This window comes from Nyctereutes procyonoides, unplaced genomic scaffold (assembly GCF_905146905.1).
Source record: "Nyctereutes procyonoides isolate TBG_1078 unplaced genomic scaffold, NYPRO_anot_genome, whole genome shotgun sequence".
Lineage (NCBI taxonomy): Eukaryota > Metazoa > Chordata > Mammalia > Carnivora > Canidae > Nyctereutes > Nyctereutes procyonoides.
The window spans coordinates 47,316,824-47,388,912 of NW_026575120.1; positions in this window are offsets into that span (position 1 = coordinate 47,316,824).

Below are 72,089 nucleotides of genomic sequence, written 5' to 3' on the forward strand. Positions count from 1 at the left end.
TCAGGCTGGAGCTTCTGTTGAGCCTTCTTCCTTGTTTCAATAGGAAATTTCAAACTTAGACTCACTTGGCTCTTTGTTCCCCTTTTGGGACGCCCATATCTGAACACCAACTCAGCAAAATGTTTGTGTTTTCTGCCTCACTTGTGCCTGGCATGATTACCAAGCAAAGGACCCCAAATGCTCCCATTGTTCATAGAGCAGGTCCAGAGCTGGGGTTCACTTGAGTTGGTGCAATGACTGGTAAGGAAATCGTCTCACGACTGAGGAAGGGTGGGAAGAAAGTTCCTGAGAGTCCCCAGCCTGCTTCGAGATGCAAGGATACTGCTGCATGCTTTTGCTTCTCCAGCCAGGACACTGTGTTGTTGGGAAAGCAGTGTCTTCTGAGAGCCAAGCAGCTACCCTTTGATAGGGGAGAGCTCGGCTCTTGTCTCAAGAATGTCAAAGAATGAATCTCGGGGACAACAGAGAGGGAGCAAAGAGGTAGAAGCTTATTAAGCCGAGATACAGAGAAAGCTCTCAGGAGTGAGAGGGGTCCTGACAGGGTTGCCCCTGAGGGCTTTTAGGGTCTGTCTTTTATAGGAAACTGACCAGGGAACTTGGTGAATTTCTTGTCAATATCAGGGTGGATATTTAGAACAAACATGGTGGACTGGTAACCATCATAATAACTGACAAGATGTTCTTATAAATATCATGAGTCCAAACAAGGTGTTCCCTGCTTTCTGGTGACTATCTCCTCCGTGATATTTCTCTACATCTGGGATTTCTGTGAGCCTAGTCGAGTAGCCCATGGCCTTGAGATTCTTGTGCCGTCTTGGTTTGAGCAGGGACTATTGATAACCCCTTATGACATATTCTTCATGGCCTGGTGAGTTTCTGGGATTACATAGTAGCCATTAGGGATCCCTGGGTGGCACAGAGGTTTAGCGCCTGCCTTTGGCCCAGGGCGTGATCCTGGAGACCCAGGATCGAATCCCACGTCGGGCTCCCGGTGCATGGAGCCTGCTTCTCCCTCTGCCTATGTCTCAGTCTCTCTCTCTCTCTCTCTCTCTCTGGCTATCATAAAAAAAAAATTACATAGTAGCCATTCAAGGGGGACACTCCCTCACATTTTGGAGCTAGGGAGCCAGGTTTATTTTTTCTGTTTTTACTGTCTTATCTCTGTTTTCTTGGGATGGGTAGCAGCCTGACTGCAGGGCCTTTCCCTTATCTTTCCCTGCCTAGCCCCATCTGCTCCTAATTCATTCCTACATCAACACCACAAAGACTCTATGTAGTTTATAACTATGATTATAGTCTGTCCTCACTGCAAACCTAGGAAGAGGTTTTGATATTTTGTTCACATTTGAAACCTGAGGAAAGTGGGTCACAGGAAATTTAAATAATATTTTTGATGGCATGGAGTTAATTTGGATAGTAAAAGTGGAAGACCTTGTGAGAAAGCTACTTGGCATAATGTAATAAAGCCATTAAATTTTCATAAGGAGATCTCTAAACCTATCTCAAGAATCCAAATCAATGCTGTAGAACGATCTAACATTCATAATTTCCTTATGTTAATTTTCCTTCTCAAAATTACATGCTCCTCTACCTCAAGTCCTGCTTCAATTATTACTTCCCAGTGCTTCTTATTTGCTGATAAGTAAAAGTAATGAAGTTCTCTGTTAAAATTTATGTATATATGTACTAAACAGTTCATGCTCTTTGTAGAATATCAAAAAATGCATTCAATAAAAAAGGTACAAGGCATCCACATAATGTGAGCACTACCAAATAACCCTATGGAATATGTTCATCCTAATATCTTCATACAAAACCATATAAATGTTTAGGGTGGTTTTTTGTTTGTTTGTTTTAATTTTTATTTTAGTTTTTCTTTGTTTTCTTTACAAATGGGATCATGTGAAAAATACCAATTTTTAGCATTTTTTTTTCATCCAACAATATCCTGTGAACATTATTTAGGTTAGCATGACGTATATATCTACAGAATTGTTTAACAACCGTGTGGTTCCCCCCCACAATTTCTGACACTATAATATTTGCTTTGGTTGAGTTCTTTGTCAGTAACTTTAGGCAAAGGTATACATGTTACCACATAAACTTCAAAAAAAAAAAAAAAAGAAAAAGAAAAGAAAGAAAGAAAAAGCCAAACTAAGGGGAGGTATGGACCAATCGTGCAGAAACATAATGCCATCGAGAATGACCATGCAACTCCAAACCCAACTGCACAACACCCGACTTCAATAACTACTGTTAGTCATTCTCACTCCGTAGGCTAACACTTCTAACAAGCTTTTCCTTTCAAATTTTACCAGTTGCAGATTTTGTTTTCCTACTCCATCTAGTCAACTCATACGCAAATTCTTTGCAACCAATTTCCAATGTCCATTTCTGCGGCCCCGCTTTTTAAACTTTCCCTGGGGCATTAGTTATTCTTCTCTGTATACATTTAAAGGACAAATTAGAGACCTTGATCACAGACTTTATCATTCTAACATGTTAATTTCATCCAGAAGGTTGCTTGTTCTTTTAGCACCTGGCAATGTTTTATTCATTGTTGCTTTGGCAGCACTCCTGCAATGTCTGGCATGGAAGGTCAATGTGTTTCCGCAGGCCAAGAATGTTCTATCATTTACAAGACTGATAGATACTTAGCCATCACACACCCATACCCTGTATAAATGGTTAAAGTATTAAAATACTTTTATTCTCTGTAGAACTGCAATTGTTCTAAGTTCCCAAATATTCCCCTGGATTCTCCCCACCTCCAAAATTCTCCTAGGGAGCCCTAGAACTTCTGTGTGATCAAGGCTCTCCATGGTTAATAATGACACCAAAAAAAGACTTAGATACAACCTGCTCCATGGCGTGTCATGGTCTTTTCCCATGGTTCTGTGACTCTTCAACCTGAGAATTTCTTAACAACAACGCTGCTCATACATATGTCACATTGTATTTCCTAGTGGACTGTTAACACATAACATAGAATATTTTTAGAGCTTTAAGAAGATGCATCTAATGAAGTTGGTTGTGGTGCTGGTAGTAGTTGTTTTACTTGGGTTTTATTTGTATGTTTTTTCCCCTTCATTTTAGGAAAACTCACAAGATATATTTTTTCTTCTTTTTTTTTTTTTTTTTTTTTTTTTTTTTTTATACTATTTTACTTATCCCCCCAACACCTACCTCTGGGAATCCTGTTTGTTCTCTATAGTTAAGTCTGTTTCTTGTTTTGTCATTCTCTTTCTTTTTCTTCTTTGTTCATTGGTTTTGTTTTGATTTATTTTCCACATTTGAGTGAAATCATAATGTATTTGTCTTTCTTGGACTGACTTATTTCACTTAGCATTTTATTTTCTCACTCCATCCGTGTCTTTGCAAATGGCAAGATTTCATTCTTTTTTATGACTAATATTTCATTGTATGAATATACCACTCTTCTTCATCCCTTCAACTATTGATGGGCACTTGGGCTGCTTCCATAATTTGGCTATTTTAAATAATGCTGCTGTAAACATGAGGGTGCATGTATCCCTTTGAATTAGTGTTTTTGCATTCGTTGGGTAGTGCAATTACTGGATCATAGGGTAGCTCTATTTTTAACTTTTTGAGGAACCTCCATACTGTTTTGCAGAGTGGCTGCAGCAGTCTGCATTCCCACCAACAGTGCAAGAGGTTCCTTTTTTTTCCCCGCACCTTTGCCAACACTTGTTGTTTCTTGTTTTTTGTTTTTTGTTTTTTTTTTTAATTTTAGCCATTCTGACAGGTGTGAGGTGATATTTCATTATAGTTTTTTTTTAAGATTTTATTTATTTATTTTAGAGAGAGAGTGAGTGAGAGAGAGAACATGAGAGATGGGAAGGTCAGAGGAAGTAGCAGACTCCCTGCTGATGGGGGATCCTGATGCAAGACTCAATCCTGGGACTCCAGGATCATGACCTGAGCTGAGAGCAGACACTTAACTGACTGTGCGTCACTCGGGTGCCTCATTGTAGTTTTGGTTTGTATTTTACTGTGGATGAGTGATGTATCTTTTCATTGTCTGTTGGTCATCTGTATGTCTTCTTTGGACAAAATATTTTTTGAAAATGACAGCATTTTCTCTGTCCCAGTCAACTGCCAAACTATAATCATCTATAAATTCTGTGCACGCCCAATACTGATCAAACCTTATAAAAGTCACTTAATCTTTTGTTGAGTGGTTTCTATTAGATGAATAAATGGAGTACAAGGTATGCTGGGGTTCCTTGCTCCTTTTGAATCCCTGGGCTGAATTCAGTAGTGCAGGAGTAATTGGTAACTTTTGAGATATAAAAGCAATAGGTTTGTGAATAGATATGAATCTTTTTTTTTTTTTTTTTTTTTTAGAGTACTGGACAGTTTTGTGATCCTTGCCACTTTGGACTTTGGACTTTCAAAAGTTTAGTCTTAGTTAACATAAAACAAGCTGCGGCCACTTGAGACACTGAAAATAATTCTGAGCATTAGTTGTATATAAACAACTAGTTTATCCAATCATACAAAAATTTTCAAACATATGGTAGACTAGTTTCAGTTCATTGATGTTTTTATTATGTTATAGCTATTCATGTATACAGTGCTTTTTTTAAAAGCTGGACTGAGCTATAATTGATTTACAAATAAATTACACATTTTCAGTGCATACAATTTTGTGAGTTTGGACATGTGCAAACACCAGTGATAGCATCATAACAACCTATCCATTATATTTTAAACTTTTCCTGTATCCTTTGGGATTTGGTTTTTTGTTTTGTTTTGTTTTCATTTGTTTGTTATTTTAATACAGTAATTTTTAAAACAGTGAGATACAGGCCTGTATTACATGTGATTCTTTTTCTCATTAATAACTCTGAAATCTCGATAATCTTTATTTTTAGAACTACATTGAGATCTTTATTCCACCTTGAAAATATGAAGATAAAAGTGCAATCTTTTGGAATGCCTTATAATCTTGTTTCCTTTTCAAAAATTCTCTGAAGATATTATCTTATAATTCAGTTATCAAGTTTGCTAATGAAGTTAAACATCATTTTTGTATTCATTAATCATTTTTATTTTCCCAGATTTAGTTTGACTCCAGCTATTACTTCTAGAGGACTTAGAGTGGGTGCAGGGAGAAGGAAGATGAAAAATAAAGTGAGATTTTGACGTGTGATTAGAAGAATAGAGTGGAGAGAATACGATGGGGTTGGGGGGAGAGATAGTTACCCAGACTCTTCCTTTGCAGTTGCCTCACATCTTTCCCCTAGGTGAGATTCTATGATTACCTTCCACTCAATTCTTTCAGGGCCACATTCATTATTTTAGAGCTTGAGTACTTTTAACTCTAAAATGATTTATTTTGAGGGACACCTGGGTGGCTCAGTTGGTTAAGCATCTGATTCTTGATCTAAGCTCAGGTCTTGACCTCAGGGTCATGAGGTCAAACTCCGTGTTCAGCTCCACACTGGATGTAGGGTCTACTTAAAAAAATAAAATCAAATAAAATGATTTATTTTGAGCAGCATCCCATTTCCTAATAATCCTTCCTAGAGGGATTCCAGTGGATGAAGGTTTATTCTGTACCACAGAGTTTTCTCAGGTGGAGCATTTGATCATGGGGTATTGATGAAATGATTATTATATCTCACTTTTAAATATAAAGTATCACTGTGAATACTACATTTTATCATTGCTGATAAATTCTTGAAAATGGACTATTATATTTTGCTTATATATTGTAATTACTACTTTATTATTTGTAAACTGTTTTTAATTCCTGGTAATGGACATTCTTAAACAAAAATTGTTTTATACCCACAAATGTTAAGTATTCAGAATCATCTAAGGAAGAGACAATATTTCTGGCTGCCAGGAATATTAAAATCCCTAGAAAATGATATGTAAGATTAGCAAATACTAATTCTCTAAGTTCTCCTGAAGTGCATATAAATTATCAGTTTACTTTATAGAAATAGGCTCAGCAATTTTCTAAATACTAACTTGGTTTACCCAAGAAAAGTGCACTAACTATGGGACATGTGTATACCAGTATAAATTACTGATATCATATACTCTCACTTTTTGACAAAGTCATTGCCTGCATTTTAACTGTTAAACACTCACCCTGTGTATGAAGCAAAGTACAAATTCTATTCATCTAGTTTACAATTTATATATAGTAGTTACAGAAATTATTTTGGGTGGATAAGACTAGTTTCCTCAAATTTTCTGTGGACTCTCTCCCCAACCTTACGTTCATCGCTATGGGTAAATAAAGTTTTCTTATTAAAAATATTACTTGGGGGTTATGAGGAAATATTGACAATTTTCCTTCCTATGATTGTTCCTGATGACTTCTAATTGAAATGTCATATTTTATCTGAATACCTGTGAAAGAGAATTCCAATCATAAAAGTGACATAAAGTTTGAAGCAGAAAAAAAAAAGAAATTCTAATTGATTTTCGAATTTCCTGCTCAATTTTTTTCCTTAGATATTTTTATTTTACCATCGAAGAATAATCTTCAAAATATTTGGTAGCTGGGTTACAACTGTTTAAAGGCATTATTATAAAAGTGGCTCTTGGGAGAAGTCATGTTCTGAGTCTATTGTTAGCAGACCCCAACATTTCCAAAGTTGTTTTCTGGCTATCCATCATGAGATTGAAGATCTACAGAGTTATTTTATTTACTTTTGTGTAATAATAAGCTTCTATTTTCAATGTGTATTTGTATATGATATTTTTATGTCTTTTTTGTTTAATGAAGTATCTTTACAAGCTGTATTTTGCATTTTATTTTAATGACCTTAAGAAGAACTATCAAACTTTGTTTTTAATTTGCTCTCAAAAATATTCAGATTAGAATTTGCATTTACCAGTTCACTGTGTTGGTAATAATCAGCAGAATGAAATGGTAAATACAAGGAAATGCATCTTTTATGGCTGGATAAACCCATCAATAGGAACAGCAACAAAAAAAAAGACTGCCTCTCTTTTTTTAATAAGCCTGAGAAAGCATCTGTCTTACTATAAACAATATACTTCACCAACCATGTAGGAATTTATTTCCATTGTCATGATTTAGTTAGTTGAAAAAATAGCTTTTACCAGCTTGCAAGTTACTTATTGTTCTTATTAAAGGGAGTTTTTCTTTCTAGAAGTCAATAGACTGCAGTAGATAGTAATTTTATATGGTAGAGAATCTAAAGCTAGGTTTCTCTATTTCTTCAGTGCTTAGATATCATCAACATAAAAATAGTTAAGAGAACTGATGTCTTATAAAAATCCTCTCAATATATGCAGCATGGAAAGAGACTGAGAATTTGAAATCTAGAAATAAGACATTTTTGTTATTGTCAAAGTTGAATCAAAAGTAGAGCTAATTGCAAATGGAAATGGAGAAGGGACCTTATTCTACTAGCATGTGGCAAAAAGATATTATAAGAAAATATAGTTATGTTACCAAGAAATGTAGAAGTTTCCTTTAACCTACTGTTAAAGTTGAGATATTTTACTAACACTAATTAAAGGGTTAGGAGTTCAACAAACTGAATATTCTTATGATGACAAGATTATATATTTTACGATACAGGCAAAGACGATTACCAACATGTCAGATATATTTCAATATATGGGTATGTTACAAAGTTAGGGAAGACTTGAAGATGATGTGACATTTAATGAAATTTTGAAGAACAGCCTTTGAGTGGTTAGATAAAATATAGGAAATACTATGTATGACAATAAGCATAGAGGATTATTTGAAATATTAAGTAATTGTTACATTTTGGAGGGCTATTGATAAAAGCAAAGAAGAATACATTTTAAGGAAGTAGTATAAATATGAATCACTGGGCATCTGACTTACAGACTTAAGCACTTAATTATGTAGGAAATAGTATGATTGTACATTATCGTGGGTAACTGCAAAATAGACCATCCCCAAATAGTGACTTCAAACAACAGCCATTGTTTTGTTTTGTTTTGTTTATTCACAATTCTGTGGCCCTATAATTTAGGCTGTGCTCAGCTTTTGTTTTGTTTTTTTATTCTTTTTTGAGTTTGTCTGGGGTCCACATGGCTATAGTTATGGCTCTATAGGTTGATTTAAGGGCATAAGCTGAACCTTCTTTTTCCTGATCCTTGCACTCTTATACTCCTGGGGTTCCAACTGAAATTCTCATCAGGCAGCCCTACATTCCAAGAGGGCAGTGAAATGGGGCGTGACAGTTCTGAAATCTGGACAGACACAAGATGCCAGATCCCCTCCTTTAAGGAAAGTGAATGTTCCATAATGAGGAGGAAGTTCTTATCCTTTGTCTGGTTCCTTAACTCCTATCTGTATATTTTTTGTTTTGTTTTTTAACTCTTGACAAAGCATCTGGTTCTTTGCTTTGGGCTTTTTTCCCCTTCATATGGATAAGAAATGCTCTGTATTTATTTAAAGCTAATTAGCCTTTTCAGGCAGTTTCCAGTTCATAGAGGCCTGAAGACCAGAAGGTTTTTTTTTTTTTTTCCCTTCATTTGGGAACTTTCTTGTTCTTTTAGTCCAATCTATAAAACTCCCTCATAAACACTAAGGACATTCTATATATCAGGTTTTAAGTCATTTCATCAGACCAAACTTAGATGAAGAGTTATTTTGGAAATTGGCATCTATCTGCTTTTGGTTGATGTGTCTGGGTGTGGAGGAACAACATCCATAATATTCTCAGAAAACTTTTACCCAGTTGAGAACATCTGGGCACCACTGTAAATCCTTCTGAGGTCTTAACTAAACTTTTTTTTTTAATTTTTATTTATTTATGATAGTCACAGACAGAGAGAGAGAGAGAGGCAGAGACACAGGCAGAGGGAGAAGCAGGCTCCATGCACCGGGAGCCTGACGTGGGATTCGATCCCGGGTCTCCAGGATCGCGCCCTGGGCCAAAGGCAGGCGCCAAACCGCTGCGCCACCCAGGGATCCCTTAACTAAACTTTTTGTAGTCATACCTTGGTTCTGATCTTTGGAGAAACTGTTTCTTTGAAAATTTCTTGCAGCCTAAAGCATCTAGAAATAAGAACAGTGTTATTTTCCAAGCTAGCCAATACTAGCATTATCCATACTTCCTTTTGTTCTATTTAAAAACTGACTTTAGGGGATCCCTGGGTGGCGCAGCGGTTTGGCGCCTGCCTTTGGCCCAGGGTGCGATCCTGGAGACCCGGGATCAAATCCCACGTCGAGGTCCCGGTGCATGGAGCCTGCTTCTCCCTCTGCCTGTGTCTCTGCCTCTCTCTCTCTCTCTCTCTGTGTGTGACTATCATAAATTAAAAAATAAATAAATAAAAACTGACTTTATTATTATTATTATTAGTTTAGTTTATCACTGGCTGTACATTATAGTAAATGGAAGCACACATTGGTACATTCCACATTGTGTCTATGGCTCTCCTTAGCTGAGTTCTTTGTTTTTAATATTTTATTTATTGATTTGAGAGAGAAGTAGTGCACAAAAGGAAGAATAAAAGGTGAGGGAGAGGGAAAGAGAGAACCTTGAACAGACTCAACACTGAGCTCAGAGCCCAACATTGGGCAATCTCATGACCCAGAGGCCATAACCCCAGTCAAAACCAAGAGTCAGTTGTTTAATCAACTGAACCACCCTGGCACCCCTCCTTAGTTGGGTTCTTAATGTAAGTTACAGAATATAAAATGCAGATGGTCCTTTCTCTGAACCTCAAAAGTCCCTTTGCCATCCTTCATCAATAATTTGGATTCCATTCTAGGCCTGGCTGGTGGCATCTATTTGCCACCAATGCCAAAAGCAGTGTAACCAATTTTAGATTTTTGTTATGGCAACATCCATTTCTAAGCATGAATTTCAGTATTGCTTGTATTTCTGGGTAAAAACTACATAATTCCTAGTGTTTTAAAAAGAGAAACACTTTATTTGTTCATGATTGTGTGGAATAGCAGTTTTCCTGGGCACAGCTGGATGGTTCTTTTCATGGTTTTACTGGGGGACATATATGCAGCTGTACTGAGATGGTGGCTCATAATGAGGCCAATTGATATAGAAAGCTATGGTTGGGTCAGTCTCTACTCCATAGAATTTTATTCTACAACAAGCTATTCTGAGCTTCACATATTAGTGTTATGCTCCAAAAGAGCGAAAGCAGCAGCTGCAAGTTTCTTGAGATATAAACTCAGAAGTTGTGAAACCTCACTTCTGTAACATTCTATATTAAATATAAGTCACAACGTCAGCCCCCATGCAAGCATCAGGAAATAGAGCCTTGATTTGAGGAGTGGTACAATCCTATTGTGAAAGGGCTACATACAGGATGAGAGGAATCATTGCAAACATATTTGCAAGTAACCTACCAAGAGAAGTAATTTTTTTAAGATGTAATAATGGGATATATGAAATTGGAAGAGAATAGAAAAGAGACCTAGATGTCAGTGAGAAATGAGTGCAATAATCTGGGTGAAAAATAAGTAGACATTGAACTAGCATAAGAATTTTAAAGAAAATGACAGCTTGGATGTTAAAAAAAATAGCTAGAATTGATTGACTTAATGAGGGATATGCTAGTTTTCAAGAATTGGAAAATATTTGAATGTTGATGCCAACAAGGCAAATACAATTTAGTAGGTTTTTGGTAAAGATTATGGGGTATATTTAGGACATGAGGTAGTTAAAATATAGTTAGCCCCACTTACATAGATTGAGCACTGGATGATTGCTTCTCTTTACCCACCTTTTCAGAACACACAGATAAAGAAGACTTTACCTTCTCATATCAGAGTACTTGAATAAACATGACAAATACATTGGAGAGGATGACATAGATAAATGGGCACAGAATCAGTAAAACTATGTTGCATACCTGGAAAATAAGTAGCTAATTTTTGGATAGACTATAAATTTTTTGGCACCATAGTATATCTGGATGTGAAAAAGTTATACATTCTAAGTTGATAAGGTAATTTTGTACAATGCAAAGTTAGAAAATTCATGAAGACAGAAAGCTCAAAGTTTTAGAGTGCTTGTGTATGTTTAGCAGGCTGACAGAGAAATCTATATTTTTTTTAAATTTTTATTTATTTATGATAGTCACAGAGAGAGAGAGAGAGGCAGAGACACAGGCAGAGGGAGAAGCAGGCTCCATGCACCGGGAGCCCGATGTGGGATTCGATCCCGGGTCTCTAGGATTGCGCCCTGGGCCAAAGGCAGGTGCCAAACCGCTGCGCCACCCAGGGATCCCGAGAAATCTATAAATGGGATTACATACATCTATTAATAGGTTAAAGGGCTAGCAAACTTTTATTTATTTCATGAAGAAAAAGAAATTCGGTATTCAGCACTAGTGATTCTACTAGATACTATGTACATGACTTCATTATGCCTCATATAACCCTATGTTACTAGAGATTTTAAAGCATTATTTTTTTCAAAGTGAGAAAGCAGAGTATGAACAATTGACACTAACTTGTTTGGTACAGTCAGCACCAGAACTGAATTAGAGTTGGCTTAGTTGGTGAAGTGTCTTCCTTCATCTCAGGTCATGATCCAAGGGCCATAGGATTAGCCCAGTGTCTGGCTCCCTGCTCAGTGGGGAACCTGTTTCTCCATCTCCCTCTGCCCCTCACTACCCCCACTCATTTTCTCATTTGCTCTGCTTCTCTCTCTCAAATAAATAGATAAAATCTCTTTTTAAAAAAACTGAATTAGATCTAGGTGTGTTCAATTCAGTAGCCTATGTGATATCTAATACCTAGAGTTGGCAGTTTCCAGGCTCAGTTCAAAGGCCACTCTTAATTTTATAAACTGCAATAATGGGAAAAAGATAGTTGGATGTTTGTAACCATGGTCTTTGAGTTAGAGATTCAGTGGGAATTAGATATTGTAAATGTAGAGAGAAAAAAATCCTACTGAAATACATATTACTAAGAGTGAATGGGGCTCCAGCTGGAGTCAGGCTCTGGGCTCAGTGTAGAATCTTCTTGTCCCTCTCCCTCTGCCCTTCTGCCTCCAACCCTGCATAGGCACATGTGCTCACTCTCTCAGAAAAACAAACAAACAAAAAAAAACCTTAAAAAAAAAAGAAAAGAAAAACTGAAGATCGGCTCCCGCTCAAGCTCAAACAATATATGTCAGATACTTAAGATCAATTTTTGATGACTTTTGAATTACTATTATTTTATCTACATAACATGAGAAAGTATTTGGAAGCAGATTTTTCTCCTCACCTTGGCCTGCATTGTCTCATCTTCACCCCTTGAGGCTTCACAATAAGCTTCACTTAATGGCAAAAGCAAACAAACCCATAACAAAAACACAATAATTATAGTAACTAACTTCTAGTATGGAGAGGAACATTAAATGTTGTCTTACTAATACATTTCAAAAATTAAATAAAAAAGCCTTTTAAGAAATACAGAGAAAACCAGCATATTACTTATTAGGAAAACGAAACAATGGTTTGAATGACAGTGAATTTCTTATTAGAAACTCTGGGAGTCAGAAAAAAGTGGCACAATATTTTTCAAGTGCTGAAATAAAAATCAGCATAAATCCACAATCCTAAAACCAGTGAAAATATTAGGTGTGACAAGTTAGGGAAGACATTCTCAGAGGAAGGAAGAGTAAGACAAGTTGTTACAGCTGACCTCTCCTAAAGAATGGCTAAAGTTCTTAAACAGAAAATAATTTTTAAAAGAAACTTTGAAACATCAGAACAAAGGACATTGTAAGCAAACATATGGGAGTATACATTAGGCTTTCATTCTCCTCTTGAGTTTTTGAATCACGTTTGACAGTTGCAGAAACAATAATAAATATCTAGTGGATTTCTAAATGTAAGCTGAGAAAAGCTTGAAAGCAATTATAAATGAGAGTAAAGAAACTAAAGAGGAGAAGTTCCTATACTTGATTCAAGCTGGTGAAGTAAAGACACCAGTGGCCTGTAATAAGTAATGTAAGTATATTGTAATACTTAAAGCAAACAGCCAAAAGTTGTACAAAGAATTAGAATCAAGCATACTACAGATAAATAAAAAATTCAACCTACATAAGAAGGTCAGGGAAAAGTGAGAGAGAAGTGAAAGGGAAAGAGAAGAAGAAAAAAAAAAAACACTAAAATGGCAGACCTTAAATCTAGCAAGTCAATGATTATCACTCAAAGTCTGGGATCGGCAGAAGGGATTAATAAAGCCTTCACTATGCTGTGCACAAGAAACTCACTCCAGATGTAATGATATAAGAAGGTTGAGGGTAAAAGGATGGAAAATGATATATCATGAACATTTTAATAAGAAAAAAAACAGGAGTGGCTCTGTTAATCTTAAATAAGTCTCTAATTATTATTAGACCACAAAGCTAAGAAATTTACCAAAGTTGAGTGAGGGGCATTATATACTGATAAAGGGTTAACACACAAGAAAAGTCACTAATCCTAAGTGTGTATACATTAAATGCAAGAGATGGAAAAATAAGTGAAGCAAAACTGGTAGAGCAAAAAGGAGAAACAGAAAAGCCACATTTATAGCTAGAGAGCACCACACCTATCTCTCCACAACCGATGGACAGACTAGAAAGAAAATTGGCAAAAACACGAAAGAACTGCATAATATCATCAACCAACAGCATCTACTTGTTCTAATAAAGATGTACAGTATACTTCACCCAGACAGCAGAACACATATCCTTTTCAAGCGCCAAACAAATATATCAAGATAGACCATAATCCGACTAGTAAGGTGAGCCTCGGTACATTTAGCAGAAATGAAATCATGCAGAATATGCCCTCCAATAACAGTGAAATTAAACTAGAAATCAATAGCAAAAAGATAACAAGAAAATCTCCAAACACTTGGAAACTAAACTACACATTTGTTAATAACCCATGAGTCAAAAACGGAGGCTTAGGGAAATGACAAATCCGTTGAACTGAAAGAAAATTGAAACTACACATATTAAAATTTGTAAAATACAGCTAAAGCATTGCTGAGAAAAAAAATTACTAGCACTGAATTCATATATGAAGGGAGGAAAATGTCAATCATCTGAGACCCCACTACAAGAACATAAAAAAAAAGGATTAAGTTATAATAATACAAATTGGTGAGAGACCCCCCAACATACATGGGCATAGGGTATAAGCAGATAATTTCCTCTAGATCAGAATCTAATGACCACTATATATACAGAAAAATGCTCATCCTCACAGCAGTAATTAAATAAATGCAAATTAAGAGAAAATACAATTTGTTAAGCTAATGAAATGAAGATTAAAAAATTGATTTGCAGATCCACAGACATGTTGGAAAAACATTTATTATTTTCCTTTAGCTGAAGAAATGGACATTAAAATGCATATTGTAAATTTGTAACTATCTTATTCTCAAAATGAATTTGACAACCTGTATAAAAAGCTGGGAAATACCTGTACTTCTTAGCATAATATGTGTTCTTCCACGCATCTTAATGCAATAATCTAATTGTAGCAGAGCTTTACATGTAGCTGTATTAATCATAGTGCTATTTATAATAATAATAAAGGCTAATACATATTGACGGTTTAATATGGGCAAGACTTTACTATAAAACCTTTATGTTGTGGAAAGGCGATTAATGCTCCTCAAAAGCATGTGAACACATAACTTATGACAAATTAAAGCCTTACAAAATGAGATAGTTTGGTTTCTGAAAGTAATAGAAGAAACTTTCAGTGATGCATGTCAGATTTGATGTGAGTGGGAAATATATTTTTCTTCTGCTAAGCCCATGCAATTTTGGTGGGTGTGTTATTCTAGCATAATTTTGCCAGACCAATACACTATACCGACTCCTACAGTCTGTCAGAAAACCCTAAGAGGTAGGTGCAATAATTTCTTCATGTTATATTTGAGGAAATTAAGATATTATGTGATTTAAAAAAATAATCAATGGCAATCAACTAGAAGAAAATCATATCCAAGGAATGGCTTTATCCAAAGATAGTTGTCTTAGCTATTTTGACAACTGCTACTGTTGAGAACATTTCAAGTTCAATAGATATGGAATTAATACATAATCAATGTCTATTCTATGTGCTGGAATCTTATGCAGCCATTAGAATAATTTCTCTGATTTGGCTTTGATAAATTTTGAAACAAAGTTAAAAATGTAGTTTTAAAGAACAGATGTACACTGTATAAAATCTTTTTAGACTATAACTAAAAGATAAGTTCCAGGCTTAGTAGAAACATATACTAATATAAATTAAAATTACTTCTGCTAGAAATACCTAGATATAATAAACATTATTTTGAATGAATATCTGAGCTTACAAGAAAGGAAAACCGTGAGCCCAGAAATAAAAAGAACTGTTCTTCCCGCACAAAGTGGGACCATTAGCGGGACCTGTCACTGCCAAGCTGATGTGATTAATCACCTAGAGCCTTTGGTATCAATGCCCACATAAGGAGAAGTGATGGGACATGTGTCTCCAAGTCAGGGGGTATGAACTGACAGATGCCTCCAGAGCCCAGCATCTTAAAGGAATAAATCTTACTGGAATAGTAAAAACAAAAACAAACAAACAACAACAACAAAACACACACAAAGCAAAACAAAAAAACCCACCACCACCAAAAAATTGCTCAAAATACAAACACAACAAAAATAAAACTAAATGAAAAACTCATCTTTCAGTAAAGGTAGAATGGAATAAATGTCTTCTTCTACCTCAAATCTGACCAACAAAAACAGTTGCTCAATATATGAAAGCTTAAACTTGTATTTCATGTGGCAAGTGGTTAGAAATTTATACCATATTTGTGTGCTGAAAAATCTCAAGATGCAAAAGTCACAAAACAGGACAGGTTGGTGAAAATCCTGTAGCTACAAAGAAATAAAGGCAAATGCTCTGGAGAGATTCTCCCTCCAAGCAGGAGAAGAGGGATTCTTACAGGGAATAACAATAGCAATTGCTGTAGATTATGCAAATGTCTAGTCACACATTTTAAAAAAAAGTGCAAATCACATGTAGGAATAAACTTCCATGAGTGAGAATTGGCAGATACACTGTGATCATGATAGGTTTCATGTTTGTAAAATTCAAAAACAAGATACTATGAAAGAAGAACACGCTTTTAAAAAATGGAATAAATTGCACAAACGGGATTAGCCATTGAAGCAGAAAATTCAAATAGATTAAACAGCAGCTGAAACACTTTTAATGAGAGAACTAGTGGATTTGTAGAATGATAGAGGGAAATCACTAAGAATGCAGCATGAGGATTAAGATGTAGAAGAGAGGAAGAGAGTCCTTCATGGATCTTACTGGATTTCCAGACACAGGTAAAGGAGTTGGGCAAAAACTTTTTAAGATAATGGCCCATTTTTGTGTGGTAGGATGCAGTAAAGCATTTCTCAGATCCAACATGCTCAGTATATCCTTAGCAAGAAGAGAAAAAGTACGCAAGTAACTCGATAAAATATTACAAAATACCAAAGAAGAAATTAGAAATTTAAGGAAATGCAATTACACTGATAATAGACTCCTTAACAAGGCATACTGAGGAAATTCTGGGATAAAATATCTCTTAACATGCAATTCTATAAACTCACCTAAACTAAAATTCAAGTAAAGGCTTAAAAAGGTGGGGAAAGACTAAAGAGGACTTGCCATTAACAGAGCCTCATCAGAAAGCTAATGAAAATGTACTGGGACACCTGGGTGGCTCAGTAGGTTGGGCGAGCAACTCGGTTTTGGCACAGGTGATGTGTCTGGGATCTTGCCCTGCATCAGGCTCCCCACTCAGCAGAGTCTGATTGGAATTCTTTCCCTTTTCCTCTGCCCTCCCCCCGCTCACAGGTGTTCACTATCTCACTCTCTCTTTCTGAAGTAAATACATCTTTAAAAAATGTACTTAGAAACAGGGAAGCTGAACCTAGGGTGGATGACAGAGATTATATTTAAGAAGCAATTGTGAGTAAAGAAAGTGACACGTTTGAGGGCAGATCTAATAAGCAAAAGTGATATAAACACACCTCGATATCAAGAGTGACTCACTTAGAGATGCATAGAAACAAGAGGATTATAAAGTACCATCTTAAGGTGACATACAAGAAATGAGAGGGTAATAGATATCTGAGCTTACAGAGGTCTGCAACGTGTCAAGGCAGGCAGACTATGAGCCGTGGGTTTTGCTATCAAGCTAGTTATCATCTAGAAACAGAATATTGCATGGGACATCAGTGTGGAGCCTGCCCTTCAAGCAATTTGTCATGGCAAGGAGCAGCGCCTCCTTTGGGTAAAATCAGTGGTGCAGAAAGTTGCTAGTTTGGCGTACTTATGACTTCCCTACAGGTTAGTGCAGAGGCAGGAGCTGTCCCCAGAAACCACTTCCTTGGCACAGGAAGGGCTCATGGGTGGGCAGAGTGTATGTCCCCCATGATCGTCTCATAAATTTGTGGCATGACCAAGGGCACTTCTAGCTAAAGAAACAGCAGGCACCTCTGGATAAGCACAGCCATTTTTATGTCTTTACCTCTCATGCCTTCAAGGGCTCTGATTTGATGGAGTCAGAGATAGAGGGAAAGGAGGCTAAGAAAAGGCCTATGGATATAATCACCTCCCATTCTCCCACTGTGGTGTCTGAGACAGGTGAGTGGGGAATAATTGGGTTTGACACGAGATCAAAGCTTTAATTTAGAGTCAATAGATTTCTAACATTTGAAAGTGAATAGTAACTCTCTAAAACACATAACTGAAATTCGTAAGAAAACGATGGGTTCTTCCCAAAATGATGTCTTAGTTGAGGAAGGCATTTGTTACATGGAGTGTTTGAAGGATCAAAGGGAGGAACTTTCGTGCATGTACAAAAGGAGACCTGTCCAGGGGTCTGGAGTCTCCATGAAATGGAATACTGAGTTAGAATACATGCGATTTAAGGAGTAATGTTTAATTTTGTAATTTTAAAAAATAATATTTAGCAAAATCAGCTTGCAAAAGGATACATCCAGAATATCAATAATATAAAAACTTGCATACAAAATTGTACACACACACAAACATGCATAAGAAATTCTTGGTTATATGACAAGTATATTACTTTGCCTAATATAAAATCAACTCCAAAATTTAGCTATTTGTATTATTTTCTTTAGCATTTTTAATATTCACAAAAAATAATAATATATACATTTTCACAGTATAAAGTGCATTGAAATTCTTGATAGTGGCTTAAGTATAGATCTATCTAATGATATTAGAAAATGTCTTAATTCTGCCTACAACACAAGATGGGTTTTGCAGTCTAATGCATTTTTAATAACAAAGCAGTGCATCCATCTATGGCCTATTCCTTCATGCATAGTAGGAGATGGCTATCGTCACATGCTATTAATTTAAGTGTTTATCAATGGAGTGAATGTAATTACCCTAAAACATTACTTATTTACCCTTAACTTTGTTAAAATCAATGTCACATATATTTATAATCTTTTTATCCAAAGGAACTTGTTGATAATAAAACCCACTCAAACAAATCACATAAAATCCAAAAAAGTATTCTAAAATACTGTATTTTTGAGATAAATTATCAAAGTTGATACTTTCTAAGTTTAATACATCCTAAAGTTTAGATTATCAGAGTTTTTATATAATAACTTCTTTTCCTTCCATGTTGCAGAGATAGATTTTCATTCTTACTCATACCTTTAGAATGAGCTTCCATTCTTGAGGCAGTTTAATTCATAGAATAGTGTCCTTCTTATTTTAATGGTGACATAGGATCATAAATATTTAAAATTTCAAGAGAATGAAAAATATCTAATTTTCCTCAATATAATAGAATCGATTCAAGAGGGAAATTGGTAAATATTACTACAGAAAATTAACAAGTGTTTTTCTCATAAATGGCAGCCCTTAAGTATTTCATTAATAATGTATCTGGAGGAAATGAAGTTTCTGGAAGCCAACATAAAAAGTATAATTTTATGAAATGGCTCAGTGACTGACTGCCTTTATCCAAGGTCAAACTTCCCTGAAAATTTGAAGGCCTGAAATTGTGAAGTTCATAAATTTCAAGATTCATTTGCTCCTGACAATATGCCACCTCTTAGTTCAAAGGGAAGAAAATACATAATACATATAAGAACTGAGGAATAAAGCTCAATAGAGTATTTAACTTTATATAGCTCTTTAAAATGAAAATTTTTTATGACTTAAGTGCAAGCTAGTAAAAAAAAATCATAAATTAATTTTTCTTTACCATAGACTTGGAGCTTTAAATGAAAGTTGAAAGTGGTCATAAAATGTTCTATTGGCCTCATACTTTCCAAACCACTAAAGGGAAAAAATATATATATTGGCAATAGTGCATAAATCCAACTGTGGACTTCTGTTCAGAAAACAAAATTTGAACATTAACACAATGTTTATAGGATAACACTAAATCTTTTGAAAGAATTGTAATCCAGAAAATCAGTTATTTTCATTAAAATTATAAATTTGGTTGATTTTTTTAGAAAATATGTCTTTTTAAATATTTTATCTTCTCATTGCATTTATAACATAATTCACTCAATTACAGAATCCTTTTCTTCCAATGCTGAACTGAGAGATTGTCTATATTGTTTTGTCAATGCTGATTGATTACCACCTAAATATTACATTATGGAAAATCTCTCCTTAAGATGTTGGGAAGGAATATGTTGATTCCCAGTGGTTTTATGATAATATGTGTGAAAAGACTTAGCTCTTCCTAAATGAAATTAATCATAACAGATGAGAACAATTTTATCCCTATAATTGAATGCTTGAAAAAAAAATGGGCTAATATATTATTTTGACATTCATTCCAGTCACACAACTTGGTCTTATACAATTTGAGGACTATGATCTCTTCTTTCCTCTCTCCTTCCGGTTACATCCCTCTGTCATTCCCTTACCTTAATAGTTCTTTCTCAAAAAAACAAAATTATGAGATGCCTGGTATAGAGAAAAATGATGAATCTCATACAGTTTTGAGTCCAAAAGCCCTAAACTTTTGTGTATCTTCTGACTCTCAAATTTTATTGCTAGAAAATTAGAATAAGAACATAATCACAGAAGTGGCTAAGATATTGTCCCCAACTTTGTTTCATCAAGGAACTGCCAATAATCAATAAGGAATTATTTAAATAAACTAGTCTTTCCAGGTAGTGTGATTCATTGGCTTCTGCAACCATTACAAGTATCATAAAAGGCTATGTACTAACATGGGAAGATGTTAATGGTACTTTAAAAATTGACAATAATTAAAATTATTACATACAACAAAGATGTTCTTCAATAGGTGAATGGATATACACACGAGTACAATGAAATACTACCCAGCAATAAGGAGAACAATCCATTCATTCATACAAGAGTGAATCTTGAATATGCTTTGCTAAGTGAAAGAAACCAGAAAAAAAAAAGGTTTTATACTGTATAGTTCCATTTGCATAACAATTTGGAAAAGCAGGGCATGATGAAAATCAAGAAATATGCTTGTGTGATGGGTTTTGTCCACATGTATCCTTCCTTTACCCTTAAAAAGAGTGTATCTGGTCATTAGTTCTAGGATGACCTTTGTACCTTATTTAGTTGGATCCAAATTTAGCTTCATCCAGTCTTCATTTGAACCCTGACTACCTGCAGAAATAGAATTGAGAAATAAAAGCTCACATGATATTGACATTACACATGAGATGCATGATATAAAGATCTGCGGTGATTTTTTATAGAGAAGTATTGTGATAATATCAAAATAATAAAGTTTACATTAAAATATAGTTAAAATCAATCAAAATGCATTAAAAACAAGACATAAGAATGTATTTGTGGCAAATACAATATTTGGTAGTCTTATCTGTTATATACAGAAAGTCCCTACGTACGGAATATAATCACTAAAATCAAAAAATGGACAAAAAGTTCATAAAATAAGTTCATAATGGAGTTCATAAAAGAATATGTACAAAATAAGATTATATGACAGTATTTTTAGATCTTTATAGATAAATTCAGACAAGAATAAACCATTTTCTGCATATTTTATGATGATTTCATTTGTAGAATGAAGCTGTTAGGAATATGAATCAGTACAGCAGTCTCTAAGAATGCTTGATGATATGGATTGTATTTTAGACACAGGAATTACTCTTTAAGCAATAAATGTAAGGTAGGTGTCCATCTCTAGAGGAAAATATATTTGTACATATAGTACAAGTAGTCTGATGTACAATTTATATAAAATTTGTATAAACATAGTTATTACACAAGTAAAAGCACTACAAGTAGATGTTCAATATATCTTTCTCATAGCAACAAAATCTATATATCTAAATAAGATGACTGTGTAGTTATTAATGGATGCTACATCTATGCATCTATTAAATAATTAGTTAAAATTTATATATATAAATACATATGAAGTTCTAAGATATATATTAAATATGTGTAAGATGCATGTATATGGTAAGATATATATGCAAACTTAACTGCAAAAGGCAAGTTGCAAATACACACACATAAACTACAGACAAACAAGTATTTACACATAATACATGGATATATGTTTTGAAACAACATGTATTTTTTTAAATGTCGACTAATTAAATGGTACCACTGGTTATCAAAATTTGTGTTGTATGTTCTTAAAAATTATGGAGAATATGAGGGGGCACCTGGCTGGCTTAGTCAGTGTAGTTTGGTACTCTTGATTTCGGGGTGGTAGTTCATGCCCCCTGGTGGGTGTGGGGCCTACTTAAAAAATTATAGAGGATCTCAAAAATCTATGTGAAACATAACTATTCATATTTATTGTATTATAAGTTTAAACTGATAATTTTTTAAAACACAAGAATACACAAACTACATTATCGGTCAGAACAATGATGTACATGTAAAGTGGCCTCTACAACAGAGTAGTCGTGAAAGAATGAGAAGGAAAAGGCAAATACTGGCTTAGTATTATTATGAAAACAGTTTCAATCTAACTGATCTTCTGAAAGTATCTTGGGGACCCCAGGCATTCTTGGACCACACTTTGTGTGTTGATTGTTTAGATAGTATCATTAGTGTGAATTTAATTTTTTATTCATTTTTTTCATTTTAGGAATAATATAATTCAAATATATATATATAATTCAAATATATATATATATGTATTATTTTTAAATTGGAAAAATTTAACCAATTGTTAAAATTTAAAAAATCACTAGAAAAATAGACTGGTCAATTTTCTCATATTCTGCATATGATGCTAGAATATTTTTTTTCTCATGTCTCATTCTTTCCCTCTCTTTTGTTCTTCCTTTCTCCCCTCCTGTCCTTTGACACTCCAACCTTTCCTTTTCTTTCTCTTTTTCTTTTATACAAATAAATGAGTATTCCACACCATATTGATTGTCATATATTTAAAAGAAAGTGACCAATTGCCTATTGCTAGAAGCTCATAATTTAAATGAAAAGTAACACTTAAGTCCTGTAATCACGACCATCTTTCCTTCTAGTCCCATACCTGGGGACCCAGATTTGGATTTATTTTCCCATATATTCTCTAAGTTACCTAAAGCCTCACCTTCTCAATGTTTAATGTCCAGTTCAAGCCCTATATCACAAAGGAAAATTCTCTAAGATTTCTAGGACACAAAGTAATGTCTCTTCTTTACAAATCCCTGGAAGACCTTCAGCCATGAAACTCATGCCTCTCTTCTCTTCCCAGATACATTTAAAGGAATTAAAGGCAGCACATGTGTGTTATAGTTGATTTTATTCCCCAGAGTATTATGTATCTTTCTCAATATTTACTTGATGTTCACTAAAGAGCTTATCAATTGCTTATGTGTCTGGTACTTTAGAAAAAAATAACTGTCATACATTGATAAATGATCCCATTATATTCATTGGCAAGAAATAAAAAACTTTTATTGTCTTTAAAATGAAATGACAGTGTCTTGGATAAAAATTTTTATTAGGATATAAAGTGCAAATTGGTGTTAGTGTAAATGCAATCTCAAAGGTTATTCAAATATGATTTCACTAAGAGGTGTGTTTATAAATTATGATGAATAAGAGGGTATATGGAGAATTTTTGGAAACTGAGCCTGGAAATGTCTTCAGCAGCTACCTTTCCTTCTTTGTCTGGGGGAGAAGTCCTTTTTTAATTTTAAAACAAAACATTGTGTGCTTAGTCATAATCATAGTTTTATCCCTAATTTCTTTCAGAAATATATTATTAATATACTTTCATGTAACAGACCAATGTTGTAATAAGGGCCAGAATAAATTCTTATATAAAAAATTATAATATTGTCAATTTCTTATAAAAAACATATATTTATATATATATAATAACCAAATTATTTTAATTGGATAATTTACTAATTATAGTGAACCATTTAAATGTAAGAATAAATAGCAAGACTTATCTATAATATTTTGTGGGCATTACCACTGTTGGCATTTTATTGCATTTCACTCATACATACATAAATGCATCTATCTCTGGCTATCTGCTCTACCCATATTATAATGACATATATATGTGTATATGTATATGGAAAGGGAGGGTGTGTTATAATTTGAATGTTTTTAGATAATATCTGCAGCATAACTATACTTCTTATGATTTGTGTCATAAAATTATATATTTGGAGATAATTCAAATTCTCTTTTTAATTTTATTTGGGCATTTCTAATATTTTACCTAGTTATTAGTAATTTTTCTTTTGTTTCCTCTGTGAATTTTTTTGACCATGTCCTTTGTCATTTTATTGATAGACATTTGGTAGTAAGTTTATTGACTAGTGTAGATTGTTTTGCACCAGCACCAGTGGTGGTAAGTTTGAATCGACAGTTCACATGTACAACGTGTCTATGTCTGTGCCAGAATTTCCCTGAAATGTAAACCCAGGAGCAGAAACGCTGGATCAAAACAAGTGCATATACTTCTTTGGACTAAATGGTGCCAGATGCATTCATATTTGTCGTAAAATTTCTCCAGCGTAAATCTGAATGTGGATAAAAGTTGATGTATGTATACATGTGTGCAATCTTCATGAGTTTCTGATAAAATTCATCTTTTATTGTGTTCTAGATTAGTGAATATCACCCAAGAGAAGTAAAACCAATCTGGTCTAAATTCAAAAATGAAAAAAAAAATTAAAAATGCACTTGGCTATTTTATTGTAGTCAAAAATTTCCAATGTCTTTACGTTTAAGATTTATTTTCTTTTCCATGCATTATTTCTGTTTTCTATGTTCTTTATTTCTGTTTTCATTTTGATAAATTTCTTTTGCCTTGCTCTATTTTATTCAGTATGCTTCATTAACAACTTGAGACGTAGTTGAGCTCATTTATTTTCATAATTTTGTGTTATAGGCCATTATTTCACATGAAAGACCATCATTTATTAAGTACATTTATAAGATTAAAAGTTCAAGTATATAGTATTTCATGTTTACTAATTACATGATTGATTTATTGTTATATTAACTTTTTCTGTCAGAGAAATGTTAAATTATCACCATAATTATTATGCACAGTTTTGCCCAGAAGAATCCTGGCTTACTACTATTTTTCTGGGTATAATTATTAATAATATTTTCATTCTTAAAATACGAATTTGGATCACAAATTGTTATGTTCATTCTAACAAAAATATTTTCTATTGATCTGTTATATAAGATTTTCTTCATACAAAATAATATGCTATATTATGAAAAATAATAATAAACAGTGGGTGCTACTTGGGAAAGTTTCAGGGAGTCTAATAGTCAAGGACAGCCTGGAGCAAGAGTTTATAGGTGTAGGTATATGCAATAGACATCTAAGGCCATAAGAAGCTATGGTGAGAGTCTTAAAGATTAAAACACCTAAAAGCAACCATGTAGAAGGGAGTATCAAAAAGCTACACACAGACCCAAAGAAGACACTTGCCTAGGAGTGAATTGAGAAGAACTTATTATGAAATTTAACCACATGTTGTATTAGATCCTCAGAACTTACTCATAACTGAGCTCAATTATTAGATCCTCATAATTTATTCATCTTATCACTGGAAGTTTGTACGCTTTGACCAACACCACCTTATTTCCCCCAGCCACTCCCCCCTCCCCCAGGGCTTGATAATCACCATTTTGCTCTCCAGATCTGTGAGTACTGCTTCTTTATATCCCACACATAAGTGATATTATACAGGATTTGTCCTTGGTCTGATTTATTTCACTTTGCATAATGCCCTCAAATTCTATCCCTGTTGTGGTAAATGGCAGGATTTCCTTCTTTCTCATTTCTGAACAATATAAAATATATATTCTTCATTCATTCATCTGCTGATGAGAGTTTATTTCCACAGTTGACTATTGTGAATAATCCTGCAATAGACATGGAAATGCAGATGCATTTTTGAGATCCTGGTTTTGTTTCCTTTGGATACGTACCCAGAAGTGGAAATGCTGGATGATAGGGTAATTCTAATTTTTAATTTTTTGAAGTACCACCATAGTGTTTTTCATAATGGCTGCACCAATTTACATGCCCACAAACAGTGAGCAAGGGTTCACTTTTCTCCACATCCTCAGTGACACTTGTTATTTCATGTGTTTTTGATATTAGCCATTCTATTAGGGGTGAGGTGAGATCTCATTGTGGTGTTGATTTGCATGTCAGTGATGGCTAGTGAGGTGTATCATCTCTTCATATATCTATGGCCTTTTGTATGTCTTCTTTGGAAAAACGTCTATTTAGGTCCTCTGCCATTTTTAAATTGGACTCTTCATTTGCTGTCAAATTGTATGAGCTATCATATATTTTTATTTACTTGTTTCCCATCTTACACATGCATATCTTTTGTAATATTGAAGGTATTCATTTCTCTTTTAAATTTCAGTATAATTAATTTACAGTGTTATATTAGTTTCAGGTGAAAAATATAATGATTCAATATTTCCATACACTACTCAGTCAGTGCTCATCATGACTCTTAATCCCCATCACCTATTTTACCCATCCCCATGCTCCTCTTCTCTGGTAATCACCAGTTCTCTGTATTTAAGGGCCTGCTTTTTTGTTTGTTTTTTTTTTTTATTGGTTTGTTTTATTTCTTAAGTTCCACATATGAGTGAAATCATATGGAATTTGTCTTTCTCTGACTGACTTATTTCACTTAGACTTATACCCTCTAGATCCATCCATGTTGGTGCAAATGGTAAGATTCCTTTTTCTTTTTTCTTTTCTTTTCTTTTCTTTTCTTTCTTTTCTCTGATTGCTGAGTACTTTATACATACCACTTCTTTATCCATTCATTTATACATAGATACTTTAGTTGCTTCCACAGTTTGGCTATTGTGAATAATGCTGCAATAAACATAGCTGCATGCATCTTTTTAAAATAGTGTTTCCATATTCTTTTGGTAAATGCCATTAGCAGAATTAGTAGATCATATGGTAATACTATTTTTAATTTTTTGAGGAACCTCAGCGCTGTTTTCTACAGTGGCTGAACCAGTTTGCATTCCCACCAACAGTGTACCAGGGTTAACCTTTTTTCCACATCCTTTCCAATACTTGTTGTCTCTTGTGTTTTTTATTTTAGTTATTCTGACAGGAGTAAGGTAATGTCTCATCGCGGGTTTGCTTTGTGTTTCTCTGATGATGAGTGATGTTGAACATCTTTTTGTGTGTCTATTGACCATCTGTATGTTTCATTTGGGTAAATGTCTGTTCATATCTTCTGCCTATTAATTAGATTTTTGAGGATTTTTTTATTTTAGTGCTGGGTTGTGTAAGTTCTTTATGTATTTTGGATACTAAACCTTTATTAGATATGTCTTTTACAAAAATCTTCTCCCGTTCAATAGGTTGCTTTTTAGTTTTGTTGGTTAATTTATTTGCTATACAGAATCTTTCTATTTTGATGTAGGCCCAATAGTTTATTTTTGCTTTTATTTCCCTTGTCTCAGGAGACATGTATTAAAATGTTGCTACTGCCGATGTCAAAGAAATTACTACCTGTGGTCTTTTCTAGGATTTTTATGGTTTTAGGTCTCACATTTAGATCTTTAATCCATTTGGGTTTATTTTTGTGTATGGTGTAAGAAAATAATACAGTTTCATTCTTCTGGATGGAACTGTCCAGTTTTCTCAACATCACTTATTGGAGGCATTGTCTTTTTCCCACTGCCTATTCTTGACTCCCTTGTCATAGATTAATTGGCCATATAATTGCAGGTTTATTTCTGGATTCTCTATTCTGTTCTATTGAACAATGCACCTATTTCTGTGCCAATACCATACTGTTTTGATTGCTACAACTTTGTAGTATATGTTGAGACTTGGGATTGTGATACTTCCACTTTTCTTCTTTGTTTTCAGGATTGCTTTTGTGATTCAGTACATATTTAAGGATGATTTGTTTAGTTTTGTGAAAAATGGTATTGGCATTTTGTTAAGGATTGCATTAAAAATCTGTAGATTGTTCTGGGTTGTATGAACATCTTAACAATATTTGTTCTCCCAATCTATGAGCATGGACTATCTTTCCATTTGATTGTGTCATCTTCAATTTTTTCATCATTATTTTATAGTTTTCAGAGTATACGTCTTTCATCTCTTTGGTTAAATTTATACCTAGGTATTTTATTATTTCTGATGCAATTATACAGGGAATTGTGTTCTTGATTTCTCTTTCTGCTACTTCATTATTAGTATATAAAATGCAACACATTTCTGTATATTGATTTTGTATCCTCTGATTTTACTGAATTCACTTATTAGTTGTACTAGCTTCTTAGTGGAATCTTTAGGGTTTTCTACAAAAACTATCATGTTCTCTGCAAATAGAGAACATTTTACTTCTTCCTTACCAATTTGGATGTCTTTTATTCCTTTTTATCATCTGATTCCTATGGCTATCTGATTCCTTCCAATCCTATGTTGAGTAAAAGTAGAAAGAGTGGACATCCATGTCTTACTCCTAATCCTGGGAGAAAAATTCTCAGTTTGGAGTTTTATTTATTTTCAATATTAGTACCTTATTAGATATATGATTTGCAAATATTTTCTCCCATTCTGTAGATTGCCTTTTATTTTGTTGATTTTCTGTTCTGTGCAGAATCTTTTTTAGGTAGATGTCAATTTCTATGATCTTGTGCATTATTTTGGCATAAATAAGAGGAAAATATGTAATTCAAAGTTGAGTTTAAAAATAACCTGACATTCTTAACAGTTTTTATAATTACTATTTTCTCAGACTATATATTTCTGCCTTATATGTTTATTGTTGCAATATCAAAATCTTCAATTTGTAATTATCAATTGTCTGAATCTTTTTTAAAAAAATTGTATTTCTCACACAGATCCTATTTTTAAAAAACTTTTTTCTAATTTTAACAGAAAGCATGATTATCCCTATTTGATTATTCCTATTTAATAAAATATATTCTATGCTTTCAAGCAGATTATATATTTAAAGGTTTTGATTAAAATAAGTTATTAAAAATATGCTTACCTAATTAAATAGAATTGATATTCACATCTTATTTTGAGGATACTTGGAAAATATATTGCATACTACTGAGTAACAACATATTCGACTACTATATGAAACAGTGTGAGAAATAATAAAATATTTACATTATTTGTCATCTCATGTAGTGCACTGCAAAGGTTGTTAAATAGTATAAAATTCTTGAAAAAAAAAAGGCAAGAAACCAATAATTACTTACAAAGTTTACCAACATGACATATACTCTTTTGTGGGCTGCCAACTTGAGTAATAGTTAACAAGAAGCAACTGTCCAGTTATCCACCAAAATTATAACATTTATGTGAAAAAATATAGTAATTAATATTAACCTGTTTTTACTATCTTCTAAACTCTAGCTTTGGGCACTTTCATGCCATTTCGTGAAATTGTGCTTGTGAATCCATTTTTCTAAGGTATTAAAGCTAAGATTACTCAAATAAATTACCCATATCTTTCAGCTATTTGTTTAAAGAGCTCTGAGTCCAAGGTCCACAGTCTTTTCTCTGAGCCGTTACAATTTGGGCACCTTTGTGAAGATAGTAAAAAGCATAAAATATCGGAGGAAAAGGAACTGGGGGGAAGGAACAATACACATACACATGCTGATTTAAAATACTTTTTTTTGAGTTATACAAAAATAACACTAGAGAAAGAAAGAAATGGGAAGTGACACGGTAGCAAAATTTTTTATTTGTCAATGTCCTAACCATCTATTGTCTGTGAAAATATGAAATTTCTCAAGTTAAACAATACGATGCATTTACAATCTAAAGAAACCATCTTTCCAGATTGCTCTTTCAGACATCTTCTTATTAAGATTTGCAATATAGGCAGAGACTATAAAACTGTATTTACTTTGGAAAGCAAAATATTTCAACTGAGCAATGCACATTACTTGGGCTTCAACTTCAACCTAAGTCATTTCAATGGGAATTGGCAGACCAAACAATGTGAATATTCTTGAGTGTTGCCATGCTGTGTCTGCTTTCTCACTCACATAGAACTCATTCCTCTCCTTGCATGGGAATGGGTTTATGGCTTTTAATATGCATGTATGGATTATTAATGTAATTTTCATTGGTAATGTTCAGTGAGTTTTAGCATCCTAAGTAATAAAGAAACAAGAAAATAAGCAAATGGTATTCATTCATATCCAGATACTGAAGAATGACAGAGTTCTTATATTGAGAACTGGATAAAAACCAACGACTGTAATAGGAAGAGACATCTTAGTGCTCCTTTACATTTTGCTGCAAAAACAAAGTACACTTCACTGAGTGATAATGGAAATTGCTATATCAGTGCTTTCATATTGTGGAGTTCAAAGACCTAAACAGCTGTACTAAATACAATTGCCGGTAATCCTTTCAAGCATTTCCTTTTAAAAATTCTGAGAGTAATTGATTTATACTTCAGGAAATATACAGATAATAAGAATGCAGATTTTATACCAAAAGTGTACTTTTAGATTTATGTCAAAAACTCACCCCAAAATACCAGATCTTCTTTCACATTTCTACTAATTATTAAGGATACTTTTCAATTGCAAATGCTGATTACTCAGTAATCACCCTGCCAACCATATAATTGTCATAAAAGGCACTCTAAGCACATTCTTGTAGAAACTGATAATACTGATATCAATGTCAATCAACACATAAAAGAAACGGAAACGGTAAAGTTAAACATTAAACCTAGTACATTACAAGGTTAATGGAGATAGATTTAAATATGATATTTGACTGTTGACCAAAAAATGGCATGAAAGAATAGAAAAAATATAGGATCAATAACTAATTTATTATGCTCCTCTATGTTTAATGATGTATTTTATATAATGAAACAATATTATGCTATATGAACATCTTCAAAAAACAAACCATCTTCACAATATATGGTTAAATGACAAATTGTTAAATATATATTACAATCCCAAAGATGCAAATTTAGTTTAGCGTACACTGAATAAAGATTAGCATACACTGTTTCAAAATACACACTGTTTATATCTACATTGCATGGACAGGCATGATTGTTTTTTATTTATACCTCTATAAATTTTCCAAATTTTATCTTTGACATTTCCTTTATTTTATAAAAAAAAGTTAAAATATTGATGTATGAAAAATAAGTTCTACTTTCAGCATTTACTATGTAAGCTTTGAAATATGCTAACAGAAAACTAAAGATGAATGTACAAAACAGTATCTTTCACAAAATAGATTTTTTTTACTTCTGTGACTTCTTAGTTATGGCATATTTTTAGGTTGCTTACAATAATTAGAAACCATTAACCTTTTTTACTTAATATATAGATATATACATATGTACATATACATTTGTATGTTTTCGGAATATACAATCAAATGTGAATATTGACATTTCAAATATTTTGAATATTTACTCATAGAAAAACCTGTGCATTCTTCATTCTTCAAGAGAGTGATTTATAAAACTAATTTCAAGACTGTCATGGAAATTTGAACAAAAAATATACCTTAAAATCAGAATGTATACATTACTAGGAAATGCAAGTTATTTACTCATTTCCTTAAGTTGATTATAGCTCTGATTACTTTAAAATTTTGTTTTACGCTGACTCCTAATATCTAAATTAGTAGTAACTAATAAGCCAATGTGATGTCCATTTATCCCCTAATTTTAATTCTATTAGATACGAAAATGATTGGCTAAAAGCTGATTCATGTTTATTTTTTTTTTAATTTTTTTAATTTTTATTTATTTATGATAGTCCCACACAGAGAGAGAGACTCAGAGACACAGGCAGAGGGAGAAGCAGGCTCCATGCACCGGAAGCCTGACGTGGGATTTGATCCCGGGTCTCCAGGATCGCGCCCTGGGCCAAAGGCAGGCGCCAAACCGCCGCGCCACCCAGGGATCCCTGATTCATGTTTAAAACTCACTGGTGGTATCTTTTAAAAAAGTAACATAATATTTGAATATTAATTTATTATTTATTAATCATCAATTTATTATAAATAATATAAATTATGTTACATATAAATATTATTTTTAGTTATATTTAATATTTAATTCACTAATAATTAAATAGTAATAATTAAATAGTAAGTTTTAGGAGTAGAAAAAATACTGGGCATCTGAGTGTGAGATGTTGAGTAAACAGAAAGACCTACAGTGACCTGGCTGGTGGTATTGAAGATAGGTTTGCTTCCTTCATATTTGGATCTACATGAACTTCATTTATTCACTGAAGGATAAAATATTAACCTATGGTTGTGTAAGATAAATTGTATAAGTTTTTTTTTAACCTGTATGATCCTTTGTTACAATCAAAGACAATTTACACAATGATTAAATAACATGTAAATCTAGAAATCAGGCTTATTACTAATTATATTTTAATTCAGAAAACTATTATTGATGATATCCAAACTGTAAAATTTCCATTCGATGGCCTATGAGTGTGTGCACATACATAGGCATGTACAGAGATTTAGAGTTTATTGTTTGTATGATTTTTTATAGGCAATAGGCAATAATAATGTTAAATGTCCACTCAGATTTAGAGAGACGCAAACCATTTTAAAAAGTTATAAATTTTGTTTTGTTTTTAAAAGTTATAAAATTTTTAAAAAGTTATAAAACTTAAGATGCTTGGCCAACATGACTCAATGAGTATTTAGACATTTTCTTCCTTCTTTTAGTGTATTGGCATTTTTACTGAATAAAGGAATAAGGTCATAACTGTCTTCTACTTTTTAGAAAATAAAGCTGAAATCTATCATACTTGTAAATACCTTTAGATTGTCTTCCAGCAAGGAACTATCAATGCTAGAGACACCTCTACATTTTATTAATTTCATGACAAATGAATCTGATAATTTCTCTTATTATTTGAGGTTAAGAGAGATTGAATATTCCCAAGAGGTTGGAAATCAAATATTCAAGCCTGACTTTAGGCACATTTACATACAATACGTATTTGAATTTATTAGTAATATGCAAAGCAATATTGTTTCCACTTTCTCCACCCAGTATTTATCTGTGTTTTTTAAAAACCATTTATGTTAGCTTTACTCACAAGAGTGACTGACTGAATGATCCCATCAAAAAGATGAGTTGTTGACTGTGAAGGATAAGGAAATGCAATTATTAAATATATAAGTCATTTAACTGTATAGGATGCACCAATTTATTTTTCAGGTTCAGATAGTTGCATTTTATTTTTTGTCTTTGTATTTAAATTATTCCTATTTCTTTCTATCAGTGTTTTCCCAAAACAATTTATGAACCTAACAATTGAAAACTATTTTAAAAATTCAATACAAATTCCATACCTAGTAAACTGACCAATAATGCATCTTAAAAATACTAAAAGAACACTAGTTTTAAATTTTACATAATTATATAAGTATCTGTTTTTCAATTGCATTTATAAACATCTAGAAAGCCATAGTTGATTTAGTAAAAGTATGACTCCAGTGATTTCTCCTAATATGAGAAACCAGCGTGCCTCTCTGACAGGCAGGATAGTAGATAAAGCCAAGAAATTATCCATGGAGACTATTTTTAACAAAATATATTCACCAGAAATCTGCACTAAAATGGGATGGGATTATTTTCAATAGTAGTGCTCTATAAATGAATCAAAATGAAAATAAGGAAAACAGACTATCTTAAATTTTGATACAAGTTGGGGAAAAAAGTCATTTCTAACAGCATTGAGACAACTGAAGACTATATTTTGATGCTGTTATTGTGTATATATACTTTATTTTACAATTTATTTTATATGCCCTCTCTATAATTCCACACATCTCAGATTTTATCAACAGTATCACATATACTTTTATAGAAATTGTGCCTATTTCTATTTTTCTAAGTTTATTTTACAGATAACATTAGTAAAATTAATATGTTGAGATACATGCAAGTAGACCATATCAGTAGTTTCTACAAAAAAATATTTTAATTCATGTGAATAATCTGCTTAGATACTCCTTTCTAGTTCATAATGCTTTTTTGAACTTCCTTCCTTGAAACTTCTCACTTATACAAAAATAGTTTCTGTGTATTATTATTGGTACAATTTCTAAAAACTGAATATTTCTGATATTTTACAATTATACTTAAAGGAAAAGTCTCCATATTTCTGATATTTTACAATTATATTTAAAGGAAAAGTATCCTTGTATTTATATATTTCTAAATATCTTAAATAATTTTACATTTATATACTCAAATTTAATGCTGTATTTAATGAATGCTGTACTATGCCATTTAACTTGGAAAAACATAGATATCTAATATAAATATTTTTGCTACCTAATATGATTTGAAAAACATAGATATCTAATATAAATATTTTTGCTACCTAATACGATTTGATTACTTCTAGTTTCTAAAAGTATAGATAAAACTAAATTAATTTCATTCTTTAGGAAAAATACATGCTATATCAAACTATTTTTAATTGTAAGTTAAATTACTTCAATTTTGTTAGACTGTATTATCTCTACATGTGCCTTCATGGAAAAAGTGATTTGAATACTTTTATATAATAAATGTTCATATAGATCCTATCATTAGAAATAAAACTTGGATCATGAAACATTTCAAGATAAGTAGAAATCACAAAAAAATCCTATCTTTTCAAGGGAAATGACAAATGCAATAACTCAAATTAAAATAGGAAAAGTTGTAGTGCATTAGTCTCTAGTGATTTAAGAAATACAAGCTGAGAAATGGCAGGATCTATGTGTATTATGACCCATTTTATTTTACCCCTTAGAGAAAATTAACTGCTCTGAATGAACACATAGAACAACCAAGGACACGCAATCTGTTGCTTTGTATACTAGCAATTTTATTCTTAATTTTCCAAAATATTTCTCCCATCAATACTTTGATTGTCCTAGAGGATAATAAGCTACAACCCATCCAATGCTTTTCTAAAGAAAAAGTAAAATACATAGAAGACAAACAAAAAATCACCAGAGAAATTGTGCTATTGAATGGGAAGAACAAGGGTTGTGTTTATTCATTTTGTTCTCCTAATCTAGAGGAGACATGAGGTTTGTTTCTGTCCCTGGAGAAAGTTCATGGTATGAGCTTTGAAATGACAAGTATAATTAAGACAAAGTATGCTATTTAGCCCAACAAAAGAAAAATATCTTTCAAAATAACTGTCCCTTGAAGTTAGAGAACCTAGTCTATCTCAGTTGAAACAGCTCACAGTGTTAAATCAATTGTCAACTTCAACTTGGCTCCAACTTGGTATATCAGTTAGCTGGGTGCCCCATCACTGCCCAGCAGGGCTGAACTACCATTGGTATATTCACAGCACATTTATAAAGTTCTGACTATTCAAACAAAGAGAAGCCAGATGCCAGGAGCCATAAAATATAAACAATGCAAATTTGCTCTTTGACAGAATCGACTCCAGTTAAAATAGTAAATGCATGAGTGGTTGGGACAAAATGTGTAAGAAAAAAAGTAGACCAAGCACAGTTTGGCATTTCACTGAAATTTCTCATTTAGCTGTCATGGTTGCATATTATATTTTAGATATGTGAGAGTTCATTTCTTCAGAGAACAGTCATGCAGCACATTTATATAGAAAATATACAATTCTTTGCGATTTCATGGATGACTTCTCAAAACAGCATGTATATTAATGTAACACAAAAATACGTGTAAACCATATTGTAGGAGATTTTTTAAGAAATATGCTACTGGCTTAGTGCCTGGCTGTTTTTGTTATCAAAAACATTTAAAATTTCCTATGCATACTTTTTCAAATAGGAAACAAGCCAGTGTGTTTTTTATGAATAAATATTTTATCGTTTTTATTACTTTTCCTTGGGAAAAATTAAGAATTCCCAACATAGAGTTGACAGACCATAGTCTTAGATTTAGGAATACCAAAATTGCTAGATAGATATGCCACTAACAGATTGTTTGGCCTGCAAATAGTAAATGACCTCATCAACATAATTATTACTTTAATAGGTGCTGTGCACCTTATGATTAAATACCAGTTTTCATTCATTATAATTTCTGTCTAATTCTGTCAAATGGTGTTCTTGAAATTCTATGACCTGGAATATATTTTTGAAAGTTTGGAGGACATGTTCCTGATAGTTGGCCTAATTTCCACTTTGTTTTGCAATTTTGAGAACTCAGTGTTTTTTCTCATACTGTTGCTTCTACTCTACATGGTGTTGTTTCATTTTCTCTTTCTGGGCAGTCTTATCTGTTCTTCAAGAGTAAAGTCAATTGTGACCTCTTGAGTAGAGTATTCCTTAATACACTTTTCTTCTTTATTTCTGAGACACACTGGTATTGTATTCATTATAGTCTTTATTCCATTGAATTATGATAGGTTAAATGTGTACCTAAATTCTGAACTATCTATCAGTTTTTCAATGGCAGAGAATATATCTTATTTATTTTTAATTCACTAGTTCCAAATAACAATTAAGAATTTATAAAATATTAGAAGTGAATTTAATTCTATGTAAATCACCATTGTAATAAGCCCATGTTATCATAAGTATAAAACTTGAAGAAGATCAAATCATATTGTCTTTATGACTCTTGTATCTATCTCTTCAAAAGTCATATCCACTTTTCACAGGTAAACATAAGCAGAGCCAGTAATAGATGCAGAAATAATACCAAGAGTGTTAAGGATTTAGAAGAAAGTTATTTTACTAAAAATGTATTATATTATAAATTTGATCTCCTTCTTGACAGAGGAATGCATAGAAAGACTTCTTCCTAGTCCCCTTCCCCCCCAAAAAAAAGTCACCAAGCTATTTGTAAAAGTTTTGAAATTTTTTGAGAACTATGAGAGTGGAAATAAGCCCAAAAAACAGTGAAGAGAGAGGAACTTCTCCATTTTTAACAGAGAAAGTGAGCCTCAAGGAGGCTCCCCTCCTCCACCCACCACATGATTCATGATTCTCAAGTCTGTACTCAGTAGTCAATGACTTCAGGACCATTGTAAGGGACATACTTGTTAATACTTACTTGGACAAACATATGCCAAAGAGTTTGTTATTTTCTGTTTTGTTTCATTTAATTTTCATATCAATTTTATGAAATATAGTTGAAATATTGAGGCTCTTAGAAATTTAGTTCAGCATTTAGACTTGCTCTTAAGCCTATGCAATCAGAAATCTGTTTTTAAAAATACTTTCTATTGCTTTCTTAAAGGAAAGCTCTTGATGATTACTCCACATTAATGATGGTTAGACCCAAAACATGTTTTTGCCAGTGTGTTAGAAAAAATTTCCATTTGCCTTCAAAATGTATTTTTAAGTATGGATTGCTAAAAACTGGCTACATTTTCCAATAAAATACAATGTTGGCCTAATAATGGACAATCAGCTAAACTGAATAAAGTCAGAATATTTCAAGAGTAAGATGACTGGTGAACATTAAAATATCCCCAGTGAAAGTAATCATTTGGTCTCTTTCCTCCTGGCTTGTATACGATCATAATTCCACATGATAAGGACCATGTGAGGATTATGGCTCCCAGCTAAATGCTATGTATAATTTCCCCAATCTGAACATAGATAAGCAATTCCCAAAGCTTTATCTGACAGGCACCAGAAGCTGCACTTTTCACACCAGATCTAGGGCACAGCCAGGGCACTGTAGTCCTAGATGGTGTTGCAGTTAAGGACTCGGCCCCCCTGGCAGGTCATGCTTTTTCATATTTATATCCCTAGTCCTGATGCCTTCATTACTAGGTCTCTTTATTTGAAGCCATGGACAGAGGCCTTCTTCAGGCCCCTGTGATAAGACCTCCTCATGAGGGAATGGTAAACTTTAAAGACAGTTTTTCCCACTCAATACTCAGTATGTTTCCACACCTAGAACTTCCCTCTCATGCCATCCTCCCCACCCCCCCACCCCCCAGCACTGATAAAGCTGCTGGAACCTTTTGCTTGGGGTTATCTCAGCAGTAAAACGATCCCTACATCTGTTCTTATCTGCCTGACTCTCCAGTAGTGGGCCATTCCATCCAAAAAACACAACAGGGAGAATTGGGCCCTAGCTTCAGCCTCTTGCTTATTTCATTTTTGGCTTGTTCCTTTAATCGGCTGTTCGGACACCTGACAGCTCATCTCTCACTCTCCCTGCTCAGTTGAGCTCCTGACAGCACGTAATAAAGAGTCTGAGTCCATTTTTGGACGTTTGATTGCTGACAGCTTTTAAGCCTCATTCCTCTCCCCTTCTGTCTCACATCTGGTCATGCTTATGAGAAACCCAGATGTTCCATCATTTTGTGCCAGAGAGATATTCAGAGCGCTCAAACCTCTCTGTGTGTGTGTGTGTGGCAGCCATCACTGCAACCCCACTTCCTCACCACAATTCTCTTTCAAGTCATTTTAGGACTATTTTGAGCAGATTACCCTGTTCTCTTTAGCAAGTCTCATTATATAAATGGTAACTTTTTTTCATAATATTTTGAGAAGTGTGTGTATCAGTGTGTGTATCAGGTTTTTCAGTTTTTCATCTAAAGCAAATTTTGGGTGAAGGCACATCCTCTTTTTGAAGAGTGGCTGTAAGATTAGACTATAATAGGAGGACTAAATGATGAAATTTGTTGACATTACTGGGTTCAGTCTAGAGATTCATGGAGTTCTTTCCAGAGTATATTGCATCATAAGTGAGAAATGAAGAATGAAGTCAAATTATCCAGGTACAGAGACAAGAGTATTCCAGGTGGAATACATATATTTGAAAAAGCAAAGACAAGACTTCAGTATCCAAAAACATTTGAAATGTACCTTAAATGTAAAATAAAGGAAATTGTTGAGTATTTTGAATTATATGAGTTTATTGAGGATAAAAAGGAAGGAAAGATGAAACCCAGAATTCTGGCTTGGACAACTAACTTGTTAGTTGGTGATTCACATATGTGAAATATGAAGTATTTTAGGTAATTTAAGATATTTGTGAGGTATAGAGCTGAATTGTCTAATATGCTGCTGAATGAAGCTGACACTCTGGGCAGAGAACAGGGTAGAGACAAAGACTCAAGGGGTAGAATATAAATCATAATGAAGAAACCTCCCCCCTTGTAAGTAGGGCCAGCCCTAACCCAGAGGCAGCCCATCCAGGCGTCTTCCTGAAATTTTAGCAACTAAAACCATTCTGTTTACAATAAGAAAACCGTTTCCCCCCCACACACCCTGATTGGAATGTCCCTGAATAGGTTCATGTTGACCCTCCCCGAAATCAACCTGGATGCCATGCGACTCCCGCGGTTCTTTTGTCTTTAGGCGGTTTCTTTCCTTTTGCCTTTTAAAAGATCCCTGTAATTGCTAATCGGGGCTCTTTTCCTCCTCGGAGGCGGAGAGCCCGTTTGCGCAAACGTTCAATAAACCCTCTTGCTAATTGCATCTGCCTGTCTGGGGTCTGGGTCTCTGGGGCGTCCACCGGGCCACGTTGGCACCCGTGAGCCAGGGTCCAACAATAATTGAAGCTATGGAAGGAGAAAGCTATTCAGAAAGTGAAAATAAATGGGTCTGAGAAAAAAAAAACAACTAAAAATATCCCTAAATAACTGAAACCAAATACATGGAGATTGAAGAGGCAGATAGGTAAGGAGAAATTAAGCAATTTGATTAAATAAGCTAAGAGATGTCACAGACTAAATTGTGTTCCCACAAAATTCATATGTTGAAACTCTAACCCCTAATGTAACTGTATTTGGAGACAGGGCATTAGGGAGGTAATTGAGGTTAAATGAGGTGATAAAGGTGGGGCCCTAATGCATTGGGACTGGTATCCTAATAATAATAAGAGATAATAGTGCTCACTTTTTGCATGCATAGAGAAAAGCCATGTTAGGAGTCTGTGAGAAGACAATCACCTGCAAGCCAGGAGAAGAGGTCTCATTGGAAATCCCTCTCGGAGGCATCTTGATCTCCAGTTTCTGGCTTCCAGAACTTAGGAAAAATAAATGTCTATTGCTTAAGTTACCAAGTCTGTGATCTTGTATTATGGTAGCCCAAGCAGAATAATGTCATTTGCACGTGGCTCAAGAAGTGGTGGGGAGGAAGAGCTCAATAAGAACTATGCACCATAGAAATGCTAGGTGAAATTAAGAACCAAAATATCCATTTGCCTCAGAAAGAAGTATTTACCATGTAACCGAGGTGGAGGCAGTTAAAAGGGATGAGTTAGAAGTGGAAGCCAGATTAGAATGGAAAGAAGAGTGACAGGAATGTGTAAGTTATAACATGAGGGGAAAATGTTATAGAACACAGATAGAAATAAGGCTGGAGGCAATGGGGACAGAGTTGATGGAAGCCTTCTATTTAATGTGATTGACTTGAGTGTATTAAATGCTAATGAGGATTAGCCCCATAGAAAGGAAGTGTTGAGAATATACATTAAAGAATGTCTAATCAACAGAAAGAAGCTCAGAAAAGGGATCAATTTGCATTATTTTTATATGATTTTTGGAGATGGACCCAGCTTCGGCTCCTATGTTGTCTAAAAGCTGATTCTGAGATTTTGGGTTCTAGAGAGGATATGTGATCTATAGGGATCATTTAGCCTTTATCCTTTTGTCTTGTACCATTAAGTATATAGTAAAATATTCAATGGTGCTACTTACAACTCTATCATGATTTCCCTATAATTTAACATTGTTCCAGATAAGAACAAATCTAAATGTGAGTTTTATATCTAAGAAGCAGAGATTGTATACTTGAGAACACTGAAAATAGACAAATCCTAGATCTTTCAAGTCAAATGGCTACTACTTTGTTACAGATTACCCCAAAAGTTAGCTCTGTTACACTACAACTATCAATTATTTGGTATAAAATCTGTAATTTCGGCAGGGCTTGGTGGGACAACTAACCTCTTCCCCTGGCATCAGCTAGGTTGGCCTGAGAATGAATTGGAATTTCAACTCTTAAGATAACTCATTCAAATGACTGGCAAGTTGATGATGACTGTCATTTGGAAGCTCAGGTTAGATGGTGGGCTATGGCCCTTAGATTCTCTTCACATAGCTATTGTCCTGAACAGCTTGAATTCCCCCAAGGTGGCTAGATTCAATAATAAACCTCAAAAAATGACAGAACTGAAATCAGCCAATTTATTATAGAATGATACTGGAAACTGTACCTTGTAATTTTCACTGTATACTATTGGTCAAACAGTTACAGAGTTCAGATCCAAGGGTAAATAACATAGACCTCTCCTTCCAATGAGGAGAGTTCCAAAGAATTTTGCAGAGAAGTTTTACAATTGCCACAAATCACAAAAGTCAGCCCCGAAGTTTAAATAACATCTTTTTAATCTTATAAATGAGAAGATAACATTGGATAAGATTAGAAAGTACAATATTCTCTAAAACAACATTTAAGGTAATTATTAAATTTAAGGGAGAAATTTAAGGTAAATTTTTATTTACCATTAAAAATATAAGCATTCCCATGTATATATGTGTATCTGTATCTATGTGTGTATGTATATATGTGTATATGTTTGTGTGTGTATCTGTTTCTCTTTTTTTTTTTTGAGATTTTATTCATTTGAGAGTGAGGGGGGAAATCACAGTGGAAGAGGGAGAAGCAGACTCCCCAGTGAACAGAAAGCCCAACAAGGGGCTCGAGCCCAAGACCCTGAGATCATGACCCAAGCTGAAGGCAGATACTTAACTGACTGAGCCACCCAGGCACCCCCATTTATTTCTTGTAAACTATATTTTTATTGGATGCTGGAGTGTTTAGTGAATTATATTTTGCCCTTAATTACCAATGTAAAAAGATGGAAAAATTTACAATATAAATAATAAACACTATCTTTCCAGTTGCCAATCATTAATAGTATATTAGTAGTAATATAGAATATATTATTAAAAGGAACAATTTGATTAAAGATCTGCCTGGTGAGCCATGGGAACACTTTATCAAAATCCAAAAACACTCTTGATTTTTACTGACATTAAAATGGAAATAATTAGGTAACATAAAGTATTATAGTTGTAAAATAACTATAAATATGTCCAACTCTGATTTCTCCTTTGATAATGAATAGTGAAAAAAAAATGTTTTTAATCATACCAGTCTTCAAGGGCTATAATTAATTCTTTAACAAACAGGGAAAATTGCCATTTATTCTATCAATTTGACCCATGGAGATTTATAAACTATAGAAGAAGTAAGAAATTCAAATTACAAATGATAAGGAGAACTTTAAGACCTGTAGACAATTTAGGGCATGGTGTGGATTACCAAGGTCATTAATGGAAACTCCTCTAAATAACTTTTTTTTTTAACAAAATGAATATCCTTCACTCCATCTTCCTATCATCTTCCTATCATAGTGAAATATTTGAATATGTCACATGTGTAAGAATAAATACTATGGAGACAATAAAAGTAATAACATTAGAAAGTATTTAGTGGAAGATTAATATTCAGTAAAATATATGTAATAACATATAGATGAGTGAAAGAGCATATTACAATGCCATATCTCTAGTAACATCTCACTGTTGTTCTAATATATTTATAAAAATAAGTAAGATACCATGATGGTAGCAATTTTCTCTGCAGTCATAATTTGAGTTTATATGTATTCCTCAAATTTTCTTTAATAAACATATACTAGATTATATTGGGAAAAGGAGTGTCTAAAATATAAATATTAATATGGTTTGCAAAATCATATTTCCACACATACCAATCCTCCCTGCTTTTGGAATTTAGTGAATCTAGAAACCTATTTATTTAAAAATTTGTTTTATTGAAATCTTAAGGTCCATTTTGTTTTCTACATTGCTTTATAATAAACAATCTAGTTTCCTCTTTTTGACTATGTGTTTAAAAGGATAAAGGCCAGAGCTTATATCGTGTGTTTTTTTTTTTATATCAATAACTTGAGGATTACATAAAGGCTATTATAGCAGATCCATGAATAACATAAGAAAGCCATTCTCGTCTCTTTGGTGTTACAACTTTTAATGATGACTTAAATGGAATTTATTGTATCAGAATTAAAGTTGGAATAATTTTCAAACATACATTACTACTTTCTCCCTTTGAAGTTCTTTTAATTAAGTATTTAATTTATTTATATGTATCAATACATTCACCCCTTATCTCTCTCCTGAGGCCTGCTCTTCAAACAACTCAAGATTAAAGCTTCCACATCCAAATTCAATATCTTCATCCTCTTAATCTCTCTAAACATCACTCAGATTCTATATTGCTAGTGTAATTAACATAATAGTGTTATTTCCAGCTGGATGTCAGTTAATCTCTTTCGGGTCTCATTTTTCTCATTATAAAATTATATGGTTAATTTTGATTGATTTCGGTCATTGCATCATCTATTACAATTGTGAGACAGAAAATGCACAAGATGAACCTGAACATCTTATCACCCTGGGAAGCAAAGAAGGTATTAAAAATTACTGAGTAGGATCAAAAGGACACAGGTGCCAACTCTGAAGATACTCCCTCCAGGCAGAGTTTGGAAAACTGGAACATAACTAAAGAAAGTTACAGCAATAAATTGAATTAATAAATTCCTAAATAATTCCTAAATAAGTCTAAAATACCACCTCTGGTTGGTGTTAGGGAATCAAATCATTATTTTGAAAACTGGTAAATGAAAGAAAATGATTATATTCCCAGTAGTATCCCAAATAATAAACAGAGAAAGAATGAAAAAAAATTCAGATATATCATTAGAATAATACTTTTTCATCATCCATTAATCAAAAATTAATCGGTGCTGATAACATTACCAAAAAAAAAAGACCCAAAAGAAAGCATTCTATGCCTCCAGATATAAGTATTCAACAGCATCTATTAGGCATTCCTACAAAAATAATTTGAACTTAAGTCTGCTCTATCTTCTAGATTTAACTACAGAATTACAAGAAGTAAAGGGAAGTTTAAAGCATGTTAAACAGTATTATGGTAATAAAATAAGAAAAATGCAGTCTATGGAGAGCCTTTGGGGCAAACAACCAGGTTCTCCAATTATTTTCAAAGTTGAAAAAAGGAAAAAAAAAATAGAAGAGAAGCCCAGATAAAAATAGACTAAAATAACATAAATATTAATTGAAAACAAAGAGGATGAACCCAGGATACTCCTGGATAAATACATGATCCATGCATGTGATAAACCGTTGTCATTATCCTGTTCGTCTGTAATACCTAACTAAAAGAAGTGCTATGTTTGTGGAGCATTTAACTTATTTTTAATATTGTCATTGAAATGAATTGAATTTACTTTTGACTGGAGTCATGTTAAAAGAAAGCATTCTAAAATGATTGAATTAGTCAGCTATTTGACTATCATGGGATGGCAGACAATTTAAAGAATAAATAGAAGATGTTCACAATAAAAATACTCTTCCCGACTGCCAGAAATCCCTTGGAAATGGTGGGTATGTTATGGTTACAGTATTTTTAGATTACATGATACTCTCAAAAAAAAAAAAAAAAAAGAATAGCCATGGTCAGGGTTGACAAAGAACGCTACGGCATAAAGAGAGAGCTCCCCCCCCCCAAAAAAAGAATGTTATGTCAAATACAATTTTAATTCTAATGATCATGATTCCCAAACAAGGTCTGAAAAGGTTTTTTGCCTCAATTAAATCATAAATACTCTTCAAGAGTATGCTTATGATAAACGTCCAAATAAAAATCTGAAAGTACTTAGGAAAGGCGAGATTCTGGGTGGATATGGCAGTCATTATTAGTTGCCTATAATGCATAATCTTTTTCAGTACAAGAACCCTAATTTTGTTCAGATCAGAAAAGTTCCCAGCTAACACTAGTTGACATTCAGACCTTCTTGAAGCTGTAAGTGTTGATATGTTACAGATGTGCGCATGACTTCTTGGCAGAGGTCCTTGGGGGAAGACCTACATGCCTAATAAAGAGAGAAAACTCTGTGAGGAGAAACAATTGCTTTCTTCAGCAGCCTTTCTAGGAACTGGAAATCCTTTCTGGACATAGAGCCACCATCCTTTGATCACAAAAACAACAGACAAACTAAGAAGGGGGAGCAAAAATAAAGATTAGAAAAGGTGGAGACACATTAAATAAAGAGTGAAGTCAGGCTTCTTGTTGAGTTCATGGAGCGAGTACACAGAGCTTGGAATGCCAACAACATGCAGACTTCTCCGTAAAGGAGATAAAGAACCATACATGTATAAGCAGGGGGAACTTTCCAGCTTATACTAGCATTCCATCCAGGTAACAGAGTACTGCTAGTGACAAGAACACATTTGCTATATCTCTCCTTTATGCTCCTGACTTGTGCCACGGTCTCTCCAGTATGGGGGGGACAGACACAGGGTAAATCAGATTCTTTCCGAAAGCAGATGATTAAATTAAAAAGTGATAACCCATCTTTCTTTTCCTCCTGGTCTTTCACAGAGACAACAGACTAACAGCCCCCTTTCAAGGACGGCATGCAGGGTAATTACTGATTTGGAAATATGTATTTGAACACGAGCAGCTAGGAACATCTAACTCCTTCTGTCCTGGCAGTGAGGGATATATCTGATGCTATTGGGTGACTCTTTGCTGTGTCAGCCAGATGTGCCAGGGTCGTGCTCAAGACTGAATGATGAACCAGGTTTCTAGGCAGCAAAGAGAGTGATAAATGTGCAAAATTACAGGAGCAGGAGACAGGAGCTGACATTCCTGGCATAGAGAGGATATAAGTCAGAAAATGGCATGCTTTTTCTATGAAGGGCCAGATGGCAAATATTTTAGTCTTTGAGAGTTAAGAGGCTGGACCAAGAATAATATGTAGGCATTTATATAACAAAAAGTCAAAACATATTTCCACAGAATTATTATTGGCAAAATTCAAAATATAATAATATTAAGTGAATATAAACTTACTGTTATACAGGTCTGTAATAAAAATGGGATCTATTCATGAACATTCAAATTTGAATTTTCTATAATTTCATGTGTCACAAAATACTATTCTTATAATATTTTTTCTACCAGTTAACAATTTGAAAATCAGGTTTAGTTCATAAGCTGTGGATCCCTACTAAAGTGGTCTGTCATTTACTGTATTTTAAAAATCTCAAAAAAAATTAAAAAAAATAATCTCAACTATATTACCATTTGGCAGATATTATTTAATTTTACACTGCATTGTTGAAAGCAATGGGCTCCAAAAGACAGAAATGGATGTTTAATGAGAAGTTAAGCAGTGGTAACACTGCTTGAAAACAGAAGCCACGAATCAAATGAAGAATTAAAAATTAGGATCCAGTTCAAAAATTAGTAGTTACTTTAGGAAACCATTCCCAAAGCAAATTGTTTAACATCCTGTGCTATGGAGCATAGCTGTTCTTCTCAATTAATTTCACTTTTGAAGAAAAAGTGTTTTTGCGTATGTATAAAAAGTCAACCTAGTTCTCAGGTCCTTTTATAGAAAGATAGCATGGTCAGATACTGCAGTGTCATTCAATGCGAATTAAAAAAAAATAGATATACTGATGATGTTTCCAGTAATATCCTTTTAAGTCCAAGTCACCAAATTAATGTAAAGCTTCTGGAAATTTATTCTATCACAATAAAACATTTGACAATGCTGTGAATGCTATTATGTATTCGTTTAAGCAGATGTTTCCTTCTGCAGTGAACTACAGATTAGAACATTAGATTGAACAAGTATCCTGATAAAAGTGATGTTCTTTGTAAACAATTTTTAAGTGTCTTAAAAGGTTACTGGATTATTTTTGTCATGGCTGTTAAATGATTCTTAGCCATGCATTCAGAAATAATTATAGCATCACAGAAAACTGCCAAAAAAAAAAAGTATCAAGATGTCCTGTGTACTCTTTGCCCATCTTATCCAATGTTAACATCTTGCATAAATACAGACTAATATTGAAATTATCAACAATGTCAAAATCCGGAAACTCAGAGTGATAGAATCAATGCAGCTTATTCAGATTCCCGGTTATACATGCACTCATCTGTGTGTGTGTGTGTGTGTGTGTGTGTGTGTGTGTACACAATATGTGTCCAATGTCATCACATGAGTACCTTCCTGTAGTTACAACCACAATCAATGCATCTACCTGTACCCTGTTGGTGCTCCTTGATAGCTACACTCACCCTTCACCCCATTCCTAACCTCCGATAGCCATCTGACAGGTGTGTAGTGATGTCACATTGTGGTGGTTTTAATAGGCATTTTCCTAATGACTAATGATGCTGAACATATTTGACACCACATATACTTTTTTTTTAAGATTTTATTTGTTTATTCATGAGAGACACAGAGAGAGGCAGAGACAGAAGCAGACTCCATGCAGGAAGCCAGATGCAGAACTCAATCCTGGGACTCCAGGGTCGCACCCTGGGCCGAAGGCAGGTGCTAAACTGCTGAGCTACCCAGCGATCCCCCAACACCACATATACTTTTGATAAAGTATCCATCTAAGTCTTTTGTTCATTTTCATTTTGAGAGTGCTTTCATATTCCAGAAACAAATCGTCTATCAAGTATGCGGTTTGCAAATATTTTCTTGTGGTATGTAATTTGGCTTTTGGCTTTTTCCTAGTTTTAACGGTCTTTCTCAGGGCAAGTGTTTTTTGTTTTTGTTTGTTTTTTTTTTTTCCTTCAATTTTGATTAGATACTATAATTCAGTTTTTCTTTGGTCACAATTTTGGTACCAAGGAATCTTGGTCTACTGCTAGGCCCTAAAGATTCTCTCCCTTTTACTTCTTGAGTATTATATTTTTTTGATTTGACATTTAAATCAATAGGATGGCCCATCTGGAGTGTTGAAATATTTTTTTCTCTTTTGCCTAGAGATCCCCAGTTGCTCCACAGTCATTTATCAAAAGGCTATCGTTCCTCCATAAAATTTTAACTTTTTGTTACGAATTAATCGGACATGTTTGTATGGGTCTGTTTTTAAGTTCTCCATCTGTTCCATTGCTCTTTATGTCTATCTCTTAGCCAGGGCCACACTTTCTTAATCACTATAACTATATGATAACTCTTAACTTTGTGGATTAACATTTCCTCCCACTTTTTTCTTCTTTCCCAAAATTGTCTGGGCTATTCTAAGCTCCTTCCCTTTCTCTATAAATTTTAGGACAAGGGTAGATTCTTTCATAAATAATTCCACTAAATTATGGTTGTATTTTGTTCAAAATGGTTTAGAAGGCTTTTATCAAAGCATTCAACCAGTGAAGACTCCAAACAACAGCCTTAGACTATCTTAGCAGATTGTGGATTTTCAAAATATGACTCAGACATGGAAAGACATTGAAGTATATTTTATATTTGTATAAAACCAAGGAAAACACTATAGTGATTACATGATGAGAGCTCAAAAACTGTGCAAGATTTCATCTGAATTTTTAAAATTGCAAAGTGTAGTCTTGAAATGTGAAAGTATCTTTTTATCTAAAGAATCTTAATTTAAAAATGTATCATGCACTGGAATTGAATAAAATTGAGAAGGCACACCATTTGTAGAATCTAAACTTAATCAAAAATTCAAAGTATACTATATATTTTGTTTGATGAGTATGTCCAGAGAACATATTTATCAAATACATATTTACCATATTTCTAAAAAAATATCAAAAACATTCAAAGGATACTATATATTTTATTTGCTGAGCATTTATCAAATTTAATAGGAATTAAAACATGACAGTACCTGTGAAATGCTATAGGTTAGAATCTATTCACCATTTACCACGTAGTGACAATAGTGAGCACTCAGCAATTCTTATTATTTTTACTGGTAGGATTCTGTTTAAAATTGATTAAGTGCCAATGTCTGTGACACAGCATCCACCAAACTGCCCTATTTTTATTTTATTTATTTTATTTTATTTTATTTTTCTTAGAGAGGGAGAGAGAGAAAACACTTGGCAGGGAGTAGGACATGGGGAGATGGAGAAGAAGAGTATCTCAAGTAGACTCCATACTCCACGTGGCTCAGTCACACAACTCTGAGATCATGACCTGAGCTGAAACCAAGAGTTGGACACCCAACTGACTGAGCCACTCAGGTGCCCATAAGAAGTTGTCATTTAAATAATTATGAAGATAATAAAAAAAATGAAAACTCATTAAAAGTGAAAAATCTATTAAAAAGCTTAACTGGAGTGCTATATAACTGCCAGATTTTTAAAGATCGCCACACTTTATAATGCAAATGAAATTAATTTACACTTTAGGAGAGGAAAAATGATTTTCCCTCTCCTCCCCTAGGTTCTTAGTTGAGAATCCTTATAAGAAAAGACAGATTAACAAGAGAAAAAAAAAAAAAAGGTTTAACAATATCTATACTTTCTGACTACATGGAAAAAACACAGAAAAACTGAGTAACACCTCCAGTTGACCTGAGCCACCACCTTACCATCTCTAGGTAAAGACAAAAGAGTGATGATAGGGAGAAGGGAGCCAGTTATGGAAAAGTACCAGGAAAAGCAATACACAAGGGTAAGTTTCTTATGCAGATTTAGGGGATTCTCTTCTGCACTGATTAGGTTTCTAGAGATTTAGTCAAAACTTCTCTTCTAGGTACACCCTTGCAAATGAAGATTTCCTTTATAATGCAAATATCTCTTACAAAAATGTAACTCTACTTAAGTTTTCAGAGCTTTTCCTGTGTCTGCTGTTTCTTAAAAATAATCAGCCTAAAATAATCCTGACACCAGAGAGATATACTTGAGGGTGGCAAATTATGCTTCCTTTCAATATATACACACAGACTATTCACTCAGTGGCTTGTCTAGGATCTATTTCTTGTAAAAGAGACTTCCTAAAAAGAGGGTAAAGACTCTTCACACTTATTTTGTCATTTCTAAGCCTTTATTTCAGTCAAAAATCACAAACCTCCCCCGCCGCTTGTTTTTAAAAAAATCTATTTGCTTATTTTAGAGAGAGAGAGGATGAGCGGGTTGAGGGGAGGACAGAGGGAGAGGGAAAGAGAGAATCTCAAGCCGACTTCTGGCTGATCATGGAGCCCAGAGGCAGCTGGATTCCAGCACCCAGAGCCAAAATCAAGAGCCAACTACAGGTGCTTAACCAACTGAGCCATCCAGGCAGCCCAAAAACCTCTTTCTCTCTCTCTTTTAGCACTCATATCCCTGCCCAAAAATCTCCATTCTGTATTCCTTTAAATGTTGCACATTCCATAAAATAGAGATCTACTTGTGGGAACTTTATAGCATCCTCCTCAGAAATTTGGGGTTTATTCTAAGTAAAGTAAGCAATGTTGAAGCAAGGCAGCTACCCTATTTTTGGTTTGTGCTGGAACTAATATTTATATATTTAAAATATATGAAAACTAAGTCATGAATGAAAGACCACATCTCTAAATAGGAGTTACAGACATGGTTCTTCAGGTAGTAATGAGAACTTAATAGGAGCTGTGCACATCAAGCAATTGAGAATTCATAGAACTGAAGAGGAATAGGGGCCATCCCCCCCCCAAAATAGGGCATAGATATGCTATGACTTAATAAATCTTTGAGAGAAATCTTAGCTGGCCAAGGGAAATGTTTAAAAAAAAATAAACAACAAGTGTCATTGGTAAATATATGGCAGAACCAGATTTTAAAGTGTATTATATAAATACTCAGAAGCAAAATCTATTTCTAGAAATTATCTGTTGCAGAGTCCAGGACACAATTTTAATTTATTTGTCATTTTTAATTGTCTTCTACAATAAGAGCTCCCAAAATGCCACTGAGAAAATCAAGTTGAGTTGAACATTCAACAGGATCCAATTAAAATTTAACAGAACAAGAAGAAAAAGTAAAAATTAAAGAAAAAAATAGATGGGGATCCCTGGGTGGCACAGCGGTTTGGCGCCTGCCTTTGGCCCAGGGCGCGATCCTGGAGACCCGGGATCGAATCCCACGTCGGGCTCCCGGTGCATGGAGCCTGCTTCTCCCTCTGCCTGTGTCTCTGCCTCTCTCTCTCTCATTCTATGTGACTATCATAAATAAATAAAAATTAAAAAATTAAAAAAAAATTAAAGAAAAAAATAGATGATCTATGGCAGGATTGCAGATGAATGTAAACCCAGTGACAGAAAACATTTCTATACTGGAAATAATAAAAGGCAGACTCTATACTGTGGAAATCACATTTCAAAGCTCCGTTCTGATAAGAGCTGGAGCTGACATGTCCAACCCCCCCCCCCCAATACAACACAATGAAACATGTGCATGGTTAAGCTTCAAAAAGAATGGGAAATTCTGTTTGGGAATAGAAACAAGGAGATAAATCAAAGCCAAGAAGTGGGAGCTGATGCCATCTGAATGTGATGAGGTTTATATCTGCTTTTGGACCTGCTGATGGAGGAGCGCATCCTAACGCCACGCACAATTGGAGAACACCTGTGCAGGAAGTAGAAGTGGCTCCCTACTTCCCAGAACCTTGAAATACAACCAGTTATGGAAAAAGGAAGCTAGATTTGGTGTTTCTTCCCAGAACGGCAGCTTTGGTGATTTGGTCATTCATTTTTGCTGAAGTAGAAGAGCTGGAAAATATTATAAAACATTTTGAAAGGATCCTTAACTAAGAAGTGAAGATAATCGTTCTCAAGGAATAAGACAGGATAACCTAAGGGTATAAGCATGGTATTTGGATCCCCCTTTTTTTTATTTTTGGTGGGCACATCCACTGGTTCCAATATGAAGCTTAGGGAAAATGATACATAATATGAGGAAGATACTGGATTTAATCACATTTAAAAAAAAAAAGGAATGGACTGTGGGATACATAGTGATAATACAGTGAGTGTGTAACCAGTTGAGTTTGGTGTGTATTATGTATTTAGTTTGATATGTGTTTTTTAGTTATCCAGGCTACATATTATCAATTTGATTAATTTGACAATGGATGAATGAATAAATAAGGAGCGATTGGGTGGAGGGGGAGGGGAGAAAGAAATAGATTTACCCAAACAAAAATAGTGGCTTTGGAAAACCTAATACATAAAAAAAAAAGCTCACTTGGCAATATTTTCCGGCTTTGCATAGATTGTATAGGCATTATGTTGAAATAGTTTTCTTATGCTTAGTAATTTTAGTATTATAACACAGAGAGCCTGTTAAACATTAATTACTTTTATCTTCAGCTTGCATCCTAAAATCTATTAATTTAATCCCTTTATGTTTAATGTTTACTAAAAAACACACACATGTGTCCTAGACCTATTTTCCTGGAGAAATTGATATGCAACATGATATGAGCATATCTTCCTGCCTCTCTTTCTCATCCTCTACACATACAGACATAAAATCAAGATTATAGACCTACTGAGCAGATGGCCTTTGACTTGGAGAAAATTGGATCCGGGGGTAACTTTCTGAATTTATTTTAGATTCAAACAGTCTTTAGTATGCACAAATCATTAAAGCACTAGTCTGGGCCTGAAGAGGTTTTCCTTCAGTATTTTATAGGAAGGATTTTGATCTATGATTTATCAGTCAACTGACAGCACTAAGGGCAGAGAGGTTTTCTTTCTTTTTTTTTTTCCCCATTAAGAATCAATTCTTCTGGTAGATAGATTTTTATTTCCATCCTCATTCTGCCCATTGAAAAAAATCTGCTTTGGTATATGTCTGTCAATTTGAGTGACCAGGCACATAAGTGGCTTAAAATGTAGGCATTTTTTTTTTTTTGGTTGTTGTTGTTTTTATTTTTTTTGTAGGCATTTTTAAATTGTGAGAAGTACTGCGATGTTGCAAAATACATAAAAAAATGAATAAATAAAAACTACCGAGCACCGTTTATGATTTGTAGGTGCTTTGAATGCAGGAAACATTAAAGAGGAATGCATTTTATTTATCTAAAGGTCACCATTAGGTTTTATATCTTTGTACATCTTGTCAGCTCATATATAGATAAAGAAATTTGATGGACAAGTGCAACTATATATTTCTGGGGGTTCTGGTGTTCTTGTCTTTGGAATATTTTGTTTAGTGTCATTTATTTTGCTATGTTTTGTGATTTATTGCAAGTCATGTTAGCCAGTATATTTTTCATTCCTCAGCTATGAATGAATTTCAAGTACATTTTCAGTCAGTTTACATTGGCTTGAAAGTTAATATTATGGGAAAGAAACTATCGAGTGTTACAGGAAGATATATTGTGCTACTATTTATTTCTGCATACCAGGCTGACTACAAAAAAAAAAGAAACAACTGTCAGGTATAGAGCTAGGTGGCAGTTACCAGATTTCAGATGAATATCCTTTTTTTTTTTTTCAGATGAATATCAAATAATTTGGAAAGAAATTTCTTAGAGTAATGTTCTCTTCTCTTAAGAAGTCATGGGCCTTAGAAGCTCTATAGTCTTTCAAACTGCTTTCCTGAGAAGTTGCTAGGCTTTCAGGAAGGTTCTATCATCATGATGTATTGGATTTACAATGGAGCTTCACCACTAGTGTCTAAAGACATTGCAAATAGTTTATTTTTATCAGGATCTTCCTGTTGATTAAATAAAGCATTTTAGTGTCTTTATTCATGTGATACATGAATGTGTTCCTCCTAGGACTGTAACAAGGATAGGCCTTATATTTATCAAAATTATGGAGATGTTCCACCATAGTCCATGTAAAGAAAAGACTATATATAATCTAGGTTATAGCCCTAGGTTATTAGCCCTCTCCCCCACATCATGATTTTAAGACAGAGATTTTCGCTATTTTCCTTTACTATATCCTTGACATTGGTGTATCTTTTGAAATGGAAGCTACTTGAAAGGATGCATTCATTTCATAATTTTATTGTTAGGATCATTAAGTGGAATATACCCACATACTAGCTCAATATCTTTAACCAAAAGTCTACTGCAGCTTTTAGAAAGTTCTTTTTCCAAATAAATCTGTTTCAAGGCAGGACATACTGTATTACTGCTCTAGTTGCTTCCCAGGGGGTGCAGAGGTAAAACAGTGCATTGTTTCCTGTATCTTTGAACTACCACTTTGCGGCAATTCTCCATGTTGAGGATTACATGTGGTACACGTGGTTGTGTGTGTTTGTATTAGAGAGTGAGAAATATTAATATTTAATATGTATGAATGGATGGCTCTGTGTTTCCCCAGGAAATACCAGTGGCTCTAAGTTGAGAAAACACTGCTCAAACACATACTAAGATAGAGGCAGAATCAAAGCGTTTGGCAAAGAAGATAATACTTAAAAATTTAGAATCTCTTGTGGTCTCTTGAGGGATATTCTCCTTGAGTAACCATGGGGATTTGGTTCAGCTGGGGTTATTTTGAAAAAACAACAACAACACGGTCATGTAAAGAAAAATAACCAGGAAAATAGGAGAATCAACTCTGGATAAAATATAAGATGATTTGATAACACTCAGCCTACTGTTGGAACTCATTAAAAACGTTTTAAGATTGAGTTGGCATTTATTTTAGATGTTTTAAATTTCTCACTGGCGAACAATTTTTAGTGTAAAGTACTTGTATTGTGATTTAAAAAAAAAAGTTGTGGTACTAAGAAAAGGCTCCCACACACCCCTGGGTTATGACTCATGAATCTCTGCAAATTAAGGAGACTAAACTTCTGAGATAGGAACTGTAAGAGAATGGTACTCCTTCCAAAAGTGGCACATTTTCCCAAGCTTATACTGCCAAAAAATATTCTGCTCATGTCATTAATCTTTCAGTCATCTAATCATTTAAATGTTCTCTACTGCCTTCAAAATAAAATCTAAATGTCTTTGTAATCTGATCCCATCTACGTTGACTTTGTCATCTCTCATCAGGGGGTCATTCCAGAGCTCATTTAGTCACACAACCAAGTGCAGAACTTGGGACAAGTCATATTCTTTTAGGTTCCTTTGTCCGTTCACCTGCTGCCCTTTGACTTGCACTGATTTATCCTTCCCTTTAATTTAGTATCCTAGTAAGACATGGTTTAGCTGACAATGCGCTCTGAAGCTTTCCTCAAATACCAAATACACCAGAGTTATGCACAGTGACGTGGATGTGCTGGTTGCATCGAGTCTGACACACTAGTAGTTCCTTTAGATTCACCCCCTATGACTGCAAGTTCCCTGAAGGCATTGACAACTTGTATTCATCTGTGTTTCTTTAGCGACTGTCCACACGTCCAGGTCAGAGTGGAAGCCAATCTCCTGAGGAAGGCAGGAAGAGAAAAAGAGAGAGGGAAAGGAAGAGAGGGGGGTAGTAAGGAAGCAATGAAAATAATAATAGGTACAGTAAGGAAAATAATTGTATTTCCAAGAAGAAGTTTGTTTTTTCAAAGATTGATTGATTGAGAGAGAGCACAGGAGGGAGCAGAGGGAGAGAATCTTCAGACTGCCCACTGAGCTCAAAGCCAAATGTGAGGCTCCCCGCTACAACCTTGAGATCATGACCTGAGCCAAAACCACCAGTCAGATGCTTAACGGACTGAGCCACCCCAGAACCCTAGGAGCTTAATCTTGAGTATGAGAAAAGAATACTAATGTGAAGGAAAAAGCACCAGTCTTGAAGATTACATGTAGGGACTATCTTCATTTCCTGTTCTTATTGGCCATGTGATTTTAGGCAGGCGCTGTAATCGTTATGCGCTTCAAGTTGTCATTTTGGGGAGCTGAAGTAGCAGCATATGTTCATCCTCCTCCTCCTTGAGGCAGCAGGGGGTCACATTTAATGATATTTGCCTATGTGCTTCATATTTTTAAAACAGAGCAATTATCGGGTCTTATTATTTCAAAACATATCACAGATTAAAAATAAGACGAGAAAAATATAAATAACTTCTATGTAGCATATGTGTAAAAATTTTTTAAATGATGAGTGATTTTCTCATTAAAAGCAGTCTTAAATGGAAGTTATAAATATTCTGTAATTAAATATTTTTGTATGTTCTTCAGTGAGCACTCGGGAAATTACAGAACAGTTATCAGGAAGAGTGGTTTAGTACCTAGCTACACTGGTCTATCCCTATTGCATCCCCTCATCACTGCTTTATTAAGCATTTTTAGTTTTTATCTGGGAGTCCAAACAAATATTTCAGAAATGTATCCATTAATTATAAGATGAAAGGCTTGACCAATAGTTATAATGTAGAGCATAAGCAGATCTACTTGTTTTTAAGATTTTTTTTCTTAAGTAATCACTACACTCAATGTGGGACTCAAATTTACAACCCCAAAATTAAAAGTTGCTTGTTTGACCAACTAAGCCAGCCAAGCCCTCCATATTTATTTTTCATGTGTACTTCTTACCATCACAAGTCTAGGCTAAGTAGAGGCTTTATTTGTCTAGAATATTCTATCCATTCAAATTCATCCATCTCAAATATTTTCTATTTCTGGGATTCTCTGGAAGCCTATAAATTCAAAATGAAAAACTCATTTGTGATGTCCTTTAATACTGCAAGGAATATTCTGTCTTATATAATTGACAGTGTGTATAAAAGCTAACGATTTAATTTGTTACACTGTCTTTATTTGTCATCTTTGCTGCAGAAAAACATGACCAAAAAAAAAATCTTCAAAGATTTATTTCTTGCTCTCATTACATATGAGTTTTGAGTCTGTGGTAGCTCCATATTTCATTTTATTTCAAAATCTAGGCTGGAGAAACTGCCCACTCATATGGGACATAGGTTGTTTTTTTTTTTTGTTTTGTTTTGTTTTTTGTTTTTTCTGGAAGAGGAAAAAGGGAGCAAGAGATGTGGCAAAACCACAAGATAATTTAGGCCTTAGGCACTACATCATGACTGTTAGAGCTGCCTTGAGGAACTGGCCTATTGGTCCTTATGCTCACATATTTATGACCCAAGTAAGTCAAGCGGCCAAGTTCATGCCAGTGAGGTGGAGAAGTACAATTCTTCCACAGGAAGGCATTGCGGTTGCTTGGCGACATAGTGATATATAATCCACTTAGAGAAAAGACGAAAAAGAGAGTAACAATGCAAAGAACAATGCTCATTGTCTTAATACAGATATTTAGTTCTCTTTTTCTGCATGATAAATATTAATACACCCCTCCCCTAGGAAGCTGTCCAAAAAATTCAATCCAGTCATGCTAATTGGGTTCAAATTTCAGAATTCGTGGATAATCTCTATATCAGGTCCAAGTCTGGCTTCCTTGCTCTGGTGGCATATGAGCATGTGCCCCGGCACACACGCACACATGCACACTTACACACACTGCAATCTGATTCTTACATACTCAGTGAAATAGAATAAGGGTCAGTTATCCACACCTGACAGTATTATTCAGAAATGGGATAAATGAGTGGCATATAGTCATCAGTAGTGGTAGCAATTCCAGATTTTTGTTGGCTTATTTCTCAAGGAACATAAAAATGCTCCTTGATTATGACCTCAATTGTTTCCTGGAAGCTCCCCCAATCTATTCTCAGTGGCTCTTGCTTCTACCCTCTGGACACTTCTTCCTCACTCATTATAGAATGAAACTTGGTCCTATCTGAAGAGGGCATTGGAGACTGTGCCTTCATTTGTGGCTGGCTTGCTTACCTATTATAGAAATATCCAATCCCAGAAGCTCCTTAATATCTCAAATGGTCACCATCTCTCTTAATTCATGTTGGCAGTTATTTTGACAATGAGGCTCTCTTAATAACTTAATTTTTCATCTATTTGATTACAATCATTGCTATATGCAAACCGGCACACTCACGGCGCTTTCTAAGGCAGCCCCCCCCCCTTTTTGTATCTGTCCTTACTTGCAGTTACTTCAAGTTTACCAGACTTCTCTGGGAAGACACCCTTTGGTCTGTTTTCTGTGGCACATTTTGTTCAACTGCAATAATTTGCTGGGAATTACCTGAATCTGTTCAGGTTTTTTAAACAAGAGCAAGATGATGATTATCTTAATTTGGCCTTTGCTCTAGCTTAATTATTAATTAGTCTTAGTTGTTCAGTGTACTTCCAAATTTTATGCTTATTGGTTGCCTATTAGAAACAGGTGATTTTATCAACCCTGCAAGACATTCACTGTCCGGATTACTTCATTTCTCTTTTACTCCTTGCCAACAAGAGAGTTCTCTTCTGATCTCATCTGTTTTGACAAATTCAGCCAATAACAAAGGTACACTTTGTAATTTCTATGTCTTGACCCTTTTGCCAACAGTCACAAGTTAATTAGGTATATTATATGGCTTAAATGTGATTGTAGAAACACTGTTACCAACTTCATTAATATTAAAATTTTGTCAGTTTGTAAAATGGGTTCCCATTTTCCATCCTCCGGTGATATTTACCTGATGACCGCAGTACAGCCCTGAAGCCAATGCTGCATACACTGACCTGCTTGTTTGTTTATGTGGCAGTGCTTCACTTGTACAATTTCTGAACTACTTAACTTTGCAGTGTAAACAAAGCACCCCAAATTATCAGAGGCCTACACCGCCAAATGTTTGTTCCTCTACTGTTGATGGAAGTTGTTGACAGCTCTGTGCATGCTCCACCTCTGTCTTCAGTTCAGGATGAGAAGGGGCCACTTCATTCCTTGTTACATGCTATTGTGACATGATCTTTCCTGGCAGATTAAAAACAAAAACAGAACAACAACAACAACCAAAAAAAAAAAAAAAAAAAAACCAGAGTTGGATAAAATCTACATGGCTCCCAAACTATATGGCTTGAATTGCCACCCTTTCGTATCACTCTCCAGGAGAAATCACATGACCCAGCAAAGGGCTTCACTAAGTATCTTCCTCCCATCCCTACCACAGGACACACCGGAGATCCATGGCAAGACTGATTCTCTTCCATAGAACCGGGTGGTGAATGATTGGGAATAATTATAATCATGACAACACAACTGGTCTCACACTTATTTCTACCTTGATGCTGTAAATGCTCATTAATTTTTTAAACTTTCCTGTGCCCAAACTATATCATACCACCCTGATAGTTAGCCCTGTGTTTGTCCTTGACATCACCATTTCTATCCAGTTCCGTATCCTTCCAACTTCCTATATACGGGCTCAGCTTTACCTAATTACGTTAGCCTGGCACCATATCAGGAGCCAAATTTAGAACATTTCATCTGGAATTGGCTTTGATGCCCTAGTCTCATATACAGTGTAAGTGCGTTCCTGTCATTTCTGTGAAAACGAAGTCTGCTCCTGATCTCCTGGAGGTTTAGTTAAGGTTCCAATTTCCTGCCTAGCATTTGCCATCTGTCTCCCATGGAGGCTGGATCCTATCCTTTTCCCTTGTGGATGGCTTAGTTTTCTGAATCGACAGGGCACTTGTAATAGTGACACTACTCAAATATATAACAAAAGCTCTGCAAAGTTCCTTCCCAAGTCCCTCCAGCTTATCTTCATTAAATCTCATTATTTCAGAGAACAGAGAAAGTCTAAGTTGAATCTAGGCTTTCCCTTCCCCATAAACATTGAAGCTTAAACTCTCATCAGCCAGGTAAAGGCAAGCTTTATTCTAGAAAAACATATTCCCACTTTACTCTGAACTTATTATCTCATTGAGCATATGTTTTAGCTAAAATTGTATAGATTTTAAACTTTGATGCAAAACGTACATGTATCGATTTGAGTCTGACCACCCACAGTTGCTGGAATACTTGGAAAATATCTAGTTTCCAATAAGTGATTTATTTTTTGAATGAATATGTGCTTTTTTTTTCTTTTTACTAGAATAATTTTAAGGAACTAATGAGGATACATCACAGTTTTGAGAATTTACAAGGGATCCCCGAAGTGGATGAAATATAAAATTGGGTATGTGTTTGCGTGTCTATCAGTTGAGCATAATGGTTCTAATAATTATTTGACAACCAGCACGCTGTACTTTTGTAAAAGCATGAATTAAATGTTTGCATATTATGGAGCTGGCGAGAGAGAGTATAGTAATCATTCTCAATACTTTGTAAATAACGGTTTGGCATCTTGAAATCATGGGCCACACTGAATGCCACAATGCTTGCATCTGTACCACCCTGTGTCTGAGGGCATGCAAAATCATATTCTGACCTCCAACCACAAGCCAACATCTGTGCCCCATTTCCTACACAACAGGAGACACTTCTACCTCACAGCTTTCCAATCCTATTGTGAATGGCTCTCTCCAGTTTTCCCTCAGTCCTTCTGCCTTCTGACCAACCCTAGTGTTTCCTCCAAGTGGCCCTGCATGGCATGGGATGCCATCCTCTTGGAAACTGTAAATAATCAACTTTTCTGTCAATGGCATTGACGTCTCCATGCCATCACTCAGCTATGTCTATAAATTAAATCCTGGGTACATTTGAAAACAGAGAATTATGCTGTGACTAAATTAAATTTAGCTTGCCATATTTAGTTGACCAGAATAAATACATTTAGCTGGCCAGAATTTACATATTTATTTGGCTTCATAGCTCTCTATTTGTCACAAATTTTAATACATCACATGAAACAGTTGGAACTTTAGTTTTCAGGTAAACAGCAACATCGAGAAGTGTGCTTTGTACAGAGATGTAGAGAGAAAATACATGGCTCTTGATAGAGGTATCAATTAGGAAAAAACTAACTGAAATAAAGTGAAATAATATTAAGATGAAATTAAGTAGCCTATGCAGCTATTTCCACACTTAAATTTTGGAGAACTGAGAATATTTGAAGTATAAATTCCTCACCAGTTCTTGGTGTCTTTTGCATGTTATTAGTAATATCAGTTCTCTAGAAGTTTCTGATCGGTTTCACTGATGTTTCTCAGATCAGTAAAGTAACACACACAGCATTAAAAACAGTTTATAAGTAGCTAGCAGGTGACAGGCATGACATCACTCAAAACATGTTTAATTTTCTATCTAAAGGCTCAAATCCAGGGCACCTGGGTGGCTCAGTGGTCAAGCGTCTGCCTTTGGCCCAGGGGGTGATCCTGAGGTCCTGGGATCGAGTCCCACTCGGGCTCCCCACGTGGACCCTGCTTTTCCCTCTGCCTATGTCTTTACTTCTCTCTCTCTTTATCATGAATGAATAAATAGAATCTTAAAAAAAAAAGTCTCAATGCCAGACACATGGATTTATAATATTGAAAATTTCAAAAGTTGGCCTGAAGATTTCATTGCATTTTCAATATTAAAATTGCATATGTCGGGGCCCCTGGCTGGCTCAGTCAATAGAGCATGTGACTTTTGATCTCAAGGTCATGCGTTCAAGCCTTATGTAGAGTTTACTTAATTAGAACAAAACAAAACAAAACAAAAAAACAGAAAATAGAGTTTACTTAATACAATTTTAAAAAAAATGTATATGTGTAAAACTAAAATGTGGTCGAGTTGAAAATGTAATCTATCATTTAGGAAATCTTGAGTTCCTCGAGTATGTATTTTATGTGTTCTGGTGGATCATGGACCTGCTTGTATGCCCAAACAGGAAAATACCTCTTAGGAATCTGCATTTGGGAAGTTCAATGACGTGTCTATGTCTCTTTTTGTATGTGATTTCCATACCTCTGGACAGATGAAAAGATCTTTGTTTAGATTGAAACATTTAACTTCAGTGTGAGTACTTCATGTCTTTTCTCTCCCTCGCCTGAGATTTCCTACAAATGAGTTGTTCTCACTTGCCCTCATTTAATTGGTAGATCTCTCCTACAAGATTGACATATACTTCCATAATGAAAAGAATCATGCTACAGACTTCGCCCTCAGTGAAGTAAAGTGCTAAAAAGAAATCATAGGTTAATAATTTATCACTTCTGAATATATTTGTTTTAATTTACTGTTTCCATGTTAATCTTAGAAAAGGCTGTCATATTCATTATGTAAAGTACAACTCGAGGTGACAGTTCCTGTACAAAAATATTGTCATAGGTGGATCCACTAAGTACTGAAGACAGAAACGTATGCCACACTCAGGAGTGAAGCTCTCGCTTTTCATTAAGCTCTCTGTCTCCTTCCGTTGTTTCACCACCAGCGCCACTTGAAAGAGGCTCAGTGTTTCCACTTCCTCAGCTCCCGCTCATGTTTTAAATTATTAATACTCAGTTTCACACAGTGCTCTTGGGATTCTCATCTGATCTTCTAGGATCTGGATGATAAATTGAAAGGCACAGTTCATTTTACCTGGCATCTCTTCCTCTGTGGTTTTGAAATTACCCTTGTATCCATGTTATCACCTCAGCCGTTTACAGATGTCTGGATCCAATCTCCACCTGTGTGAGCATGGCCATCTGTGTGAGCATGGCCATCAGTCTGAGGATGGCCATTGTTGTGAGCATGGTTGTCTGTGAGCATGGCTGTCAGTGTGAGCATGGCTGTTGGTATGCGCATGGCCATCTGTGAGCATAGTTGTCTGTGTGAGCATGGCCATCTGTGAGCATGGCCACTGGTGTGAGCACGGCCATCTGTGAGCATGGCTGTTGGTGTGAGCACGGCTATTTGTGTGATCACGGCCACCTCTGAGATCATGGCCAGTGGTGTGAGCATAGCAGTGTGGACGTCCAGCTCCCATGGACAGCTCTACAAGTGAAAGCAGAAAGTATTATTGCTTCCACAGATGGACTTGGACTTCTGTGTCACCTTCCTGGACTTTCTGTGTCACTAGGTGGCATAATTATCTGCCTACTTTTTAGAAGTAAATGTCCTAGGGTGAATTTCACTTTCTCATTCCCAACCAAAATTATAGTCATCGGCTCAGGTTTAGCTGTCTGAGCCTTTCTGTTTAATGGTGTCTCCTCTGCCCTGTTACTGCCTGTGTCCTGACTCTCATCATCCCTCATTCAGATGATTCCAGTAGCTGCCTTGACGTTAGTATCCTCCCACACATTGCCATTGAATTTACTATTTTAAGAAGCAAAATTCCTTCAGTTTTTTAACAGCCCAATTCTCTATCCCACAGTGAAAATCCACCCTCCTTAGCCTTTCCCCAGTCAGACTCTTGTTTTCTGCTTAAACATCCAGCTGCTAACCTTGTAACCTTTCTACTTTTCTGACCTTTTGAATTTCTTTGAAGCCATCTCCCTTTGCATGTTTTCTTCTTTGGCACTTTACTTTTAATCACACTGAACCTTCTTCTTTTCTCACACTTCTCTGTCACTCAATTTAAACATCTGTTCATCGGGTGAAATCTTGCATGATCCCTCTGAAGAATCTAATTACCTGACATCTCCTCCCATAGCACGTTCACAGGTCATTTATACCCTGATCCAGGTTGTGTTGGATTTGATCTGTTGAAATAGAGAATTCCCTAAACTAGCTTAAGCTGCAAGCATCTTGAGGACATAGGAACTGTTGACTCACACTTGCTTTAGCTCCAAGCACTTCAAATGAGCTGATTAAAGTCTTCACTGACTGTACTGTCTTCACGTCATGCCTGAACCCAAGTTCTCAGACCTCTGTGGTATCATCTCCAGAGCATCCTGCCCACTCTGATCAACTGGAATTATTTTCCTATCTCTGCCTTTAAGTCTTTCCTCATGTTCAAGTTGTTGCCAAGTGGAAGGCACTCTTCATTATACAATACAGTCTCTTCTTAGAACCCTCACATTCAGAGTGGATAGTTGTCTGGTGATACATGAGTAACAATACATGAATGTTGGCCGGTGCCAAAGTCAGACCAGTTAAATATTCATATGAGCAATCCTGTTCAAATCACATTAGAACATCTTTGTCTGAACTTATAATCATCCTTTATCATACATGAGTCCCAGAGGTGTACTGGAGGCAGCTCCTAATGGCTCGTGAGAGCCCGTTGTTAGGTCTTCAGGAATTTTGTGAATAAGTTGTAAAATACAGACATTAACAAATTAAATTATATAGGAAACAAATGATATTAAAAACAAGTAATACTCAAAACTTCTTATTCCAGAATCATTTGCTATTATATGCTTTTGAGGTTATTTATATCTATTTGGGGAATAGTATATAATATCATGCTACTGCATATCTATCCTAAACGTTGCCTTCAGTGGTGTCCTACAGCTTGAAATCAGCCATAATGTATCTGTATCACAGTAGCCTGAAAATTATAAATCAGGCCTTGAGTTATTGTTTCAACAAAACAAAACAGGAATGATCTAAACTTCAAAAAGTGATGATGAAAATGTTAATAATACAATTTAAGTGTAAAAGTGTGCTGTGTCTGTAGCTACTGCACTGAGAATAACAAAAACTTGAGAAAATACTCTTGGAATTTTTTTAAAACTTCTGATTCAGGAAAGAAGCTATTCATTTCATTGTTAAAAGAGTAAATTTTCAACATGTATCCTCATTGTTTCTCTTTTTTTTGTACTCATTAATTTTTTGCACTCATGAATTAAAATGAAAATATCAGATAACAATCATGTTGGATTGAAAATTTTTCATCAGTAGCAACCATAGTCATCAGTTGGCTACTGATACAAAGATTCAGTAAAATCAGTGAAAGCATTCTTTGAGAGTAAGCTGTATGGAAATGGTAATAAAAAACATTGCATATCGTATTAATTTTTTAAGAAATGGGCACTCCAAAGGCTTTTCCTCTTTCTCTGTTGTTCTTCTACTTCACTTATTCATACACAATCATAGCTATTCCCAAAGGACTCCCAGGACCTTAAATCAACACTCTGTAATATAATAGTTGCCATAAGCTGACTTGATTTTCTAATGTACAACTTAAACCTTCCTTTCAGAAAGATATTTATTGGCCCCTTTTGAAGAAGGAGAACCCTCTTGGTTCAATCAGTTAGAGTCATGAGGTTGAGGTTGCACTTGATGAGGGCCAGGTCATACTCAGTTTTCAGAAAAGAAAGTAATCATAGCAAGATTTTTCTAACCAAATCTCTACTTATTTTTAAGCAGATTCAGTATGTAGCTTTAAATATGCCTCGTGCTTATTTGATTAGAAGGATAACCTTAATAAAATAATATTTACTTGCTCCGTTTCTGAAGACTTTTGTAAATTTCTGTTTTCATGACACTTCAAAATTTACACTTTGAAATAAGCAGACCTTTAATCTTTTTTTTTTTTAAGATTTTATTTATTTAATCATGAGAGACACACAGAGAGAAAGAGGCAGAGACACAGGCAGAGGGAGAAGCAGCTCCATGCAGGGAGCTGAATGTGGGACTGGATCCCTAGTCTCCAGGATCACGCCCTGGGCTGAAGGTGGCACTAAACCGCTGAGCCACCGGGGCTGCCCAACAGACCTTCAATCTTAAAATATTTAACTTGATCCCCTTTTTAAAAGTATTTAGAGGAGGAAGAGGCAGAGAAAGAGAGAGGGAGAGAAGAAGACTCCCTGTGGAGCATGGAGCACAGAGTGCAGAGCTTTTCTTGGGCCCAATCCCCCCAAACACTGACATCATGACCTGAGCCAAAATCAAGAGTCAGAGGCTTAACTGAGTGAGCCACTGAGGCACCCCTAACTTGATCTATTTGTGAAAGCATGACCATTACAGTGAGGGGTGCACATGAGACACTCCAGAATGTGCCACTTTGGGATAAAGATAATTTCAAGTTAAAAGTAATCGAAACCCAGCAGATGCAGAAAAAGTTCGCTGCATCCCCCTCAACTGCTTAAATTTACTTTGGAAAAGAGGAAGAGAGCTATTAATGGAAACTCCCCTTTACCTAAGCAAAGCAGCTGCAGGATAGGGCAACCTTTGTTTTTCAAATCATCTCCTTTCACCTTCCTGTTAAGGGCCCCCCTCCTCTTTGTATACCCAGGGCCTTTCCCTCCTAAGTTCCTGTTAGCTTCCAGTTGCTTCATTGTCTTTGGTCAGTGTGGATTCCCCATTTGTACCTCCTATCAAATTTGATTTTCTCCTGTTAATTGTTTCATAAGTCAATTTGACTCTAACTCCAGCTAGAAGGACCATAGGGCAGAGGAACGTCTTCCTCCTCAACAACAGAATCTATACTTTGCATATTGCTTATAAACCAAATAAAATATAAAATTTAAAACCACTATTATTTGTAATAATTTTTCTATAGTTTAAGGCAATATCTAAATGGAAATTCTCATGTGGAATAGTCAACTAATAGCAGCTTATGTGCTTAAAAAATCAGAAACATGTTTCTGATTACTTTTCATAATTAATGACAAAATTATTAAAATAATTTATTATTTCTTTAAGCATGAGGAATAATGCCTTAATGTTCTGGAGGTCGTCAAGGCATGAGAACTTCAAAACAAATATAACCACCAAGACTAAGTGATGATTTATAATCATGAGTGTGTGTGTATATATATATTTCTAATTTTATATATAGATATATAAAATTCTATACACAATATATAGAAATTTCCTAATTATATATGAAACCAAAATACACTCTTGATATTGATATAATATACAATTCATTATTTTTAAAATATTAGTATTATAAGAAATAAAATATTCTCAGGGAGAGGGTCAGAGATGGTTGATTTAACAAATCTCAGTATGCCAAAAAAAAAAAAAATAGAGACACTTTTAACATCTCTGTCTTTTTTAAAATAAATTTTAAGCACACTGAAATGCTACAGATTTGTTCTAACAGGGCAAGGTATGTGGATCAGGTGCTTAGTTTTCTAATAAATACTTACATGCTGTCAGATATGCTTGTCAAGATGTCACACTTGTAAGTAAAAAGCCGTATCCTTCAAATAAATAGTTGGTATCTATAATGAATACTCAGGGATGGCAATAGTTACTGTCTACTAAAATCATCACCCAACTGTTATTTTACAATTTCAGGAAGCACCATAGCTCATAATAGCAGTAATTTACATGCAAACAGACACAACTGTGTTATTTTACTACCAATTATAGTCTTATATGTATTTCCATGTCACTGTCTACATCTGAAAATGCGATTAATTTGGAGGCTTAAAGAACACAAACTGGCTCACCACAAGAAAACATGCTAACAAATGCTGGATTTCTAAAACAAGAAATTAATGCATATTTACTAAGCTCATATTAATCATGAATAAAACTACAATCAAGAGTGGAGAGGATACAGCTTACCTTTCCAATCTCTGGCACCATTGATAGAAGAGCATGTCTTAAGAGAAATGAAAGGAACACTCAGTGTCATATGACATATAATGCATTCAATCTCCTAGGTTTTTGAAGATCTCAGTTTCATGTTTCCTGGCTTTTATGGGAAAAGCTTTCATTCAATGAACATTTAGGCTGCTAGCTAGTCTGGATGATACATAGATGAATCCCTCAGGTTTTTTTTTCAGTGAGCTTACAGTAAACTACCAGAGAACAGGCACACGTACAGATACACACATCAAAAGAAAAAACAATAATAATGTTAACACTGAATATGACCATCTTCCTTAAGGAAGAATGTGATGACAATAAAGTGAATCTCTTGAAGTTGCTTTTGTGACCATATACCCATTTCTTTCCACTAATGAGGTAACATAAGCATGTTACAACAAAAATGACTTAAAAACATTTTGTATAGGGGCGCCTGGGTGAAGCAATAGGTTAAGCATCTACCTGCAACCCAGGTCATGATTCTGGAATCCTGAAATCAAGGCCCACATCTGGCTCCCTGCTCTGGGGGAGAGCCTGCTTCTCTCTTCTGCCCCCCCCTCCAGCTCATGCTCTCTCAAGTAAATAAATAAAATATTTTTAAAAATTGTATAAAACTTCCCTGCATATCCGAAGAGTGGTATTTAGGGTGGTAATTTCCTATTGTCGCCACAGACATCATTTCCTATGGTGAAAGGCATGGGAAGGGGAGACTCAAAATGGGGGTGAGGGACCTATTTTACATTTGCTCTGGGTGTAGTCTTCTCCTGCCTGAGTTTGAAGGAAGGCCTTGTGGTTTGAAACTGCCAGCTATTGGGATTATTACTTGCTGTACGGTGTAATGTCAACACTGTTTATTGTTTAGTTTGGACCTCTTTTGGAGCAATGCATTAAATATAAAACATGCATTTTTAATGAAAAATCATCCTGAATTTTCTTTCATCACCAAAGTTGATATTGAACATAAAATTGGCACAGAATTATTTTTAACATTTACAATCCAACATACCTAGGGATATTACTAAGCATATGAAAATTAGGAGAGAAAAAATTAATGAAGAAGCATCAGTATCTACTTCAAAAATTAATGCTTGGATGCATATTGCTCTGTGAAGCATACATTTTATATAAATCAAATGATTTCTTGCAATTAATTGAACTTATCTGCAATTCTAAGTTTTGTTGTGTATTCATGAAAATTGAGATAATAGCTTTTAAGGTGTTAGCTCCAATAGCAATAGAAGAATTTAAAAATTCAATAACATAATTCAAAGAATCTAGTTAATTTCAGTAATGTTTGTTTTTTTTATCTAATTCATAGACTCAAAGCAAATCTTATAAGTTCATCCATGTAGGGTGAAATATTTGATATTTTATGAATGCTATCTAAATTTAGTTAAAAATTAATGAAGATACAACTGTTCATTTCAAAATGATAAAACAGGGAAATTTTTCCATGAATTATTACATAATAGAAAAAAATTCTCATCTAATTTTAAAAATATTATAATAAAACAAAAAAAGAAATTAAAAGACATATAGATTGTAACCCACAGCTATATGGTCAATTAATCTTCAACACAACAAGAAAGAATATCCAATGAGTAAAGGTGTCTTCCACAAAGGGTGCTGGGAAATCTAGGCAGCAACATGCAAAAGAATGAAACTGGACCACTTGCTTACACCATGAACAAAAATAAAATGGATTAAAGACCAAAATGTGAGATAGGAAACCATCAAAATCCTAGAGGAAAACACAAGCAGTAACTTCTTTGGCTTTGGCCAAAGCAACTTCTTTCTAGATGTATCTCCAGAGGCAAGGGAAACAAAAGCAAAAAGTAACTATTGGGACTACATCAAGATAAAAAGCTTTTGCACAGCAAAGGAAACAATCAACAAAACTAAAAGGCAACCTATGGAATGGGTGAAGATATTCACCAATGATATATCTGGTAAAGGGTTAGTATTCTAAATACATAAAGAACTGAGAACACTCCACCCCCATAAAACAAATAGTCCAATTTAAAAATGGGCAGAAGACATGAAGAGCACTTTTTCAAAGAAAATATCCAGATGGCCAACAGACACACGAAAAATATGTTAAACATCACTGATCATCAGGGAAATACAAATAAAAACTACAATGAGATATCACCTCCTATATAGGTGTCAAAATGTCTAAAATTAACAACACAAGAAAAACAGATGTTGACAAAGATGTAGAAAAAAGAAAACATTCTTGCACTGTTGATGGGAATGTAAACTAATGTGGCCACTGTGGAAAACAGTATGGAGGTTCCTCAAAACATTAAAAATAGAACTATTCTAGGATCTAGCAATTGCACTACTTGGTATTTGCCCAAAGAATAAAAAAATACTAATTTAAGGGGATACATGTACCCTTATATTTATAGCACCATTATCTACAATAGCCAAATTATGTAAACAGCCCAACAACCCAAGTCCAGTAATTATAATGGGTAAAGAAGTAATATATATTTATATTGTATAAATAAAATTTTATATATTCTATTTTTATACTTTTTTCAACTCTTTCAAGTGTCCAGTTTTGGATTACACTTTTTTAAGCATTATATATTTATATTATATAAATAAATAAAAGTGTAATATATATTTTATATATATATATATATATAAATATAAAGTGGAATATTATTCAAGCATAAGAAGAATGAAATCTTGCCATTTCCAACAACATGGATGGAGCTAGATAGTATTATCCCAAGCAAAATAAGTCACAGAAAGGCACCATATGATTTCACTCATAGATGGAATTTAAGCAACAAAACAAATGAGAACAGAGGGGTGAAAAAAGAAAGAAAGGGAGGAAAAAACAAGAAAAGACTCTTAACTGTAGAGAATAACCTGATGGTTACCAGAAGAGAGGTGTGAGGATGGGTGAAATAGGTGATGGAGATTAAGGAGGACACTTGCTGTGATGAGCACAGGGTGTTGAATGCAAGTGCTGAATCACTGTATTGTACACCTGAAACTAATATTATATGTTAACTAACTGGAATTTAAATAAAAACTTTTTAAAAAGACACAGATTGTAAGAGAAGAGACTTTAAAAACAACTGTTCTCAGATATGATTATCTACATATAAAATCCCATAAGGTTTGTTAAGAAGCTACTACAACAAATAAGTGGGTTTAACAAGACCTCCAGAACACAGGGTAAATATACCCCAAAAACCCAATAATGTTTCTATACCCTAGAAATGAAAACTTAGGTGTTGAATATTACCACTTACAACTACACCACAAAAATTAAACATATAGGTATAAATCCTACAAAATATGCATAAGATATGCCTGCTGCAAAGATATTCACATAAATATGGTTAATTGATTTTCTGCAAAGGCCCACAGGAAAAATACTCAGAAACTAAAATATACTTGGAATTGATTGTGTTGCAGACATAATTCATAAACACTTCCAAATAAGCTACACTCTTCACTGCACTAATTGAGTTAGAAGCCATAGTTTTCAAAATGTATAGATTCTGTGTACAATTTGTTGTTACTAATTTTAGTGAGAAATAGTCTATTGAAAACAAAAAGATGCTGTACCATGTAATTTATTTCCTTCTTCCTGTTACCAATTGGAAATCTAACATGTAAGGATTTAGAAATCAACTAAGTGTCTTAAAAAAGTTTTAATTTTTATTTTAACGAGTTCTCTGGTTCTGTGCCTTTGCTCATAACTGTTGTTAAGTTCTTTAATCTAATTAGCTAATAATGATTTTTACCTCCAAAAATTTGTTTTCAAGATTGTATTGAAATATAACTATTGCAATAAAATTTAGGAGTATGAAAATATTGAAACTGATCACTCTACTGTCAAGGGCATAACTAAAAATATTAAATAATGTGTTTTAAACTGTGCACAAGTGTACTTCATCTAGCAAACATAGAGTGAAGAAAACACATGTTAATCAAAGGAATCAGAACCTAAATGCCTAATAAATAATGTTATATTAGAACAACAACCACAAAAATAAAGTGAGTGCAAAGTTCAAATTTTTTTTCTTCTTTTTCGCAAAGTTCAAATTTTAAGTATCATAATTGAGAAAAAATCTTTCAAAAGAGATCCTTCTAGAAATTGGATAAAGTTATATTTGATAACATTATGGAATTAATATGAGCCCTACACTTTTGACATTTGACACAGTTAACAAAACATCCAATATAGTCATTTAATTTAGCAGAGTTTTTTTTAATTGAAATACTAATTGTAAATAAGATGTAATCTAGTGCAGGTAAAAAAGGCTATACCTGAAAATACTTAGGATAATATTTACACATTTCAAAATTTAAAATATATATATATATATATTTATATACATAGAAATTCCTCTGACTACCAGGTAAGATGTAAGACAGTGTTTTCTTAATTAGAAAATTATGGTCTACAGTAAAAAATAAATGAAAGTATAAGCTATTTTAAAATTTGTTAACCAGGGGATCCCTGTGTGGCCTAGTGGTTTAGTGTTGCCTTCGGCCCAGGGCGTGATCCTAGAGACCTGGGACCGAGTCCCACATTGGGCTCCCTGCATGGAGCCTGCTTCTCCCTCTGCCTCTGTCTCTGCCTCTCTCTCTCTGTGTTTCTCTTGTAAATAAATAAATAAAATCTTAAGAAAATAATAAAATAAAATGCAACTTTGAAAACTATTGCAGGCAATTCTATAGGAAATAAACAATAAGACAGAATTTAAAAACATCATTTTTACAAAGTACTAGTTGCAGAGAATTAAAAATTAGGTCAGATAAGATTATACATTTTAAAGTATGGAAATATAGCTCAGATAATAATTATATTTATGCTATTTTTAAAACTCAAATAATCAAAACATTCAATTTAATAAATGCAGATAGATGATAATTTATAGAATAAATTTATTTTCAGTGATATTTTAAAATATGACCATTTTTATGATGTACAATATAATAAGTCCAACATTTTTTTCAATAAATATTTCACAAAAGTTTATAAATACAGAGAGTTTCTTTTTTTTTTTTTTGAGAGTTTCTATTTTTGTACATTTTTCCACTCTTTCAAGTGTCCAGCTTTGGATTATACATTTTTAACACTCCCTTGACAACTCTAATACTCTATTTAGGTCCAGCAAAGATTTTTAGAATAAATATTGAAGATATTGAAGTCTCTGATTTTTTTGTGTTTGTTTTGTTTTTGCTTTTGTTTTAGAGAGGGCAGAGAGAGAGAGAGAGAGAGCACATATGTGGGACAGGGAGGGGTTGGGGAGAGAGAGAAATCCTCAAGCATGCTACAAGGAACACAGGGTTGTATATGTATCTCCAATTATTGTTTTATTTTCTTTTATTTTCACTTACTCTGTAGGTTGCCTTCTCATTGTGTTGTGAAGGTATATAGTTTGATGTAATCTCACTTCAAACGTTTATTTTTGCTCTTTTGTCTGTGCTTTTGGTGTCATATTTAGCAACTTATTGCCAAAACGTATTGCCAAGTATCAAGGAAATTTCTCCTTATGTTGTTTTCTAGGAGTACTACAGCTTCAGGTTTTATATTTGTCTTTATCCATTTCAAGTTATTT